Raw genomic sequence first — 70,944 nt, forward strand, 5'->3', positions numbered from 1 at the left:
ATAAACATTTAAGAATTTAAGAATTTAGCTTTAGTTTATCCTTCACATGATCAAGAATCATTAACTATGACTTCAGACATGTGTATTTAAGTTTTGTTTTGTTTTAATCAAGTATTTCTTACAGTTATTTTTTAAAAAGAGTTGGCCCATTCACATGGCAAGAACAAAGGCGCTGATGTTTTTGTTTTTTATAATATTACTAGTATTAAACTACATTTAAGTCCCCAACAGATAAGGATTGTATGAATGAATGTTCAAATGTTAAAATTAATGACAGCACAAGAAGAAAAAACACTGAACAAGCACAGCTCGTTTGGGAGGGTTTTCATGAGAAAGCTTCTCTGATAAACATGGCAGCACTGCTTAGGTTTGTAAAGCAACATTTGATAAAACCACAAGACTTGTAGAGTAATCTGTTTTTTTACAGATGAGACCAAATTGAAGATGTTTGGTCATAATACACAGCACCACATTTGGAGAAAGCCAAACACCATGCCAACTGTCAGCACAGTGGTGGAGAAGTAATGATTTGGACCTGGGCATCACCTCGCAGTCATTGAGTTGACCAAAATCCCTCTGCATATAAAAGTAGCACAAGGTGACACTTTTTTGTTGTGCCATTCGCTTAGCTAGTTTCACCAATGTATAATTCGCAGCAATTTTCTTGGCACTTAGCACCAACACTGCATTTTCTCTTCCATGGCTGCTGTGTCTGTTGGGAAGGTGTTAGTTCTGTGTGGCAATGTCCTGATAACACAATGAGCTTGCATCAAGACGTTAGGTTAACTGCCCTTTCTAAATTGCCCATATGTGCAGATTCAAGTGTGCGTCTCTGTCTCTCTATTATGGCCTTGTGACTAACTGGCAACCTGCCCAGTGTGTACTCCACCTATCACATTGCGTTACATGTGATGCCTTTCAGACTCTCCCACAACTTCAAGAATAAGTGGTCACGAAAGTGGGAATAAAATAATTGGCACATAATTTGCCCTTTTCAGGTAATGAAGTTACAGGCAAGTCTTACTGATAACAATACAGGAGCTGTCTATATTCAGTTACCTTGCAGCCTCTATGAAATATTCTTAGCTTCGTCTACACCTCACACCTGATATCTGAGGGATCTCATGGTCAGTGAACAGTTATATAATTTCAATAGTTGTTGCTGTTATAACCATTGTATCCTTCTTGGAGCTCTATTTTATTATTCTGTAAACAACTTTGTAATTATATTTTGAAAAGCTTTACACAAAGCTTTTTAGTATATTAAGTTGTAGATCTCAAAGCCCACTAGGCCATAACTGTCTTCACACATTATTAATCTCAGTGAGACCTACCTGAATAAATAAAGGATATAGATATTAATACTTTGACATTACTAGTGGTAACACTGATAGACTTTTTCACAACAGTTCATCAGGCAAAATCCCTTCTCTCAGATGAGGTATTTTGGACACTTTTGCCTACTGCTCTGCTTTCTGACTTTCATGGCTGCAGACACATAGTATAGACAGATGCCAGAGAAATACTTCAAGACCACCAATCAAATCTATTGATTGTGTTAGACAGCAGAGTTTCAGAGATTACTCTTTTGGGGAATATGCAATAAAAATGAGAGACCTTGTGAAACAATCCTTATTATTTCTAAAGAGGTGGAGAACTTTTGTTGACTCCTCCTGTCTTATGTGACCATTTTTTGTTTGTGTTATAAGTTCTGGTGTACTCCTAATGTAGGTATTTAAAACTTTCCTGAGGCTGCTATATGAGTCATCTTGTTGAGCCTCATCAAGGCAGGGTTTCAATTTAGAATTCCTAACAGCATCTGGTTCCAAGGATTTACCTCAGTAAATAAAGAAACAACACAACTTCATTCGCTGACTTCATTAAACAATCAGAGTAAAAAAATGTGCTGGGTGTGTGTGGGAACTAAAACACTGGTCTAAAAATAAACACTGGTGGAATTATTCTGCGAAATTATAACTACAAACAGGTCAAATGTGCAGTAGAAAACCTCCGTGGTACATCTTTCTTACTGATTTATATAAGTCTTATTTTCTGACACCATGTGTGAAATATAGTGCCTTTGTTTAAATAGCTATGTTGCTGTAAGAATATCTACATTCCTCTGGTATTTTCTAAAAAAGAAAATTCTAAAGTAAAATGAGTGATTTTTTTTTCTGTCGTTCCTGTCATGTTAAAAAGAAAGTACAGCGCAACCAAAAAACATTCAAGAACATTCAATCTTCCTAGAAGTTTTTGTCTCAGCAAATTCTTCCCAAGGTCAGACCATGCAGAGTGCAGATAATACGTAAGTTCAAGACTGTACTTTCCTCAGTTAGCATGATAAATGTTTGAGTTCGTGACAGTACAATCAGAAGAAAGCCTGAGCAAGTAACGGAAGGCTCGCCAGGAGAAAGGAGGATTTAAGTTTCTAAAGTTGATAAACCACAAGACCTCTGTAAAAATTTTGTCTGGATAGCTGAGATGTTTGGAGAAAAACAAACATCCCATACTGTCTGTAAAACATGGTGGTGGAATGTCTGTTTTGCAGTCACAGGACCTGTACAGTCATAAAGTAGACCAAGAACTCCTATGTATACTGTACCAAAGTGATCTAGAGTCAAATTTGAGGCCATCTAAAGCTTGGCTGAAATTCTATCATGCAATAGCAAAATGATCCCAAGGTGTCGTAATTATCCAGAAACTGTCCAGACCTCAACCAGATTCACATGCTGTAGGAGGGTCTTAGGAGAGATGTGGATAAACAAATGCCTTCAAACTTTAATGAACAGCATTTTAAAGAAGAGTGACCCAAAAGTCTTCTACAAGAACATGAGGAACTAACAAAGTTATTTTGCTGCTGAAGGCCATAATACACACTGTTGAGTGATGGGAAGTACCTTCTTTTGCTCCTTCATTTTGAGACATTTTTTGTTAAGTAAATGATACAGTGTAACACTGATAAGTGTAGAAATATGTATCCTCTATGGAAAATGTGGCATTTTAGGTAATGGATCTTACATAGAATGACCATGAATAATGCTTCCACAATACAAATCTAACCACTAACCAATAGAAATGTGGCATGAAATGACATGCTAATATATTCAACACTGGCCCAATGCACAAAAAAGCTTAACAAACCTAAATGAGCTAGATAAGGGGAAAACGTACAAATATTTGTTTAGGATGTCAAAAAGAAGATACTCTAGTCACTTGTAGCAACCAGTTGTTGCATGGGAAAAATGTTTATTCCACAGCTGGTTGCAGCTGGTTGTTTGACAGTCACTGTGAAATTGATTGCTAAAATAGTAACTAAGTCTCAAGACTGGTTAATGACTCCCAGGTAACCACCTGTTGTGCTAACGTGTTTGTTTGTTTATCCACCTTGAGGAATCACCAGTTAAAACACTTTATTATGATTATTATTTATTAAAGCACTGAACAATTAAAAATTATCATGTACATGGATCTCTTCTGTTTAGAAATTTGATAGGCTGTAAAATAGTTAGCTGGAGTCAATCTTCCCAGAAGAGAATAACCTCAATTCACAGATTTTTATATGAGAATTTGCATCTATCTGATCAGTTAAAACCGATGAGGAGAAGCTACTTGCTTTGCAGGACTGAGCTATAGGAGGTGGCCGTGACCGATACCAGGCGCCAGTTATCGTGCCTTCAGCTGCCCCCGCACATTCTTTTATAGTAATATGTCTGCAGGTTTCTAAGTAATTATTCAATCAGTAAAAACTTATAGATTCTACTAATCCTAAATAAAGATCAAACCCATCAGCTGCTAGAAAATATTCATACTCTTTGGTCCAGTCATGGCAGGCCTCAGTTACACAGGCCTAGAGACCAGTCAGCGACCCTCTATCCTTTATTAGTCTATAGAATATATTTCCTGACTGGTTGGTAAATGGTTGCAGGAGGTTGCTGGCATTCACAGGTGGGAAACTGTTCACAAAGATGCATGGGCTGTTTCTCTGAAAACCAAAAACTTTAACAGGAAGTTGTTGACTATTCTCTAGAATTGTGTGACTGATATGATGTAAGAGTGGACTAAGCTATCCTGCAACTGTCTATTTGTAGATGGTAGACAGTTGCAGGATAGCTTAGTCCACTCTTGATGAAATTATTCTTGTTGGGTTATATATATAAAGTATTTCAAAGACAAACAAGTTTTTACTTGTACAAGTATGCTGGGAAAGTCAATGATATCCATTCAATTTATTCATATGACTGTAGCTAGAGTATAACACTGCTCCAGTAGGCAGTATTACAAAAACTCCTTGCAGCCGTCTCACTTTTCTGCATGACACAACTGGTTTTGTCACATTACCCACAATGCATCATTGTTGCTTAACACTGAATACAGAACAGTGTGCAGTGGCCAATGAGATCTCTAGCCTTAATAAAGCTGTAGTTCTGCTTTAATCAGTTCATGACTTTCTTACGTTTTAGCCGCAAACCTCATTCCCTCACCCAGCGTTAAAGCCAATGATTAGTTTCATGGAGCTGCTTTGTTTCCCCAAACTAATGAATCAGTGATGAAAAAAATATCTCACATATGTAGCAAATACTCACATCAGTCAGTCATATGAGCATGCACATAATCCCATTTGGAGTTTATATGACATGCTTTCAAGAAAGCAAAAGATGGAAGATGCTTGCACCTTCATGCTGTAAGTATGAATAGGTGTCAGTTATTATCCATCGAGAGTTTACTGACTAAAACAGTCCACTGCAGATTACAACTAACTGGTAAAGACGTACCTTTTTCTAGAACTTATAGAAGTTATTATATGAAATCTGGGTAGAGTTCACGCAGGATATTATTTAGGTATCTATAGTGAAAGGCTTGCTCTTATTTTAAATAGATTGTTTTAAATAGATGTTTTTTAAAATTTTCCTTTCCAGTCACCTTTCTCACTCACTATGTGTTAATAGACCTCTCTGCATTGAATCATATCTGTTATTAATCTCTGGCCGCCCCTCCCTGAGCCTGGTTCTGTCGGAGGTTTCTTCCTGTTAAAAGGGAGTTTTTCCTTCCCACTGTCACCAAAGTGCTTGCGCATAGGGGGTCATTGTTGATTGTTGGGTTTTTCTCTGTATCTACTGTACAATATAAAGCGCCTTGAGGCAACTTTTGTTGTGATTTGGCGCTATATAAATAAAATTGAATTGAATTTAATTGAAAATTCATCTAAATCCTTGACCTACTCTGATGCATGCTCATGTAGCTGAGCACTTGAACACAGTTGAGTGCCACTGCCAGAAAGATGGAAAAATACAGGAAATCTTTAACCTCTCATAGCACCAGCAGTAACTTTCGATTTAAGCTCCTTATTGTATCATATTTTGACTTTGGTTTACTGAGCTCTTCACTTTTTCTTAAGTGTATTTTGTAATGTTCCATACTATATTGTATTTCTTTTACTGAGCAATTTTGTTTTTCATATTTTTCACAACACATAATATATACACAACACACAAAACAGTAATTTCCCAACATTGGCCATAGATATTATCTTATCTTACCTTACCAATGACCGGCTTGTGCTTTGAAGATTGTGATAGCTTCTCCTTAGCTTTGTGCAGTCTTTCAATGTGCATTTCAGTGAGCATTTGAAAAATGTAGTCTTTTGTAACGCTATTCCTGAAGGTTTTGCACAATAGATATAACATAAACATCAAAACCCTCTCAAAATTTTCACAACTCTTTGCATCTCCTGGGCAACAAACGTTATCACTGAACATCTGATAACTATACGATATTAATAAGTGATGGCAATGCACATAAGAAAGTGAAAATTAGTTTTTCTAGAATGTACCAAATTTTCAACGTCTTGATGCATGCTCAATCATCCAGGTGAGGAAATCCCAAAAACATTAATTCTGTTCATCTAGACGTAACGTTTTCAGCGGGAGAAACGTTTTGTCACTCCTCCAAGTGACTTCTTGAGTCTCAGCTGACTGGAGGTTTCCCCAACCTTATAAACAGTACCTTTGCAAAATGCACCACTGAATGAAACATGGGCAGTGAGGTCAGATTCTTGATCATTAATATGCAAATTGTCATGACCATTGATCAACAACAACGTCACAATAAGACGTTTACAATTCTGGGTTCCAAAGATTATACTACCCCTTTTCCCTACTTCTTTTTAGACAATATGTGAAAATGTGTTTGAATGGGAATCCTGCTGCATGGGTGTCACAGGGGTGAAGAACAGTAACACTGTCAATAATTTAGTAATGACACAACAGTAATTGCACCTGAAAAAACAGGTTTAACTGTTTTGCTTTTTAGGCGTGTCATCTTTTAACACATTAGAGTTACTGGCATCAAAGATTAAGTGCTACATTGGAATGTTTGATTGATTGATTGATTGAATCTTTATTTTGAACATGTTGAAAAAGTATAAAAAAAAATAGAATTAAAAGAGACAAATGAACAAAGCAAACAAAAGGAAAATGTTAATAGGTGAATATGCGATTGTATAGGAATTTCTTTTATTTATGTATTAATCACATTATTTTATTGTATAATGCCTTGGTGCCACTGGATTTTAACATGTCTGACACCCATACTGAAGACAAATGGTGGGGGTGTAGTAGGTAGGGCTGGGTATCGTCACTGATTTCTAGAATCGATTCAATTCCGATTCACAAGGTCCCGAATCGATTCGATCCACAATTCGATTTAATTCGATTCGATTCGATTCGATTTAAATCTGGGAAATTTTGACAGTCAGAAATATTATAATTCAGTATATTTACATATTTTGTATCAATAAAAAGGAAGCTGACACACGCAAGACTTTATCACAGGTGTGAGCGTCACAGCAGATGCCTTTGTGTCAAAGTAGCTGAGGATAAAACACAGAAAAACATGAAGGTGATTTTCCTGGCCTGGGATTTTATAAAAATATTCAGCAGTACATCAAAAACGAAAGAAAACCATTAATTAATGAACATTACCTCTGACGTTACAGCGGTTTTATTAGAGACACGGCTAAGCATTTTGCATTTTGAATAATTTTAAAAAGTTTAAATTTGTTCAGTATTGAACAGCAGAAATGAGGTTTTCTTTTCGGAAGAATGTAAAAAGGGAAAAAAACAGCGGCCGACAGCGCTGTAAGCAACAGTAGACTGTTGTAGTGCGTAACAAGCAAGCGAATAATGAAGAAAGGGAAACTGTTCTTGAAGTACAGAGAGAGAGAGAGAGAGAGGGAGAGAGAGAGAGAGAGAGAGGGAGAGAGAGAGAGAGAGAGAGAGAGGGAGAGAGAGAGAGAGAGAGCTGCGCATCACGATGGAAGCAAAACAGTAAAAGTAAGAGTGAATTCATGACGATGTTTATGTGAAGCGTTTGGATCTTCTTTTGCTGCTGGTTCGGTCAATATTGTTTGGAGAGACATCAAACTAACAGCTTTAGAATCAGCGCATAAAGGGCGTGAACACAAAGCGCGGACCCGGCGACAGATCAGAATCAGCGAGCTGTCGGCTTTCAGCCCCGACCGTGAGAAAGGCGACATCTAACTGATTCTGATCCGCGGGTCGCGCTGTGTGTTTAAGTCTATGTGCAGAATCCGTGTACCTGCTCTCATTTACTGTCTTAACTGTTTGGTGGTTCTTGAAATTTTGTGAGATGTCACCAGAGATCATTTCGGGCAAAATAAATTTATATTAAAAAATCGATTCAGGATTTTAATGAATCGATTTTACGTTATCCAAGCCAGAATCGATTTTAATCGATGAATCGATTATAAAAACCCACCCCTAGTAGTAGGGCTGCACGATTAATCGTTAGAAAATCGCGATCTCGATTCATACTTATGTGGATCTCATTTCCAAATGACAACGATTTAAAGAAAAAAGAAAAAAAAGACGACGATTGTACCGCATTTTGATCCGGGACGTAATCTGCATGAAAACAAGCGCTCACTCTTCCTGCTCAACAAATGACAAGGGCGGAGCCTTATACCACGTGATACAGAAGCTGTGCAGTGTGATGCTAAAATTAGCATGAATCCAAAAAATCGTGATTCTCATTTTATGCAAAATCGTGCAGCGCTAGGGTGTAGTAAGGAAGTTGGGGGAAGCAGACCAGAGTCTTTTGTCTCTTTGAGGACTCTGGGAAGTAGCAAGGGAGTGTGAACCTTAAGGTGTGAAACAGCTGTGTACTGCCTTTTGTTCCTGAAGAAGGTATTTAACTGAGAGCCATGCTAGGCTCAGTGAGAACTCTGCTGACCGTCTGTCCCGCGGACATGCAGGGGCTCCATCAAGCTTGGTTGTCTGTTGTCTTTGTGTGTTTGGATTAAAGAATGTTAGCTACCGCTCACTGCTCGTCTGCAGGCTTTATTTAAATGGAAAACTTCCACAACACTATCTGAAATGGTGTCATGTTTTATCACCACATAATACAATGCTGCATTTTCTGTACATGCTCTGGTCACGTGTCAGATTGATTATTACAATTCTATCCTTGCAAACGTCTCTATAGACATCAACTGGTGTAAAATGCAGCTGCTCATCGTATTACCAGACCTTTCTATAGAAAATATTAATACTTTCTTTCAACAGCTTCACGGGCTCCCTGTAAAAATACTGCATAAATGTTAAGATTCTGTTTCTTACTTTCAAATCTCTCCATGATCTCGTACCTCCATTTATCTCTGATCTTCTGCACATGGCCACTCATTCCTGTACTCTGAGATTTTCCTTTTCGGTTGCTCTTGTTATATTCCCTGCTCGCCTGACTATCTGAACACTATGAGCTTTCAGCCAAGTGGTGCCTCATATTTGGAACTCTTTCACACCACATTTGCATTATTGACCCCCTATCTCCAAAGCCAATGTTAAAACACATCTTATCAAGCGTTCCTATTCTCTTTGATTCTTTATTGCTGACTTTTTAATTATATGATGTTTTCCAACTGTTGGAACCTCTTGCATATTGTGATTTTGGTAGTTATTTCCCCAAAAGTTCATCTGGAAGTAGCGTTTTCAGTGGGATAAACATTTCATTACTCATCACAGTGACTTCTTTAGGTATTTAATTGCTTGTAAGGTGTCTTTGAGTGTCTTGAAAAGCACTTTGGTCTCAGAATCTCATCTCTGCTTTTCTGGTTCTGTTGGCTTCATCGGGTGATGGCCTCCAGCTCGCACTGGAACGGTTTGCAGCCGAGTGTGAAGCAGTGGGAATGAGAATCAGCACCTCCAAATCTGAGGCCATGGTCCTCATACGGAAAAGGGTGGAGTGCCCACTCCAGGTCCGGGACGAGTTCCTGCCCTAAGTGGAGGAGTTTGAGTATCTCGGGGTCTTGTTCGCGAGTGACGGGAGAAGGGAGCAGGAGATCAACAGACGGATTGGTGCTGCAGCCGCAGTGGACGCTGCACCAGTCTGTTGTGGTGAAGAGGGAGCTGAGTGTAAAAGCGAAGCTCTCAATTTACTAGTCGATCTACGACACTACCCTCACCTATGTTCACGAGCTGTGGGTACTAACCGAAAAAACAAGATCGCGGATGCAAGCAGCGGAAATGGACTTTCTCCAAAGGGTGGCCGGCCTCTTCCTCAGAGATAAGGTGAGAAGTTCAGTCATCCAAGAGGGGCTCAGAGTAAAGCTGCTGCTTCCTCCACATCGAAAGGAGTAACAGTTTTAATAATTTAGTAATGACACAACAGTAATTGCACAGCTTCACTTTACTTTCGGTCGTAAAACCAAAACTTGACGATGTTACTGTTTTATTGTAAATTTTGTGAATGGTTTTGTTGGGACGTATCAGTATAACTTTCTGACCAGTTTTATAGTCAAAAATATAACCATGTCAACAACAGGTCCAAACGACACTCATGTAGCCTACGTAGATTTTGCATAACATTGAAACTCATCAACCCGGTTGTACTAGTGTTTGTTGAGCCCAGAAGCAAGTTCTTTGTGATCTTCCAAGTACTGAACAACTACAGTGACTGGGCAGAAACAGTGATGTGTTTCAGCTTTTAAGAAGTATGTTTGGTCTCAAGAAAAGTAAAGTCAAAATTAAGGAAGGTGTTTTTGAAATCTTTTCCTAAAGTCCATGAACTAATGCTTAATGATGAGTTCAAAAGAAAAAGCCAGCTGAATTAAAAGCTTAGGAAGCATTCAAGCAGATAGTCCAGAATTTTCATGGCAATTACAGAACAGAGATTTATGCTAGACTTGTGTATAAGATCCTAAAAGCATATCAGGTACCAAATCTGGGAAATGTCAGTGATAAGGACACAAAATTGAGGATATTTTCAGGTAACGAGATTATTATTTGAGATGCATGAGATTTGCCTAGGTGCCTAGGTGAAGGAAGAAAAAAGCAATGGAGGCTAGATTGAAGACCAAATCAGGGAATAGACAGTTCATGCTTGCATCGAAATTATTGCCAGTACCACTACAGTATATGTAAACTCTAAAAGGTAACGATGGACTGCCTTCATAAGGGGTAACAATTTTATTACTCAGCAGTTGCTGAGTAATGTGAGACTGAGGTGGAAAAAAGGAGGTCTAGGTAACCCAAAATGATATCCTTTTTGTTTTCTTTTTAGCCATAAACATTGATTTAGCCAAACTTTATCCAAAATCATAACATTTCCTTTAACCCCGTTGTAGGTAGTTATAAACAAAGCATTTACATATCAACAGTCCTTAATCATATTTCGCAAATTTCATGTTCTGTTGACTGAATAATGATCATCTATCCAAAGTGTAGTCCATACTGTTTGTGCACAGTGTTTGGCAATGTGTTTACCCAATGGAATCTTTTAGAACATTCTCAGCATGTTTTGCTTCATCTGCTCTAATTTTCTTTTACTCCACCCAGTATATACCTGCTTCACCACTAACAGCGATCTTCAGTCTTCTCTCACAGAGTGAAGGAGTTCGAGAGGTGAGTTCAACCAGTTAAACATCTTTCTATGGCTTATCTTGCTTTCTGATATACTCTGTTATTAATTTATAATCACTATACAGAAGTAAGAAATAATCCATACTATTTAATCTTGCTTTTAGCTTTGGAGGGATTAAAAAGAAAATGTATGTATTGTGTATGTATAACATGTCATTCAAACGTCATACTTTTATGTTCTTTACTATTGAGTTTCTGTATCAACAATTCTTAGATCTAATGCACTGCAATAATTAAAATGCACTTTTATCACTTCATTTTTCTTTTCCAGTATCACTTTACATCTTTATCTAAAATAAAAATTAAATAATCTGAAAATCAACTGAGGGGCACAAAAAAAAAGTGAGAACTGAGTTCTCACGATGGGTGGCATAAAAATGTCAGTGCAAGTTCTGCTACTGTCATCTATTGGCATTGGTAAGTATCTCTGAACATTCAATTAGTCATTTAATAGAATATATATCCTTATCTAACACTTTTCTTTTTTATAAAAAAATCTATTGTATGTATGTCAGGACTGGTCTCTGCAACTGTAAGTGTTTTTTTTTTCAAGATTAAATAATTAAATCAAAAACAATGAAATGCAATGAAATACTGAATTAACATGTTCTTCTATAAATTTACATTACAGTCCAACACAACAGAAGGTAAGTTTTTTTTATACATATAAACCATATGCAATTTTATATGGATATAAAATAAAATGTCACCTTTTTCCTCTTTTAAAAGTTAATCCATTAACATCATTCTTATCCATTTTCCATTAATTATTAATTTGAAAATGTTAATACATGTGTTCATTCATTTTCTTTTTTGCATTTTATAGGACCAGGTTTATCTGAAAACAGGTAGGCATGCAAACTCAAATAACAATTTGTAGACATAATACATTCCAGGGATGTTATTTTAGTTAAAGATGACTTTATTATTCATTTCTGTTACCGTGTTTTTTCTTCTTTAAGCAAAGCCACCACTCATACCAACGGTTTCCAGGAAACTTGCCATGCAGCAAATCTACAAGATGCCATTCAAAGAGTAAGCCTTTTGGAATTAATTTGAGTAAAAAATGATAAATTCATCTTTAAACCTTAAATTATTAAATGTCACCACAAAGCATTGTTGATAAATGACTCCCCCTTGTGCTAAGTTACTGACAGTAACCCAGTCCTTTCACCTGGTCTATGTGTTCTTAGATCTCTGCTGCAGTGGACACACTGACAGGCGAGCTATCCTGTAAAAGGGGTAAAAATGCAAGCTTAACAGATGAAAAGTCGAGGATGGTGGAACAAAATCTCAGGCAGATTGTAGAGTCGACTTTACAAGTGTTCTTTGACCTGGTAAATGAGCTAATGCTTTACTTCAGTATAGTGTAGGTGTAAAACATGTAACAGCTTTTAAGAATGGTAAATGGCAAATTTGTCTTGTAACAGAACAACAATGTCCCTGGATTTGATGTTCTGGATATATTTGGAGTTCTGGACAGCCTTCGTTTGGGTAATGACAGTGACCCCGAATTCATCAGGCTGTGGTTCTCTGTGAAGATGATTCCTCTTTTGCCTTATGTCAATGGAAACTTCCTAAACCAGCTCAGCAAGCAGAACTTCAGCTGCACCTCTTTCCAAGAGATGTAAGTGAATAAATTCCATTTTACCAATTATTGCTGGTGACTGCTGTTAACTGCTTATGGAAATCATTAAAGACATAAACAATTTTAATTGAATATTCTAACATGTAACACATTTCTCACTGTGTATTGCATTGAATGTTGATGTCAGGGTCCCAAAGTCCACTGAAATCACTACTAAAAGGAAGAAAGAAATATGTGTATCACCTGATTGTTAAATTACAAGTCAGACCAAACAAGTTATGACTGTGTGACCCAGCTGTTGTAGAAGAGGCATAGACCTTAATATAAGGTGGTCGTTCGTGAAGCTGTTTTCTTTAAAATAAGAATGTTATATAATGATTCAAAAATTATGTAATTGAAAACAAGTCAATAGGAGAATTTCAACTGAAAATTGCTACCCACGATGTAAAACGCGGTTGGAAACTTTTCCAGACATGAAAAGACTGAGGTTAAAAGAGTTCACTATCCCATATTAGAATACCATATGAAATTAGCAAATTATCAAAGGAAATGAAAATGTGGATGAATAAACGAAAGAAAAAAAGGTCTTATTCTGTGTAGAAGAGGTTGTGACAAAATGTACCAATTTGTTGATTACGATGATTTAAAATATCAATGGGATTTAAGTTTGAAATGTTTGTGATTGAATTATGTTGAATTTTGAATATGTTGAGTAATTAGTTATTGAAAGCTTTCTCTCAAATGTAGCATTCAGGCATTTGGAAGCCAAAAGGCATCCATGGACAGAGACACACAGCAAGCAGTCTTCACTTACTTCATCAAACCGTTCTTGTCAAGAAATGACTCAACAGGTAAAAGGAGAAACTCAAGCTCACTTTGGTTTTTCCATGACAACATGTGGTATATTACCCTGTCAATAACTTTCTTGCTTTTTCTGCAGATCCTGGCTGTGTCTCATCTATCACGGGGAGCCAAGCGTGGCTAAAGGCAAACCTTGGCGACTTCTCTGATTTTGCAACTGTGCAGGACTTGCAAGCCTTCAATCCTAATTTGTCCACTGTGAGTGCCAACTGCAGATGTACATCTTCCTGTAAACGGAATTCTTTTACCCAGAACATTTCCATGACTGCTGTCTTATATTATGCTGGTTCTCTTTTGTAGGCTGAATTGTTGTCAGTCCTCAGTCCTTCTCAGGTGGCACAGCTGGTACTGAGTTTGGGAGCCTCCAATAACACAGATTTGATTGATCGTGTGTTTGAGCGACTGCAAGAGGGCAACGCTCTAAAAAATGTGGATGGATTCCTCACACAACTGACAGCCAATGGACAGGTATGCTAGGCTTCTAAAAGGGTGAAGGAGGACAATCCTGGTGTTTTATTCCAGCAGGATAAGACAGAATAAGACATTTGCTAAACCGCTACACAAGTCTTCATGGAGTCTATCATAGAAAAGAATTGCTTGCAGCCTTTGTACCATGTTGTATGAGTACATTTGCAACATGCAGTCTCTGTATTGCTTAGCTTCTTTTCCACCTCAATTTCACAGATGCCAATTTTCCAGCCTGTTGTGAGAGATCGGATCATGAATACGACCTTCATCGTCATCAGTCCGCTTTTCTCCACTTTCACGACAAACGACTATGAACTTTGGTTCCATGTGAAACTGATTCCTATCCTTGCCAGTTTTACTCCAGAAATGCTCATAAACACAACCACAAAAATCAGCTGCACAAACTACCAAGTCATGTGAGTAGCTTTCTTGGAGCAATCAAGATTTTGTTGCAAATGAAAATGACAATAGTGACAAAGAACAGCATGAGAACGTTTTCTTTCAACTGTTGCAGTGTGAGTGGGTTGGCTTTAGTTATCCAGGAGATGCCACTGTACAGACGGCAAGAGATCACACATGGTCTGCTGGGCTATCTAAGAAATGCTGAAAATGCCATCAATGAGCCAGGTAGGGCAGACATAGGGTGCGTTATGTGCTTTCCAGTGTGAAATGTCTTGAAAAGCACTCAGACAAAAAACTTGCCCACAAATTCTTTCATGTCTACCAGTCAGAAACCTTCCTAAATTGAGCACATCCTAACTTTTGTTTGCATGCCTTAGCTTGCAGGCAACAAAATGAGAGTGATGCCCAATGGGTTAAAGCAAATCTGGGTCCATTCGTCCAATATACAGCGTACTCTGACCTCAAAGACTTCAACATCTCTACGGTAAGCCCTACATTGCACTTCTAGTCCTCCCTTAAGAGCAGGAAAACAAAATTGTAGACTTAAGAAGACAAACACAGGAGTTTATTTTGCCATATCAAAAATACAAGCAAATCATAGAGCACACTTTCTTTGGTTGCAAACTGTAATCCTTTACCCACAGCATTGGTCATTACTGCTGTCTGATATTATGTTGATTCCCTGTTGTAGGCTGGATTGTTGTCGACGCTCAATCCCTCTCAGGTGGCACAGCTGCTACTGAGCTCTGGAGCCTCAAATAACACAGATTTTATTGATCTTGTGTTTGAACAACTTGAACAGGGCAACGCTCTAAAAAATGTGGATGAATTCCTGACACAGCTGACAGCCAATGGACAGGTAGGCTAGCCTCCTAAAAGGGTGAAGGAGGACAATGCGGATATTTGATTCCAGAAGTAAACAGAATAAAACATCGGTCTCAACCGCTACATCCATTGTTGGCTATTGTATCTTAGAAAACAAATGGTTACAGCCTTTGTACCATGTTGTATGGGTGTACTTCCAACATGCAATCTCACATTTGCTTATGTCTTTTTCCACTTTAATATGACAGACCCCACATTTCCAGCCTGTTGTGAGAGATCGGGTCATGAATACGACCTTCATCATCATCAGTCCACATTTCTCCACTTTCACGACAAACGACTATGAACTTTGGTTCCATGTGAAACTGATTCCTATCCTTGCCAGTTTTACTCCAGAAATGCTGATAAACACAACCACAACCATCAGCTGCACGAACTACCAAGTCATGTGAGTAGCTTTCTTGGAGCAATCAAGATTTTGTTGCAAATGAAAATGACAATAGTGACAAAGAACAGCATGAGAACGTTTTCTTTCAACTGTTGCAGTGTGAGTGGGTTGGCTTTAGTTATCCAGGAGATGCCACTGTACAGACGGCAAGAGATCACACATGGTCTGCTGGGCTACCTAAGAAATGCTGACAATGCCATCAATGAGCCAGGTAGGGCAGACATAGGGTGTGTTATGTGCTTTCCAGTGTGAAATGTCTAGAAAAGCACTCAGACAAAAAACTTAAATTCTTTCATGTCTACCAGTCAGAAACCTTCCTAAATTGAGCACATCTTAAGTTTTGTCTGCGTGTCTTAGCTTGCAGGCAACAAAATGAGAGCGATGCCCAATGGGTTAAAGCAAATCTGGGTCCATTCATCCAATATTCAGCGTACTCTGACCTCAAAGACTTCAACATCTCTACGGTAATCTTCATATTACTCTTCCTGTCTTTCTTGAGAATAGCAAAGCAAAATTCTGGAAATTATACAAAAGACATGCATTTCATGAATTCTACTTTTTTGTATCCATAGCTGACAGTTCTGGACGTTCTTTCACCATCGCAGAAGGCTGAACTAATCCTAGATCCAAACAGTGGTGCTTTAAACGATGCACATGTTGTAAGGGAGGTGTTGACAAGCTTGACAGAGACCAGTGATTATGAGCAGCTCAACCAATTCTTCCAGGCTTTTGCAAACATCAACAAGCAGGTGAATTCTCATTGGTAACCTTACCTCAGTGCAAACATCAACAAATGTTAACAGTGTTCTTTCATAAGCCTGCTCAAGTGTTTAACTCAAAATGATCCATTTCTGATATGCTTCATGCCTTGAGGCATCCCTGCTGTACAGAAGTACAAAGATTTAGTTTAGATAAGCTCCCCCTCACCTCCACATTTCCACAAAGACTTCAGGACTTCCTCTCTGACCTTATTATGATCCCCTTCTCTTTTCAGAGAAATGTCACCTTCATCCAAAATCCAGATGTGCGAGACACCATTTTGAACCTGACCTTGACAGCCCTTGCTCCTCAGCTTAAAGACTTTCAGCCAGAAGACTATCAACAGTGGTTCCAGGTTTATTTGGTTCCTGTGATGGCGAGCATCCTTCCTAGCAGCTTGCGGGTGATCCCCAGTAACATCACCTGTGAATCCTACCAGGCTATGTAAGATATTTCTGATATCCACAGTTAGACATTTGGGTGTGCACAATGCCAAGCTGAGGCTCCTGACAAGTCACAATGAATTCTTTTCTTCCTTTAGATACGATGGTCTTGCGCAGAGTTTGGCAGCATTGCCACTGGACCTTTCACAGGGCGTGAGATCAAGCAAGCAGTACCTCCAGGACACATTCCCACGTATGTGGCAAATAGGCTTTCCTGACTAAACTTTTCTCAAAAGCCCAGTACCAGCACTGTAATGACTACTCCATTGATTTGTTTCCTTTCTTTTTCTTCCCAAACAGGCTGCTCAGTTCCAGCTTCCTTTGTGGTAAGATTAGTTTTTTGGGGTGTGTGTGTGTGTGTGTGTGTGGGGGGGGGGGGGGGGGGGGGGGGGGGGGGGGTGTCTTGCATGGGTTATCCAATATTTGATCCAGGTTTGGCACACTAATTGGGCCAACTGTGACAAAGTCAAGGTATTTACACTTGAAGAAGATGTTTCCACTATACTAACAATCATATTTTCTTTGTCTTCAGTGCAAGGTGACCCCAGTTCATGGTGAGTCTGTCTAAAAGTAGACATTTCAACTCTAAGGATATAAATGCATTCTGAAGGACTATTATCTGACACACAACCATTCTCTTTTCACAGTGAATCTCATTTGTGATGGAGTTGATGGGTGGGTGAAATGCCGTTTTGTTCAATGTTGATTCTGTCTAGGTAAAATTCGTTAACACAGTGCAATTAAGGGGACATTGGATTTCAATTTATTGTGTTTTTTCCACAGTTCAAAGCTTGAACAAATCCTGTCAGCTGGCAATTCCTCGGCAGCCCTGTGCAATTTCACCATCACAGAACATGCCTGTTCCTCTGTAAGATTCCTTTTTAAACTCCAAAAACAGAACATAGATTTTGCCCCATTATGGTTCTGAGACAAATCTCCATGAGCTCTGACAAAATGGCTGTATTCTTTGTCAATTTTCTTTTTCAAGGCTCCCTATCTCACATCCAGCAACTTGGTCACACTGCTGAACTGCACACTGAAAAGCCAAAACATATACCCAGTAGAAGTCTGGAAGCTTTTCTTCCAAAAAGCCTCTGCTGTACTGGACCAGGCCCTTGAGACATTTGCTAACATGGTAAGTACAAAATCACATTTTCACAATATTGCCGTTTCCCTGCGTGAAGTTTGGGTCCAGCTACAATTATTTTTCTGCCAATTCAAGGCCAGCAACAACACTTACCCGACCTCGTCAAATGTGCTCGAGGCTCTTGGAGAAGTGAGAATTGACAACTTCAACCAGGCACAACTACAGAGTGAGGAGTTCATTACCAGCTGGTTCAAAACAAAGATCCGTCCGTTTCTGGCCGTTCCATCTTTCAACTTCCTATTTTGCCTTAGCTCCAAAAACTTCAGCTGCCAGACATACCAGACTGTGTAAGTAAATATGAGACATATTGCTCTATTCTGCAAACTTGCAGTTGACTAGAAGTTTAGATGTTGAAAGCTTTCTCTCAAATGTAGCATTCAGGCATTTGGAAGCCAAAAGGCATCCATGGACAGAGACACACAGCAAGCAGTCTTCACTCACTTCATCAAACCGTTCTTGTCAAGAAATGACTCAACAGGTAAAAGGAGAAACTCAAGCTCACTTTGGTTTTTCCATGACAACATGTGGTATATTACCCTGTCAATAACTTTCTTGCTTTTTCTGCAGATCCTGGCTGTGTCTCATCTATCACGGGGAGCCAAGCGTGGCTAAAGGCAAACCTTGGCGACTTCTCTGATTTTGCAACTGTGCAGGACTTGCAAGCCTTCAATCCTAATTTGTCCACTGTGAGTGCCAACTGCAGATGTACATCTTCCTGTAAACGGAATTCTTTTACCCAGAACATTTCCATGACTGCTGTCTTATATTATGCTGGTTCTCTTTTGTAGGCTGAATTGTTGTCAGTCCTTAGTCCTTCTCAGATGGCACAGCTGGTACTGAGTTTGGGAGCCTCCAATAACACAGATTTGATTGATCGTGTGTTTGAGCGACTGCAAGAGGGCAACGCTCTAAAAAATGTGGATGGATTCCTCACACAACTGACAGCCAATGGACAGGTATGCTAGGCTTCTAAAAGGGTGAAGGAGGACAATCCTGGTGTTTTATTCCAGCAGGATAAGACAGAATAAGACATTTGCTAAACCGCTACACAAGTCTTCAAGGAGTCTATCATAGAAAAGAATTGCTTGCAGCCTTTGTACCATGTTGTATGAGTACATTTGCAACATGCAGTCTCTGTATTGCTTAGCTTCTTTTCCACCTCAATTTCACAGATGCCAATTTTCCAGCCTGTTGTGAGAGATCGGGTCATGAATACGACCTTCATCATCATCAGTCCACATTTCTCCACTTTCACGACAAACGACTATGAACTTTGGTTCCATGTGAAACTGATTCCTATCCTTGCCAGTTTTACTCCAGAAATGCTGATAAACACAACCACAAAAATCAGCTGCACAAACTACCAAGTCATGTGAGTAGCTTTCTTGGAGCAATCAAGATTTTGTTGCAAATGAAAATGACAATAGTGACAAAGAACAGCATGAGAACGTTTTCTTTCAACTGTTGCAGTGTGAGTGGGTTGGCTTTAGTTATCCAGGAGATGCCACTGTACAGACGGCAAGAGATCACACATGGTCTGCTGGGCTATCTAAGAAATGCTGAAAATGCCATCAATGAGCCAGGTAGGGCAGACATAGGGTGCGTTATGTGCTTTCCAGTGTGAAATGTCTTGAAAAGCACTCAGACAAAAAACTTGCCCACAAATTCTTTCATGTCTACCAGTCAGAAACCTTCCTAAATTGAGCACATCCTAACTTTTGTTTGCATGCCTTAGCTTGCAGGCAACAAAATGAGAGTGATGCCCAATGGGTTAAAGCAAATCTGGGTCCATTCGCCCAATATACAGCGTACTCTGACCTCAAAGACTTCAACATCTCTACGGTAAGCCCTACATTGCACTTCTAGTCCTCCCTTAAGAACAGGAAAACAAAATTGTAGACTTAAGAAGACAAACACAGGAGTTTATTTTGCCATATAAAAAATACAAGCAAATCATAGAGCACACTTTCTTTGGTTGCAAACTGTAATCCTTTACCCACAGCATTGGTCATTACTGCTGTCTGATATTATGTTGATTCCCTGTTGTAGGCTGGATTGTTGTCGACGCTCAATCCCTCTCAGGTGGCACAGCTGCTACTGAGCTCTGGAGCCTCAAATAACACAGATTTTATTGATCTTGTGTTTGAACAACTTGAACAGGGCAACGCTCTAAAAAATGTGGATGAATTCCTGACACAGCTGACAGCCAATGGACAGGTAGGCTAGCCTCCTAAAAGGGTGAAGGAGGACAATGCGGATATTTGATTCCAGAAGTAAACAGAATAAAACATCGGTCTCAACCGCTACATCCATTGTTGGCTATTGTATCTTAGAAAACAAATGGTTACAGCCTTTGTACCATGTTGTATGGGTGTACTTCCAACATGCAATCTCACATTTGCTTATGTCTTTTTCCACTTTAATATGACAGACCCCACATTTCCAGCCTGTTGTGAGAGATCGGGTCATGAATACGACCTTCATCATCATCAGTCCACATTTCTCCACTTTCACGACAAACGACTATGAACTTTGGTTCCATGTGAAACTGATTCCTATCCTTGCCAGTTTTACTCCAGAAATGCTCATAAACGCAACCACAACCATCAGCTGCACAAACTACCAAGTCATGTGAGTAGCTTTCTTGGAGCAATCAAGATTTTGTTGCAAATGAAAATGACAATAGTGACAAAGAACAGCATGAGAACGTTTTCTTTCAACTGTTGCAGTGTGAGTGGGTTGGCTTTAGTTATCCAGGAGATGCCACTGTACAGACGGCAAGAGATCACACATGGTCTGCTGGGCTACCTAAGAAATGCTGACAATGCCATCAATGAGCCAGGTAGGGCAAACATAGGGTGCGTTATGTGCTTTCCAGTGTGAAATGTCTTGAAAAGCACTCAGACAAAAAACTTGCCCACAAATTCTTTCATGTCTACCTGTCAGAAACTTTCCTAAATTGAGCACATCCTAACTTTTGTTTGCATGCCTTAGCTTGCAGGCAACAAAATGAGAGTGATGCCCAATGGGTTAAAGCAAAGCTGGGTCCATTCGTCCAATATACAGCGTACTCTGACCTCAAAGACTTCAACATCTCTACGGTAAGCCCTACATTGCACTTCTAGTCCTCCCTTAAGAACAGGAAAACAAAATTGTAGACTTAAGAAGACAAACACAGGAGTTTATTTTGCCATATAAAAAATACAAGCAAATCATAGAGCACACTTTCTTTGGTTGCAAACTGTAATCCTTTACCCACAGCATTGGTCATTACTGCTGTCTGATATTATGTTGATTCCTTGTTGTAGGCTGGATTGTTGTCAACGCTCAATCCCTCTCAGGTGGCACAGCTGCTACTGAGCTCTGGAGCCTCAAATAACACAGATTTTATTGATCTTGTGTTTGAACAACTTGAACAGGGCAACGCTCTAAAAAATGTGGATGAATTCCTGACACAGCTGACAGCCAATGGACAGGTAGGCTAGCCTCCTAAAAGGGTGAAGGAGGACAATGCGGATATTTGATTCCAGAAGTAAACAGAATAAAACATCGGTCTCAACCGCTACATCCATTGTTGGCTATTGTATCTTAGAAAACAAATGGTTACAGCCTTTGTACCATGTTGTATGAGTGTACTTCCAACATGTAATCTCACATTTGCTTGTGTCTTTTTCCACTTTAATATGACAGACCCCACATTTCCAGCCTGTTGTGAGAGATCGGGTCATGAATACGACCTTCATCATCATCAGTCCACATTTCTCCACTTTCACGACAAACGACTATGAACTTTGGTTCCATGTGAAACTGATTCCTATCCTTGCCAGTTTTACTCCAGAAATGCTCATAAACACAACCACAACCATCAGCTGCACAAACTACCAAGTCATGTGAGTAGCTTTCTTGGAGCAATCAAGATTTTGGTGTAACAGAAAATGACAATAGTGACAAAGAACAGCATGAGAACGTTTTCTTTCAACTGTTGCAGTGTGAGTGGGTTGGCTTTAGTTATCCAGGAGATGCCACTGTACAGACGGCAAGAGATCACACATGGTCTGCTGGGCTACCTAAGAAATGCTGACAATGCCATCAATGAGCCAGGTAGGGCAGACATAGGGTGCGTTATGTGCTTTCCAGTGTGAAATGTCTGGAAAAGCACTCAGACAAAAAACTTAAATTCTTTCATGTCTACCAGTCAGAAACCTTCCTAAATTGAGCACATCTTAAGTTTTGTCTGCGTGTCTTAGCTTGCAGGCAACAAAATGAGAGCGATGCCCAATGGGTTAAAGCAAATCTGGGTCCATTCATCCAATATTCAGCGTACTCTGACCTCAAAGACTTCAACATCTCTACGGTAATCTTCATATTACTCTTCCTGTCTTTCTTGAGAATAGCAAAGCAAAATTCTGGAAATTATACAAAAGACATGCATTTCATGAATTCTACTTTTTTGTATCCATAGCTGACAGTTCTGGACGTTCTTTCACCATCGCAGAAGGCTGAACTAATCCTAGATCCAAACAGTGGTGCTTTAAACAATGCAAATGTTGTAAGGGAGGTGTTGACAAGCTTGACAGAGACCAGTGATTATGAGCAGCTCAACCAATTCTTCCAGGCTTTTGCAAACATCAACAAGCAGGTGAATTCTCATTGGTAACCTTACCTCAGTGCAAACATCAACAAATGTTAACAGTGTTCTTTCATAAGCCTGCTCAAGTGTTTAACTCAAAATGATCCATTTCTGATATGCTTCATGCCTTGAGGCATCCCTGCTGTACAGAAGTACAAAGATTTAGTTTAGATAAGCTCCCCCTCACCTCCACATTTCCACAAAGACTTCAGGACTTCCTCTCTGACCTTATTATGATCCCCTTCTCTTTTCAGAGAAATGTCACCTTCATCCAAAATCCAGATGTGCGAGACACCATTTTGAACCTGACCTTGACAGCCCTTGCTCCTCAGCTTAAAGACTTTCAGCCAGAAGACTATCAACAGTGGTTCCAGGTTTATTTGGTTCCTGTGATGGCGAGCATCCTTCCTAGCAGCTTGCGGGTGATCCCCAGTAACATCACCTGTGAATCCTACCAGGCTATGTAAGATATTTCTGATATCCACAGTTAGACATTTGGGTGTGCACAATGCCAAGCTGAGGCTCCTGACAAGTCACAATGAATTCTTTTCTTCCTTTAGATACGATGGTCTTGCGCAGAGTTTGGCAGCATTGCCACTGGACCTTTCACAGGGCGTGAGATCAAGCAAGCAGTACCTCCAGGACACATTCCCACGTATGTGGCAAATAGGCTTTCCTGACTAAACTTTTCTCAAAAGCCCAGTACCAGCACTGTAATGACTACTCCATTGATTTGTTTCCTTTCTTTTTCTTCCCAAACAGGCTGCTCAGTTCCAGCTTCCTTTGTGGTAAGATTAGTTTTTTGGGGTGTGTGTGTGTGTGTGTTGGGGGGGGGGGTGTGTCTTACATGGGTTATCCAATAGTTGATCCAGGTTTGGCACACTAATTGGGCCAACTGTGACAAAGTCAAGGTATTTACACTTGAAGAAGATGTTTCCACTATACTAACAATCATATTTTCTTTGTCTTCAGTGCAAGGTGACCCCAGTTCATGGTAAGTCTGTCTAAAAGTAGACATTTCAACTCAAAGGATATAAATGCATTCTGAAGGACTATTATCTGACACACAACCATTCTCTTTTCACAGTGAATCTCATTTGTGATGGAGTTGATGGGTGGGTGAAATGCCGTTTTGTTCAATGTTGATTCTGTCTAGGTAAAATTCGTTAACACAGTGCAAATAAGGGGGCATTGGATTTCAATTTATTGTGTTTTTTCCACAGTTCAAAGCTTGAACAAATCCTGTCAGCTGGCAATTCCTCGGCAGCCCTGTGCAATTTCACCATCACAGAACATGCCTGTTCCTCTGTAAGATTCCTTTTTAAACTCCAAAAACAGAACATGGATTTTGCCCCATTATGGTTCTGAGACAAATCTCCATGAGCTCTGACAAAATGGCTGTATTCTTTGTCAATTTTCTTTTTCAAGGCTCCCTATCTCACATCCAGCAACTTGGTCACACTGCTGAACTGCACACTGAAAAGCCAAAACATATACCCAGTAGAAGTCTGGAAGCTTTTCTTCCAAAAAGCCTCTGCTGTACTGGACCAGGCCCTTGAGACATTTGCTAACATGGTAAGTACAAAATCACATTTTCACAATATTGCCGTTTCCCTGCGTGAAGTTTGGGTCCAGCTACAATTATTTTTCTGCCAATTCAAGGCCAGCAACAACACTTACCCGACCTCGTCAAATGTGCTCGAGGCTCTTGGAGAAGTGAGAATTGACAACTTCAACCAGGCACAACTACAGAGTGAGGAGTTCATTACCAGCTGGTTCAAAACAAAGATCCGTCCGTTTCTGGCCGTTCCATCTTTCAACTTCCTATTTTGCCTTAGCTCCAAAAACTTCAGCTGCCAGACATACCAGACTGTGTAAGTAAATATGAGACATATTGCTCTATTCTGCAAACTTGCAGTTGACTAGAAGTTTAGATGTTGAAAGCTTTCTCTCAAATGTAGCATTCAGGCATTTGGAAGCCAAAAGGCATCCATGGACAGAGACACACAGCAAGCAGTCTTCACTCACTTCATCAAACCGTTCTTGTCAAGAAATGACTCAACAGGTAAAAGGAGAAACTCAAGCTCACTTTGGTTTTTCCATGACAACATGTGGTATATTACCCTGTCAATAACTTTCTTGCTTTTTCTGCAGATCCTGGCTGTGTCTCATCTATCACGGGGAGCCAAGGGTGGCTAAAGGCAAACCTTGGCGACTTCTCTGATTTTGCAACTGTGCAGGACTTGCAAGCCTTCAATCCTAATTTGTCCACTGTGAGTGCCAACTGCAGATGTACATCTTCCTGTAAACGGAATTCTTTTACCCAGAACATTTCCATGACTGCTGTCTTATATTATGCTGGTTCTCTTTTGTAGGCTGAATTGTTGTCAGTCTTTAGTCCTTCTCAGATGGCACAGCTGGTACTGAGTTTGGGAGCCTCCAATAACACAGATTTGATTGATCGTGTGTTTGAGCGACTGCAAGAGGGCAACGCTCTAAAAAATGTGGATGGATTCCTCACACAACTGACAGCCAATGGACAGGTATGCTAGGCTTCTAAAAGGGTGAAGGAGGACAATCCTGGTGTTTTATTCCAGCAGGATAAGACAGAATAAGACATTTGCTAAACCGCTACACAAGTCTTCAAGGAGTCTATCATAGAAAAGAATTGCTTGCAGCCTTTGTGCCATGTTGTATGAGTACATTTGCAACATGCAGTCTCTGTATTGCTTAGCTTCTTTTCCACCTCAATTTCACAGATGCCAATTTTCCAGCCTGTTGTGAGAGATCGGGTCATGAATACGACCTTCATCATCATCAGTCCACATTTCTCCACTTTCACGACAAACGACTATGAACTTTGGTTCCATGTGAAACTGATTCCTATCCTTGCCAGTTTTACTCCAGAAATGCTCATAAACGCAACCACAACCATCAGCTGCACAAACTACCAAGTCATGTGAGTAGCTTTCTTGGAGCAATCAAGATTTTGTTGCAAATGAAAATGACAATAGTGACAAAGAACAGCATGAGAACGTTTTCTTTCAACTGTTGCAGTGTGAGTGGGTTGGCTTTAGTTATCCAGGAGATGCCACTGTACAGACGGCAAGAGATCACACATGGTCTGCTGGGCTACCTAAGAAATGCTGACAATGCCATCAATGAGCCAGGTAGGGCAAACATAGGGTGCGTTATGTGCTTTCCAGTGTGAAATGTCTTGAAAAGCACTCAGACAAAAAACTTGCCCACAAATTCTTTCATGTCTACCTGTCAGAAACTTTCCTAAATTGAGCACATCCTAACTTTTGTTTGCATGCCTTAGCTTGCAGGCAACAAAATGAGAGTGATGCCCAATGGGTTAAAGCAAAGCTGGGTCCATTCGTCCAATATACAGCGTACTCTGACCTCAAAGACTTCAACATCTCTACGGTAAGCCCTACATTGCACTTCTAGTCCTCCCTTAAGAGCAGGAAAACAAAATTGTAGACTTAAGAAGACAAACACAGGAGTTTATTTTGCCATATAAAAAATACAAGCAAATCATAGAACACACTTTCTTTGGTTGCAAACTGTAATCCTTTACCCACAGCATTGGTCATTACTGCTGTCTGATATTATGTTGATTCCTTGTTGTAGGCTGGATTGTTGTCGACGCTCAATCCCTCTCAGGTGGCACAGCTGCTACTGAGCTCTGGAGCCTCAAATAACACAGATTTTATTGATCTTGTGTTTGAACAACTTGAACAGGGCAACGCTCTAAAAAATGTGGATGAATTCCTGACACAGCTGACAGCCAATGGACAGGTAGGCTAGCCTCCTAAAAGGGTGAAGGAGGACAATGCGGATATTTGATTCCAGAAGTAAACAGAATAAAACATCGGTCTCAACCGCTACATCCATTGTTGGCTATTGTATCTTAGAAAACAAATGGTTACAGCCTTTGTACCATGTTGTATGAGTGTACTTCCAACATGCAATCTCACATTTGCTTATGTCTTTTTCCACTTTAATATGACAGACCCCACATTTCCAGCCTGTTGTGAGAGATCGGGTCATGAATACGACCTTCATCATCATCAGTCCACATTTCTCCACTTTCACGACAAACGACTATGAACTTTGGTTCCATGTGAAACTGATTCCTATCCTTGCCAGTTTTACTCCAGAAATGCTCATAAACACAACCACAACCATCAGCTGCACAAACTACCAAGTCATGTGAGTAGCTTTCTTGGAGCAATCAAGATTTTGGTGTAACAGAAAATGACAATAGTGACAAAGAACAGCATGAGAACGTTTTCTTTCAACTGTTGCAGTGTGAGTGGGTTGGCTTTAGTTATCCAGGACATGCCACTGTACAGACGGCAAGAGATCACACATGGTCTGCTGGGCTACCTAAGAAATGCTGACAATGCCATCAATGAGCCAGGTAGGGCAGACATAGGGTGCGTTATGTGCTTTCCAGTGTGAAATGTCTGGAAAAGCACTCAGACAAAAAACTTAAATTCTTTCATGTCTACCAGTCAGAAACCTTCCTAAATTGAGCACATCTTAAGTTTTGTCTGCGTGTCTTAGCTTGCAGGCAACAAAATGAGAGCGATGCCCAATGGGTTAAAGCAAATCTGGGTCCATTCATCCAATATTCAGCGTACTCTGACCTCAAAGACTTCAACATCTCTACGGTAATCTTCATATTACTCTTCCTGTCTTTCTTGAGAATAGCAAAGCAAAATTCTGGAAATTATACAAAAGACATGCATTTCATGAATTCTACTTTTTTGTATCCATAGCTGACAGTTCTGGACGTTCTTTCACCATCGCAGAAGGCTGAACTAATCCTAGATCCAAACAGTGGTGCTTTAAACGATGCACATGTTGTAAGGGAGGTGTTGACAAGCTTGACAGAGACCGGTGATTATGAGCAGCTCAACCAATTCTTCCAGGCTTTTGCAAACATCAACAAGCAGGTGAATTCTCATTGGTAACCTTACCTCAGTGCAAACATCAACAAATGTTAACAGTGTTCTTTCATAAGCCTGCTCAAGTGTTTAACTCAAAATGATCCATTTCTGATATGCTTCATGCCTTGAGGCATCCCTGCTGTACAGAAGTACAAAGATTTAGTTTAGATAAGCTCCCCCTCACCTCCACATTTCCACAAAGACTTCAGGACTTCCTCTCTGACCTTATTATGATCCCCTTCTCTTTTCAGAGAAATGTCACCTTCATCCAAAATCCAGATGTGCGAGACACCATTTTGAACCTGACCTTGACAGCCCTTGCTCCTCAGCTTAAAGACTTTCAGCCAGAAGACTATCAACAGTGGTTCCAGGTTTATTTGGTTCCTGTGATGGCGAGCATCCTTCCTAGCAGCTTGCGGGTGATCCCCAGTAACATCACCTGTGAATCCTACCAGGCTATGTAAGATATTTCTGATATCCACAGTTAGACATTTGGGTGTGCACAATGCCAAGCTGAGGCTCCTGACAAGTCACAATGAATTCTTTTCTTCCTTTAGATACGATGGTCTTGCGCAGAGTTTGGCAGCATTGCCACTGGACCTTTCACAGGGCGTGAGATCAAGCAAGCAGTACCTCCAGGACACATTCCCACGTATGTGGCAAATAGGCTTTCCTGACTAAACTTTTCTCAAAAGCCCAGTACCAGCACTGTAATGACTACTCCATTGATTTGTTTCCTTTCTTTTTCTTCCCAAACAGGCTGCTCAGTTCCAGCTTCCTTTGTGGTAAGATTAGTTTTTTGGGGTGTGTGTGTGTGTGTGTGTGTGTGTGTGTGTGGGGGGGGGGGGGGGGGGGGGTGTCTTGCATGGGTTATCCAATATTTGATCCAGGTTTGGCACACTAATTGGGCCAACTGTGACAAAGTCAAGGTATTTACACTTGAAGAAGATGTTTCCACTATACTAACAATCATATTTTCTTTGTCTTCAGTGCAAGGTGACCCCAGTTCATGGTGAGTCTGTCTAAAAGTAGACATTTCAACTCTAAGGATATAAATGCATTCTGAAGGACTATTATCTGACACACAACCATTCTCTTTTCACAGTGAATCTCATTTGTGATGGAGTTGATGGGTGGGTGAAATGCCGTTTTGTTCAATGTTGATTCTGTCTAGGTAAAATTCGTTAACACAGTGCAATTAAGGGGACATTGGATTTCAATTTATTGTGTTTTTTCCACAGTTCAAAGCTTGAACAAATCCTGTCAGCTGGCAATTCCTCGGCAGCCCTGTGCAATTTCACCATCACAGAACATGCCTGTTCCTCTGTAAGATTCCTTTTTAAACTCCAAAAACAGAACATAGATTTTGCCCCATTATGGTTCTGAGACAAATCTCCATGAGCTCTGACAAAATGGCTGTATTCTTTGTCAATTTTCTTTTTCAAGGCTCCCTATCTCACATCCAGCAACTTGGTCACACTGCTGAACTGCACACTGAAAAGCCAAAACATATACCCAGTAGAAGTCTGGAAGCTTTTCTTCCAAAAAGCCTCTGCTGTACTGGACCAGGCCCTTGAGACATTTGCTAACATGGTAAGTACAAAATCACATTTTCACAATATTGCCGTTTCCCTGCGTGAAGTTTGGGTCCAGCTACAATTATTTTTCTGCCAATTCAAGGCCAGCAACAACACTTACCCGACCTCGTCAAATGTGCTCGAGGCTCTTGGAGAAGTGAGAATTGACAACTTCAACCAGGCACAACTACAGAGTGAGGAGTTCATTACCAGCTGGTTCAAAACAAAGATCCGTCCGTTTCTGGCCGTTCCATCTTTCAACTTCCTATTTTGCCTTAGCTCCAAAAACTTCAGCTGCCAGACATACCAGACTGTGTAAGTAAATATGAGACATATTGCTCTATTCTGCAAACTTGCAGTTGACTAGAAGTTTAGATGTTGAAAGCTTTCTCTCAAATGTAGCATTCAGGCATTTGGAAGCCAAAAGGCATCCATGGACAGAGACACACAGCAAGCAGTCTTCACTCACTTCATCAAACCGTTCTTGTCAAGAAATGACTCAACAGGTAAAAGGAGAAACTCAAGCTCACTTTGGTTTTTCCATGACAACATGTGGTATATTACCCTGTCAATAACTTTCTTGCTTTTTCTGCAGATCCTGGCTGTGTCTCATCTATCACGGGGAGCCAAGCGTGGCTAAAGGCAAACCTTGGCGACTTCTCTGATTTTGCAACTGTGCAGGACTTGCAAGCCTTCAATCCTAATTTGTCCACTGTGAGTGCCAACTGCAGATGTACATCTTCCTGTAAACGGAATTCTTTTACCCAGAACATTTCCATGACTGCTGTCTTATATTATGCTGGTTCTCTTTTGTAGGCTGAATTGTTGTCAGTCCTTAGTCCTTCTCAGATGGCACAGCTGGTACTGAGTTTGGGAGCCTCCAATAACACAGATTTGATTGATCGTGTGTTTGAGCGACTGCAAGAGGGCAACGCTCTAAAAAATGTGGATGGATTCCTCACACAACTGACAGCCAATGGACAGGTATGCTAGGCTTCTAAAAGGGTGAAGGAGGACAATCCTGGTGTTTTATTCCAGCAGGATAAGACAGAATAAGACATTTGCTAAACCGCTACACAAGTCTTCAAGGAGTCTATCATAGAAAAGAATTGCTTGCAGCCTTTGTACCATGTTGTATGAGTACATTTGCAACATGCAGTCTCTGTATTGCTTAGCTTCTTTTCCACCTCAATTTCACAGATGCCAATTTTCCAGCCTGTTGTGAGAGATCGGGTCATGAATACGACCTTCATCATCATCAGTCCACATTTCTCCACTTTCACGACAAACGACTATGAACTTTGGTTCCATGTGAAACTGATTCCTATCCTTGCCAGTTTTACTCCAGAAATGCTGATAAACACAACCACAAAAATCAGCTGCACAAACTACCAAGTCATGTGAGTAGCTTTCTTGGAGCAATCAAGATTTTGTTGCAAATGAAAATGACAATAGTGACAAAGAACAGCATGAGAACGTTTTCTTTCAACTGTTGCAGTGTGAGTGGGTTGGCTTTAGTTATCCAGGAGATGCCACTGTACAGACGGCAAGAGATCACACATGGTCTGCTGGGCTATCTAAGAAATGCTGACAATGCCATCAATGAGCCAGGTAGGGCAGACATAGGGTGCGTTATGTGCTTTCCAGTGTGAAATGTCTTGAAAAGCACTCAGACAAAAAACTTGCCCACAAATTCTTTCATGTCTACCAGTCAGAAACCTTCCTAAATTGAGCACATCCTAACTTTTGTTTGCATGCCTTAGCTTGCAGGCAACAAAATGAGAGTGATGCCCAATGGGTTAAAGCAAATCTGGGTCCATTCGCCCAATATACAGCGTACTCTGACCTCAAAGACTTCAACATCTCTACGGTAAGCCCTACATTGCACTTCTAGTCCTCCCTTAAGAACAGGAAAACAAAATTGTAGACTTAAGAAGACAAACACAGGAGTTTATTTTGCCATATCAAAAATACAAGCAAATCATAGAGCACACTTTCTTTGGTTGCAAACTGTAATCCTTTACCCACAGCATTGGTCATTACTGCTGTCTGATATTATGTTGATTCCCTGTTGTAGGCTGGATTGTTGTCGACGCTCAATCCCTCTCAGGTGGCACAGCTGCTACTGAGCTCTGGAGCCTCAAATAACACAGATTTTATTGATCTTGTGTTTGAACAACTTGAACAGGGCAACGCTCTAAAAAATGTGGATGAATTCCTGACACAGCTGACAGCCAATGGACAGGTAGGCTAGCCTCCTAAAAGGGTGAAGGAGGACAATGCGGATATTTGATTCCAGAAGTAAACAGAATAAAACATCGGTCTCAACCGCTACATCCATTGTTGGCTATTGTATCTTAGAAAACAAATGGTTACAGCCTTTGTACCATGTTGTATGGGTGTACTTCCAACATGCAATCTCACATTTGCTTATGTCTTTTTCCACTTTAATATGACAGACCCCACATTTCCAGCCTGTTGTGAGAGATCGGGTCATGAATACGACCTTCATCATCATCAGTCCACATTTCTCCACTTTCACGACAAACGACTATGAACTTTGGTTCCATGTGAAACTGATTCCTATCCTTGCCAGTTTTACTCCAGAAATGCTCATAAACGCAACCACAACCATCAGCTGCACAAACTACCAAGTCATGTGAGTAGCTTTCTTGGAGCAATCAAGATTTTGTTGCAAATGAAAATGACAATAGTGACAAAGAACAGCATGAGAACGTTTTCTTTCAACTGTTGCAGTGTGAGTGGGTTGGCTTTAGTTATCCAGGAGATGCCACTGTACAGACGGCAAGAGATCACACATGGTCTGCTGGGCTACCTAAGAAATGCTGACAATGCCATCAATGAGCCAGGTAGGGCAAACATAGGGTGCGTTATGTGCTTTCCAGTGTGAAATGTCTTGAAAAGCACTCAGACAAAAAACTTGCCCACAAATTCTTTCATGTCTACCTGTCAGAAACTTTCCTAAATTGAGCACATCCTAACTTTTGTTTGCATGCCTTAGCTTGCAGGCAACAAAATGAGAGTGATGCCAAATGGGTTAAAGCAAATCTGGGTCCATTCGTCCAATATACAGCGTACTCTGACCTCAAAGACTTCAACATCTCTACGGTAAGCCCTACATTGCACTTCTAGTCCTCCCTTAAGAACAGGAAAACAAAATTGTAGACTTAAGAAGACAAACACAGGAGTTTATTTTGCCATATAAAAAATACAAGCAAATCATAGAGCACACTTTCTTTGGTTGCAAACTGTAATCCTTTACCCACAGCATTGGTCATTACTGCTGTCTGATATTATGTTGATTCCTTGTTGTAGGCTGGATTGTTGTCAACGCTCAATCCCTCTCAGGTGGCACAGCTGCTACTGAGCTCTGGAGCCTCAAATAACACAGATTTTATTGATCTTGTGTTTGAACAACTTGAACAGGGCAACGCTCTAAAAAATGTGGATGAATTCCTGACACAGCTGACAGCCAATGGACAGGTAGGCTAGCCTCCTAAAAGGGTGAAGGAGGACAATGCGGATATTTGATTCCAGAAGTAAACAGAATAAAACATCGGTCTCAACCGCTACATCCATTGTTGGCTATTGTATCTTAGAAAACAAATGGTTACAGCCTTTGTACCATGTTGTATGAGTGTACTTCCAACATGCAATCTCACATTTGCTTATGTCTTTTTCCACTTTAATATGACAGACCCCACATTTCCAGCCTGTTGTGAGAGATCGGGTCATGAATACGACCTTCATCATCATCAGTCCACATTTCTCCACTTTCACGACAAACGACTATGAACTTTGGTTCCATGTGAAACTGATTCCTATCCTTGCCAGTTTTACTCCAGAAATGCTCATAAACACAACCACAACCATCAGCTGCACAAACTACCAAGTCATGTGAGTAGCTTTCTTGGAGCAATCAAGATTTTGGTGTAACAGAAAATGACAATAGTGACAAAGAACAGCATGAGAACGTTTTCTTTCAACTGTTGCAGTGTGAGTGGGTTGGCTTTAGTTATCCAGGAGATGCCACTGTACAGACGGCAAGAGATCACACATGGTCTGCTGGGCTACCTAAGAAATGCTGACAATGCCATCAATGAGCCAGGTAGGGCAGACATAGGGTGCGTTATGTGCTTTCCAGTGTGAAATGTCTGGAAAAGCACTCAGACAAAAAACTTAAATTCTTTCATGTCTACCAGTCAGAAACCTTCCTAAATTGAGCACATCTTAAGTTTTGTCTGCGTGTCTTAGCTTGCAGGCAACAAAATGAGAGCGATGCCCAATGGGTTAAAGCAAATCTGGGTCCATTCATCCAATATTCAGCGTACTCTGACCTCAAAGACTTCAACATCTCTACGGTAATCTTCATATTACTCTTCCTGTCTTTCTTGAGAATAGCAAAGCAAAATTCTGGAAATTATACAAAAGACATGCATTTCATGAATTCTACTTTTTTGTATCCATAGCTGACAGTTCTGGACGTTCTTTCACCATCGCAGAAGGCTGAACTAATCCTAGATCCAAACAGTGGTGCTTTAAACAATGCAAATGTTGTAAGGGAGGTGTTGACAAGCTTGACAGAGACCAGTGATTATGAGCAGCTCAACCAATTCTTCCAGGCTTTTGCAAACATCAACAAGCAGGTGAATTCTCATTGGTAACCTTACCTCAGTGCAAACATCAACAAATGTTAACAGTGTTCTTTCATAAGCCTGCTCAAGTGTTTAACTCAAAATGATCCATTTCTGATATGCTTCATGCCTTGAGGCATCCCTGCTGTACAGAAGTACAAAGATTTAGTTTAGATAAGCTCCCCCTCACCTCCACATTTCCACAAAGACTTCAGGACTTCCTCTCTGACCTTATTATGATCCCCTTCTCTTTTCAGAGAAATGTCACCTTCATCCAAAATCCAGATGTGCGAGACACCATTTTGAACCTGACCTTGACAGCCCTTGCTCCTCAGCTTAAAGACTTTCAGCCAGAAGACTATCAACAGTGGTTCCAGGTTTATTTGGTTCCTGTGATGGCGAGCATCCTTCCTAGCAGCTTGCGGGTGATCCCCAGTAACATCACCTGTGAATCCTACCAGGCTATGTAAGATATTTCTGATATCCACAGTTAGACATTTGGGTGTGCACAATGCCAAGCTGAGGCTCCTGACAAGTCACAATGAATTCTTTTCTTCCTTTAGATACGATGGTCTTGCGCAGAGTTTGGCAGCATTGCCACTGGACCTTTCACAGGGCGTGAGATCAAGCAAGCAGTACCTCCAGGACACATTCCCACGTATGTGGCAAATAGGCTTTCCTGACTAAACTTTTCTCAAAAGCCCAGTACCAGCACTGTAATGACTACTCCATTGATTTGTTTCCTTTCTTTTTCTTCCCAAACAGGCTGCTCAGTTCCAGCTTCCTTTGTGGTAAGATTAGTTTTTTGGGGTGTGTGTGTGTGTGTGTGTGTTGGGGGGGGGGGGGGGGGGGGGGGTGTGTCTTACATGGGTTATCCAATAGTTGATCCAGGTTTGGCACACTAATTGGGCCAACTGTGACAAAGTCAAGGTATTTACACTTGAAGAAGATGTTTCCACTATACTAACAATCATATTTTCTTTGTCTTCAGTGCAAGGTGACCCCAGTTCATGGTAAGTCTGTCTAAAAGTAGACATTTCAACTCAAAGGATATAAATGCATTCTGAAGGACTATTATCTGACACACAACCATTCTCTTTTCACAGTGAATCTCATTTGTGATGGAGTTGATGGGTGGGTGAAATGCCGTTTTGTTCAATGTTGATTCTGTCTAGGTAAAATTCGTTAACACAGTGCAAATAAGGGGGCATTGGATTTCAATTTATTGTGTTTTTTCCACAGTTCAAAGCTTGAACAAATCCTGTCAGCTGGCAATTCCTCGGCAGCCCTGTGCAATTTCACCATCACAGAACATGCCTGTTCCTCTGTAAGATTCCTTTTTAAACTCCAAAAACAGAACATAGATTTTGCCCCATTATGGTTCTGAGACAAATCTCCATGAGCTCTGACAAAATGGCTGTATTCTTTGTCAATTTTCTTTTTCAAGGCTCCCTATCTCACATCCAGCAACTTGGTCACACTGCTGAACTGCACACTGAAAAGCCAAAACATATACCCAGTAGAAGTCTGGAAGCTTTTCTTCCAAAAAGCCTCTGCTGTACTGGACCAGGCCCTTGAGACATTTGCTAACATGGTAAGTACAAAATCACATTTTCACAATATTGCCGTTTCCCTGCGTGAAGTTTGGGTCCAGCTACAATTATTTTTCTGCCAATTCAAGGCCAGCAACAACACTTACCCGACCTCGTCAAATGTGCTCGAGGCTCTTGGAGAAGTGAGAATTGACAACTTCAACCAGGCACAACTACAGAGTGAGGAGTTCATTACCAGCTGGTTCAAAACAAAGATCCGTCCGTTTCTGGCCGTTCCATCTTTCAACTTCCTATTTTGCCTTAGCTCCAAAAACTTCAGCTGCCAGACATACCAGACTGTGTAAGTAAATATGAGACATATTGCTCTATTCTGCAAACTTGCAGTTGACTAGAAGTTTAGATGTTGAAAGCTTTCTCTCAAATGTAGCATTCAGGCATTTGGAAGCCAAAAGGCATCCATGGACAGAGACACACAGCAAGCAGTCTTCACTCACTTCATCAAACCGTTCTTGTCAAGAAATGACTCAACAGGTAAAAGGAGAAACTCAAGCTCACTTTGGTTTTTCCATGACAACATGTGGTATATTACCCTGTCAATAACTTTCTTGCTTTTTCTGCAGATCCTGGCTGTGTCTCATCTATCACGGGGAGCCAAGGGTGGCTAAAGGCAAACCTTGGCGACTTCTCTGATTTTGCAACTGTGCAGGACTTGCAAGCCTTCAATCCTAATTTGTCCACTGTGAGTGCCAACTGCAGATGTACATCTTCCTGTAAACGGAATTCTTTTACCCAGAACATTTCCATGACTGCTGTCTTATATTATGCTGGTTCTCTTTTGTAGGCTGAATTGTTGTCAGTCTTTAGTCCTTCTCAGATGGCACAGCTGGTACTGAGTTTGGGAGCCTCCAATAACACAGATTTGATTGATCGTGTGTTTGAGCGACTGCAAGAGGGCAACGCTCTAAAAAATGTGGATGGATTCCTCACACAACTGACAGCCAATGGACAGGTATGCTAGGCTTCTAAAAGGGTGAAGGAGGACAATCCTGGTGTTTTATTCCAGCAGGATAAGACAGAATAAGACATTTGCTAAACCGCTACACAAGTCTTCAAGGAGTCTATCATAGAAAAGAATTGCTTGCAGCCTTTGTGCCATGTTGTATGAGTACATTTGCAACATGCAGTCTCTGTATTGCTTAGCTTCTTTTCCACCTCAATTTCACAGATGCCAATTTTCCAGCCTGTTGTGAGAGATCGGGTCATGAATACGACCTTCATCATCATCAGTCCACATTTCTCCACTTTCACGACAAACGACTATGAACTTTGGTTCCATGTGAAACTGATTCCTATCCTTGCCAGTTTTACTCCAGAAATGCTCATAAACGCAACCACAACCATCAGCTGCACAAACTACCAAGTCATGTGAGTAGCTTTCTTGGAGCAATCAAGATTTTGTTGCAAATGAAAATGACAATAGTGACAAAGAACAGCATGAGAACGTTTTCTTTCAACTGTTGCAGTGTGAGTGGGTTGGCTTTAGTTATCCAGGAGATGCCACTGTACAGACGGCAAGAGATCACACATGGTCTGCTGGGCTACCTAAGAAATGCTGACAATGCCATCAATGAGCCAGGTAGGGCAAACATAGGGTGCGTTATGTGCTTTCCAGTGTGAAATGTCTTGAAAAGCACTCAGACAAAAAACTTGCCCACAAATTCTTTCATGTCTACCTGTCAGAAACTTTCCTAAATTGAGCACATCCTAACTTTTGTTTGCATGCCTTAGCTTGCAGGCAACAAAATGAGAGTGATGCCCAATGGGTTAAAGCAAAGCTGGGTCCATTCGTCCAATATACAGCGTACTCTGACCTCAAAGACTTCAACATCTCTACGGTAAGCCCTACATTGCACTTCTAGTCCTCCCTTAAGAACAGGAAAACAAAATTGTAGACTTAAGAAGACAAACACAGGAGTTTATTTTGCCATATAAAAAATACAAGCAAATCATAGAACACACTTTCTTTGGTTGCAAACTGTAATCCTTTACCCACAGCATTGGTCATTACTGCTGTCTGATATTATGTTGATTCCTTGTTGTAGGCTGGATTGTTGTCAACGCTCAATCCCTCTCAGGTGGCACAGCTGCTACTGAGCTCTGGAGCCTCAAATAACACAGATTTTATTGATCTTGTGTTTGAACAACTTGAACAGGGCAACGCTCTAAAAAATGTGGATGAATTCCTGACACAGCTGACAGCCAATGGACAGGTAGGCTAGCCTCCTAAAAGGGTGAAGGAGGACAATGCGGATATTTGATTCCAGAAGTAAACAGAATAAAACATCGGTCTCAACCGCTACATCCATTGTTGGCTATTGTATCTTAGAAAACAAATGGTTACAGCCTTTGTACCATGTTGTATGGGTGTACTTCCAACATGCAATCTCACATTTGCTTATGTCTTTTTCCACTTTAATATGACAGACCCCACATTTCCAGCCTGTTGTGAGAGATCGGGTCATGAATACGACCTTCATCATCATCAGTCCACATTTCTCCACTTTCACGACAAACGACTATGAACTTTGGTTCCATGTGAAACTGATTCCTATCCTTGCCAGTTTTACTCCAGAAATGCTCATAAACGCAACCACAACCATCAGCTGCACAAACTACCAAGTCATGTGAGTAGCTTTCTTGGAGCAATCAAGATTTTGTTGCAAATGAAAATGACAATAGTGACAAAGAACAGCATGAGAACGTTTTCTTTCAACTGTTGCAGTGTGAGTGGGTTGGCTTTAGTTATCCAGGAGATGCCACTGTACAGACGGCAAGAGATCACACATGGTCTGCTGGGCTACCTAAGAAATGCTGACAATGCCATCAATGAGCCAGGTAGGGCAAACATAGGGTGCGTTATGTGCTTTCCAGTGTGAAATGTCTTGAAAAGCACTCAGACAAAAAACTTGCCCACAAATTCTTTCATGTCTACCTGTCAGAAACTTTCCTAAATTGAGCACATCCTAACTTTTGTTTGCATGCCTTAGCTTGCAGGCAACAAAATGAGAGTGATGCCCAATGGGTTAAAGCAAAGCTGGGTCCATTCGTCCAATATACAGCGTACTCTGACCTCAAAGACTTCAACATCTCTACGGTAAGCCCTACATTGCACTTCTAGTCCTCCCTTAAGAGCAGGAAAACAAAATTGTAGACTTAAGAAGACAAACACAGGAGTTTATTTTGCCATATAAAAAATACAAGCAAATCATAGAACACACTTTCTTTGGTTGCAAACTGTAATCCTTTACCCACAGCATTGGTCATTACTGCTGTCTGATATTATGTTGATTCCTTGTTGTAGGCTGGATTGTTGTCAACGCTCAATCCCTCTCAGGTGGCACAGCTGCTACTGAGCTCTGGAGCCTCAAATAACACAGATTTTATTGATCTTGTGTTTGAACAACTTGAACAGGGCAACGCTCTAAAAAATGTGGATGAATTCCTGACACAGCTGACAGCCAATGGACAGGTAGGCTAGCCTCCTAAAAGGGTGAAGGAGGACAATGCGGATATTTGATTCCAGAAGTAAACAGAATAAAACATCGGTCTCAACCGCTACATCCATTGTTGGCTATTGTATCTTAGAAAACAAATGGTTACAGCCTTTGTACCATGTTGTATGAGTGTACTTCCAACATGCAATCTCACATTTGCTTATGTCTTTTTCCACTTTAATATGACAGACCCCACATTTCCAGCCTGTTGTGAGAGATCGGGTCATGAATACGACCTTCATCATCATCAGTCCACATTTCTCCACTTTCACGACAAACGACTATGAACTTTGGTTCCATGTGAAACTGATTCCTATCCTTGCCAGTTTTACTCCAGAAATGCTCATAAACACAACCACAACCATCAGCTGCACAAACTACCAAGTCATGTGAGTAGCTTTCTTGGAGCAATCAAGATTTTGGTGTAACAGAAAATGACAATAGTGACAAAGAACAGCATGAGAACGTTTTCTTTCAACTGTTGCAGTGTGAGTGGGTTGGCTTTAGTTATCCAGGACATGCCACTGTACAGACGGCAAGAGATCACACATGGTCTGCTGGGCTACCTAAGAAATGCTGACAATGCCATCAATGAGCCAGGTAGGGCAGACATAGGGTGCGTTATGTGCTTTCCAGTGTGAAATGTCTGGAAAAGCACTCAGACAAAAAACTTAAATTCTTTCATGTCTACCAGTCAGAAACCTTCCTAAATTGAGCACATCTTAAGTTTTGTCTGCGTGTCTTAGCTTGCAGGCAACAAAATGAGAGCGATGCCCAATGGGTTAAAGCAAATCTGGGTCCATTCATCCAATATTCAGCGTACTCTGACCTCAAAGACTTCAACATCTCTACGGTAATCTTCATATTACTCTTCCTGTCTTTCTTGAGAATAGCAAAGCAAAATTCTGGAAATTATACAAAAGACATGCATTTCATGAATTCTACTTTTTTGTATCCATAGCTGACAGTTCTGGACGTTCTTTCACCATCGCAGAAGGCTGAACTAATCCTAGATCCAAACAGTGGTGCTTTAAACGATGCACATGTTGTAAGGGAGGTGTTGACAAGCTTGACAGAGACCGGTGATTATGAGCAGCTCAACCAATTCTTCCAGGCTTTTGCAAACATCAACAAGCAGGTGAATTCTCATTGGTAACCTTACCTCAGTGCAAACATCAACAAATGTTAACAGTGTTCTTTCATAAGCCTGCTCAAGTGTTTAACTCAAAATGATCCATTTCTGATATGCTTCATGCCTTGAGGCATCCCTGCTGTACAGAAGTACAAAGATTTAGTTTAGATAAGCTCCCCCTCACCTCCACATTTCCACAAAGACTTCAGGACTTCCTCTCTGACCTTATTATGATCCCCTTCTCTTTTCAGAGAAATGTCACCTTCATCCAAAATCCAGATGTGCGAGACACCATTTTGAACCTGACCTTGACAGCCCTTGCTCCTCAGCTTAAAGACTTTCAGCCAGAAGACTATCAACAGTGGTTCCAGGTTTATTTGGTTCCTGTGATGGCGAGCATCCTTCCTAGCAGCTTGCGGGTGATCCCCAGTAACATCACCTGTGAATCCTACCAGGCTATGTAAGATATTTCTGATATCCACAGTTAGACATTTGGGTGTGCACAATGCCAAGCTGAGGCTCCTGACAAGTCACAATGAATTCTTTTCTTCCTTTAGATACGATGGTCTTGCGCAGAGTTTGGCAGCATTGCCACTGGACCTTTCACAGGGCGTGAGATCAAGCAAGCAGTACCTCCAGGACACATTCCCACGTATGTGGCAAATAGGCTTTCCTGACTAAACTTTTCTCAAAAGCCCAGTACCAGCACTGTAATGACTACTCCATTGATTTGTTTCCTTTCTTTTTCTTCCCAAACAGGCTGCTCAGTTCCAGCTTCCTTTGTGGTAAGATTAGTTTTTTGGGGTGTGTGTGTGTGTGTGTGTGTGTGTGTGTGTGTGGGGGGGGGGGGGGGGTGTCTTGCATGGGTTATCCAATATTTGATCCAGGTTTGGCACACTAATTGGGCCAACTGTGACAAAGTCAAGGTATTTACACTTGAAGAAGATGTTTCCACTATACTAACAATCATATTTTCTTTGTCTTCAGTGCAAGGTGACCCCAGTTCATGGTGAGTCTGTCTAAAAGTAGACATTTCAACTCTAAGGATATAAATGCATTCTGAAGGACTATTATCTGACACACAACCATTCTCTTTTCACAGTGAATCTCATTTGTGATGGAGTTGATGGGTGGGTGAAATGCCGTTTTGTTCAATGTTGATTCTGTCTAGGTAAAATTCGTTAACACAGTGCAATTAAGGGGACATTGGATTTCAATTTATTGTGTTTTTTCCACAGTTCAAAGCTTGAACAAATCCTGTCAGCTGGCAATTCCTCGGCAGCCCTGTGCAATTTCACCATCACAGAACATGCCTGTTCCTCTGTAAGATTCCTTTTTAAACTCCAAAAACAGAACATAGATTTTGCCCCATTATGGTTCTGAGACAAATCTCCATGAGCTCTGACAAAATGGCTGTATTCTTTGTCAATTTTCTTTTTCAAGGCTCCCTATCTCACATCCAGCAACTTGGTCACACTGCTGAACTGCACACTGAAAAGCCAAAACATATACCCAGTAGAAGTCTGGAAGCTTTTCTTCCAAAAAGCCTCTGCTGTACTGGACCAGGCCCTTGAGACATTTGCTAACATGGTAAGTACAAAATCACATTTTCACAATATTGCCGTTTCCCTGCGTGAAGTTTGGGTCCAGCTACAATTATTTTTCTGCCAATTCAAGGCCAGCAACAACACTTACCCGACCTCGTCAAATGTGCTCGAGGCTCTTGGAGAAGTGAGAATTGACAACTTCAACCAGGCACAACTACAGAGTGAGGAGTTCATTACCAGCTGGTTCAAAACAAAGATCCGTCCGTTTCTGGCCGTTCCATCTTTCAACTTCCTATTTTGCCTTAGCTCCAAAAACTTCAGCTGCCAGACATACCAGACTGTGTAAGTAAATATGAGACATATTGCTCTATTCTGCAAACTTGCAGTTGACTAGAAGTTTAGATGTTGAAAGCTTTCTCTCAAATGTAGCATTCAGGCATTTGGAAGCCAAAAGGCATCCATGGACAGAGACACACAGCAAGCAGTCTTCACTCACTTCATCAAACCGTTCTTGTCAAGAAATGACTCAACAGGTAAAAGGAGAAACTCAAGCTCACTTTGGTTTTTCCATGACAACATGTGGTATATTACCCTGTCAATAACTTTCTTGCTTTTTCTGCAGATCCTGGCTGTGTCTCATCTATCACGGGGAGCCAAGCGTGGCTAAAGGCAAACCTTGGCGACTTCTCTGATTTTGCAACTGTGCAGGACTTGCAAGCCTTCAATCCTAATTTGTCCACTGTGAGTGCCAACTGCAGATGTACATCTTCCTGTAAACGGAATTCTTTTACCCAGAACATTTCCATGACTGCTGTCTTATATTATGCTGGTTCTCTTTTGTAGGCTGAATTGTTGTCAGTCCTTAGTCCTTCTCAGATGGCACAGCTGGTACTGAGTTTGGGAGCCTCCAATAACACAGATTTGATTGATCGTGTGTTTGAGCGACTGCAAGAGGGCAACGCTCTAAAAAATGTGGATGGATTCCTCACACAACTGACAGCCAATGGACAGGTATGCTAGGCTTCTAAAAGGGTGAAGGAGGACAATCCTGGTGTTTTATTCCAGCAGGATAAGACAGAATAAGACATTTGCTAAACCGCTACACAAGTCTTCAAGGAGTCTATCATAGAAAAGAATTGCTTGCAGCCTTTGTACCATGTTGTATGAGTACATTTGCAACATGCAGTCTCTGTATTGCTTAGCTTCTTTTCCACCTCAATTTCACAGATGCCAATTTTCCAGCCTGTTGTGAGAGATCGGGTCATGAATACGACCTTCATCATCATCAGTCCACATTTCTCCACTTTCACGACAAACGACTATGAACTTTGGTTCCATGTGAAACTGATTCCTATCCTTGCCAGTTTTACTCCAGAAATGCTGATAAACACAACCACAAAAATCAGCTGCACAAACTACCAAGTCATGTGAGTAGCTTTCTTGGAGCAATCAAGATTTTGTTGCAAATGAAAATGACAATAGTGACAAAGAACAGCATGAGAACGTTTTCTTTCAACTGTTGCAGTGTGAGTGGGTTGGCTTTAGTTATCCAGGAGATGCCACTGTACAGACGGCAAGAGATCACACATGGTCTGCTGGGCTATCTAAGAAATGCTGACAATGCCATCAATGAGCCAGGTAGGGCAGACATAGGGTGCGTTATGTGCTTTCCAGTGTGAAATGTCTTGAAAAGCACTCAGACAAAAAACTTGCCCACAAATTCTTTCATGTCTACCAGTCAGAAACCTTCCTAAATTGAGCACATCCTAACTTTTGTTTGCATGCCTTAGCTTGCAGGCAACAAAATGAGAGTGATGCCCAATGGGTTAAAGCAAATCTGGGTCCATTCGCCCAATATACAGCGTACTCTGACCTCAAAGACTTCAACATCTCTACGGTAAGCCCTACATTGCACTTCTAGTCCTCCCTTAAGAACAGGAAAACAAAATTGTAGACTTAAGAAGACAAACACAGGAGTTTATTTTGCCATATCAAAAATACAAGCAAATCATAGAGCACACTTTCTTTGGTTGCAAACTGTAATCCTTTACCCACAGCATTGGTCATTACTGCTGTCTGATATTATGTTGATTCCCTGTTGTAGGCTGGATTGTTGTCGACGCTCAATCCCTCTCAGGTGGCACAGCTGCTACTGAGCTCTGGAGCCTCAAATAACACAGATTTTATTGATCTTGTGTTTGAACAACTTGAACAGGGCAACGCTCTAAAAAATGTGGATGAATTCCTGACACAGCTGACAGCCAATGGACAGGTAGGCTAGCCTCCTAAAAGGGTGAAGGAGGACAATGCGGATATTTGATTCCAGAAGTAAACAGAATAAAACATCGGTCTCAACCGCTACATCCATTGTTGGCTATTGTATCTTAGAAAACAAATGGTTACAGCCTTTGTACCATGTTGTATGGGTGTACTTCCAACATGCAATCTCACATTTGCTTATGTCTTTTTCCACTTTAATATGACAGACCCCACATTTCCAGCCTGTTGTGAGAGATCGGGTCATGAATACGACCTTCATCATCATCAGTCCACATTTCTCCACTTTCACGACAAACGACTATGAACTTTGGTTCCATGTGAAACTGATTCCTATCCTTGCCAGTTTTACTCCAGAAATGCTCATAAACGCAACCACAACCATCAGCTGCACAAACTACCAAGTCATGTGAGTAGCTTTCTTGGAGCAATCAAGATTTTGTTGCAAATGAAAATGACAATAGTGACAAAGAACAGCATGAGAACGTTTTCTTTCAACTGTTGCAGTGTGAGTGGGTTGGCTTTAGTTATCCAGGAGATGCCACTGTACAGACGGCAAGAGATCACACATGGTCTGCTGGGCTACCTAAGAAATGCTGACAATGCCATCAATGAGCCAGGTAGGGCAAACATAGGGTGCGTTATGTGCTTTCCAGTGTGAAATGTCTTGAAAAGCACTCAGACAAAAAACTTGCCCACAAATTCTTTCATGTCTACCTGTCAGAAACTTTCCTAAATTGAGCACATCCTAACTTTTGTTTGCATGCCTTAGCTTGCAGGCAACAAAATGAGAGTGATGCCAAATGGGTTAAAGCAAATCTGGGTCCATTCGTCCAATATACAGCGTACTCTGACCTCAAAGACTTCAACATCTCTACGGTAAGCCCTACATTGCACTTCTAGTCCTCCCTTAAGAACAGGAAAACAAAATTGTAGACTTAAGAAGACAAACACAGGAGTTTATTTTGCCATATAAAAAATACAAGCAAATCATAGAACACACTTTCTTTGGTTGCAAACTGTAATCCTTTACCCACAGCATTGGTCATTACTGCTGTCTGATATTATGTTGATTCCTTGTTGTAGGCTGGATTGTTGTCAACGCTCAATCCCTCTCAGGTGGCACAGCTGCTACTGAGCTCTGGAGCCTCAAATAACACAGATTTTATTGATCTTGTGTTTGAACAACTTGAACAGGGCAACGCTCTAAAAAATGTGGATGAATTCCTGACACAGCTGACAGCCAATGGACAGGTAGGCTAGCCTCCTAAAAGGGTGAAGGAGGACAATGCGGATATTTGATTCCAGAAGTAAACAGAATAAAACATCGGTCTCAACCGCTACATCCATTGTTGGCTATTGTATCTTAGAAAACAAATGGTTACAGCCTTTGTACCATGTTGTATGAGTGTACTTCCAACATGCAATCTCACATTTGCTTATGTCTTTTTCCACTTTAACATGACAGACCCCACATTTCCAGCCTGTTGTGAGAGATCGGGTCATGAATACGACCTTCATCATCATCAGTCCACATTTCTCCACTTTCACGACAAACGACTATGAACTTTGGTTCCATGTGAAACTGATTCCTATCCTTGCCAGTTTTACTCCAGAAATGCTCATAAACACAACCACAACCATCAGCTGCACAAACTACCAAGTCATGTGAGTAGCTTTCTTGGAGCAATCAAGATTTTGGTGTAACAGAAAATGACAATAGTGACAAAGAACAGCATGAGAACGTTTTCTTTCAACTGTTGCAGTGTGAGTGGGTTGGCTTTAGTTATCCAGGAGATGCCACTGTACAGACGGCAAGAGATCACACATGGTCTGCTGGGCTACCTAAGAAATGCTGACAATGCCATCAATGAGCCAGGTAGGGCAGACATAGGGTGCGTTATGTGCTTTCCAGTGTGAAATGTCTGGAAAAGCACTCAGACAAAAAACTTAAATTCTTTCATGTCTACCAGTCAGAAACCTTCCTAAATTGAGCACATCTTAAGTTTTGTCTGCGTGTCTTAGCTTGCAGGCAACAAAATGAGAGCGATGCCCAATGGGTTAAAGCAAATCTGGGTCCATTCATCCAATATTCAGCGTACTCTGACCTCAAAGACTTCAACATCTCTACGGTAATCTTCATATTACTCTTCCTGTCTTTCTTGAGAATAGCAAAGCAAAATTCTGGAAATTATACAAAAGACATGCATTTCATGAATTCTACTTTTTTGTATCCATAGCTGACAGTTCTGGACGTTCTTTCACCATCGCAGAAGGCTGAACTAATCCTAGATCCAAACAGTGGTGCTTTAAACAATGCAAATGTTGTAAGGGAGGTGTTGACAAGCTTGACAGAGACCAGTGATTATGAGCAGCTCAACCAATTCTTCCAGGCTTTTGCAAACATCAACAAGCAGGTGAATTCTCATTGGTAACCTTACCTCAGTGCAAACATCAACAAATGTTAACAGTGTTCTTTCATAAGCCTGCTCAAGTGTTTAACTCAAAATGATCCATTTCTGATATGCTTCATGCCTTGAGGCATCCCTGCTGTACAGAAGTACAAAGATTTAGTTTAGATAAGCTCCCCCTCACCTCCACATTTCCACAAAGACTTCAGGACTTCCTCTCTGACCTTATTATGATCCCCTTCTCTTTTCAGAGAAATGTCACCTTCATCCAAAATCCAGATGTGCGAGACACCATTTTGAACCTGACCTTGACAGCCCTTGCTCCTCAGCTTAAAGACTTTCAGCCAGAAGACTATCAACAGTGGTTCCAGGTTTATTTGGTTCCTGTGATGGCGAGCATCCTTCCTAGCAGCTTGCGGGTGATCCCCAGTAACATCACCTGTGAATCCTACCAGGCTATGTAAGATATTTCTGATATCCACAGTTAGACATTTGGGTGTGCACAATGCCAAGCTGAGGCTCCTGACAAGTCACAATGAATTCTTTTCTTCCTTTAGATACGATGGTCTTGCGCAGAGTTTGGCAGCATTGCCACTGGACCTTTCACAGGGCGTGAGATCAAGCAAGCAGTACCTCCAGGACACATTCCCACGTATGTGGCAAATAGGCTTTCCTGACTAAACTTTTCTCAAAAGCCCAGTACCAGCACTGTAATGACTACTCCATTGATTTGTTTCCTTTCTTTTTCTTCCCAAACAGGCTGCTCAGTTCCAGCTTCCTTTGTGGTAAGATTAGTTTTTTGGGGTGTGTGTGTGTGTGTGTGTGTTGGGGGGGGGGGGGGGGGGGGGGGGGTGTGTGTCTTACATGGGTTATCCAATAGTTGATCCAGGTTTGGCACACTAATTGGGCCAACTGTGACAAAGTCAAGGTATTTACACTTGAAGAAGATGTTTCCACTATACTAACAATCATATTTTCTTTGTCTTCAGTGCAAGGTGACCCCAGTTCATGGTAAGTCTGTCTAAAAGTAGACATTTCAACTCAAAGGATATAAATGCATTCTGAAGGACTATTATCTGACACACAACCATTCTCTTTTCACAGTGAATCTCATTTGTGATGGAGTTGATGGGTGGGTGAAATGCCGTTTTGTTCAATGTTGATTCTGTCTAGGTAAAATTCGTTAACACAGTGCAAATAAGGGGGCATTGGATTTCAATTTATTGTGTTTTTTCCACAGTTCAAAGCTTGAACAAATCCTGTCAGCTGGCAATTCCTCGGCAGCCCTGTGCAATTTCACCATCACAGAACATGCCTGTTCCTCTGTAAGATTCCTTTTTAAACTCCAAAAACAGAACATAGATTTTGCCCCATTATGGTTCTGAGACAAATCTCCATGAGCTCTGACAAAATGGCTGTATTCTTTGTCAATTTTCTTTTTCAAGGCTCCCTATCTCACATCCAGCAACTTGGTCACACTGCTGAACTGCACACTGAAAAGCCAAAACATATACCCAGTAGAAGTCTGGAAGCTTTTCTTCCAAAAAGCCTCTGCTGTACTGGACCAGGCCCTTGAGACATTTGCTAACATGGTAAGTACAAAATCACATTTTCACAATATTGCCGTTTCCCTGCGTGAAGTTTGGGTCCAGCTACAATTATTTTTCTGCCAATTCAAGGCCAGCAACAACACTTACCCGACCTCGTCAAATGTGCTCGAGGCTCTTGGAGAAGTGAGAATTGACAACTTCAACCAGGCACAACTACAGAGTGAGGAGTTCATTACCAGCTGGTTCAAAACAAAGATCCGTCCGTTTCTGGCCGTTCCATCTTTCAACTTCCTATTTTGCCTTAGCTCCAAAAACTTCAGCTGCCAGACATACCAGACTGTGTAAGTAAATATGAGACATATTGCTCTATTCTGCAAACTTGCAGTTGACTAGAAGTTTAGATGTTGAAAGCTTTCTCTCAAATGTAGCATTCAGGCATTTGGAAGCCAAAAGGCATCCATGGACAGAGACACACAGCAAGCAGTCTTCACTCACTTCATCAAACCGTTCTTGTCAAGAAATGACTCAACAGGTAAAAGGAGAAACTCAAGCTCACTTTGGTTTTTCCATGACAACATGTGGTATATTACCCTGTCAATAACTTTCTTGCTTTTTCTGCAGATCCTGGCTGTGTCTCATCTATCACGGGGAGCCAAGCGTGGTTAAAGGCAAACCTTGGCGACTTCTCTGATTTTGCAACTGTGCAGGACTTGCAAGCCTTCAATCCTAATTTGTCCACTGTGAGTGCCAACTGCAGATGTACATCTTCCTGTAAACGGAATTCTTTTACCCAGAACATTTCCATGACTGCTGTCTTATATTATGCTGGTTCTCTTTTGTAGGCTGAATTGTTGTCAGTCCTCAGTCCTTCTCAGATGGCACAGCTGGTACTGAGTTTGGGAGCCTCCAATAACACAGATTTGATTGATCGTGTGTTTGAGCGACTGCAAGAGGGCAACGCTCTAAAAAATGTGGATGGATTCCTCACACAACTGACAGCCAATGGACAGGTATGCTAGGCTTCTAAAAGGGTGAAGGAGGACAATCCTGGTGTTTTATTCCAGCAGGATAAGACAGAATAAGACATTTGCTAAACCGCTACACAAGTCTTCAAGGAGTCTATCATAGAAAAGAATTGCTTGCAGCCTTTGTACCATGTTGTATGAGTACATTTGCAACATGCAGTCTCTGTATTGCTTAGCTTCTTTTCCACCTCAATTTCACAGATGCCAATTTTCCAGCCTGTTGTGAGAGATCGGATCATGAATACGACCTTCATCGTCATCAGTCCACATTTCTCCACTTTCACGACAAACGACTATGAACTTTGGTTCCATGTGAAACTGATTCCTATCCTTGCCAGTTTTACTCCAGAAATGCTGATAAACACAACCACAACCATCAGCTGCACAAACTACCAAGTCATGTGAGTAGCTTTCTTGGAGCAATCAAGATTTTGTTGTAAATGAAAATGACAATAGTGACAAAGAACAGCATGAGAACGTTTTCTTTCAACTGTTGCAGTGTGAGTGGGTTGGCTTTAGTTATCCAGGAGATGCCACTGTATAGACGGCAAGAGATCACACGTGGTCTGCTGGGCTACCTAAGAAATGCTGACAATGCCATCAATGAGCCAGGTAGGGCAGACATAGGGTGCGTTATGTGCTTTCCAGTGTGAAATGTCTTGAAAAGCACTCAGACAAAAAACTTGCCCACAAATTCTTTCATGTCTACCAGTCAGAAACCTTCCTAAATTGAGCACATCCTAACTTTTGTTTGCATGCCTTAGCTTGCAGGCAACAAAATGAGAGTGATGCCCAATGGGTTAAAGCAAATCTGGGTCCATTCGTTCAATATACAGCGTACTCTGACCTCAAAGACTTCAACATCTCTACGGTAAGCCCTACATTGCACTTCTAGTCCTCCCTTAAGAGCAGGAAAACAAAATTGTAGACTTAAGAAGACAAACACAGGAGTTTATTTTGCCATATCAAAAAGTACAAGCAAATCATAGAGCACACTTTCTTTGGTTGCAAACTGTAATCCTTTACCCACAGCATTGGTCATTACTGCTGTCTGATATTATGTTGATTCCCTGTTGTAGGCTGGATTGTTGTCGACGCTCAATCCCTCTCAGGTGGCACAGCTGCTACTGAGCTCTGGAGCCTCAAATAACACAGATTTTATTGATCTTGTGTTTGAACAACTTGAACAGGGCAACGCTCTAAAAAATGTGGATGAATTCCTGACACAGCTGACAGCCAATGGACAGGTAGGCTAGCCTCCTAAAAGGGTGAAGGAGGACAATGCGGATATTTGATTCCAGAGATAAACAGAATAAAAAATCGGTCTCAACCGCTACATCCATTGTTGGCTATTGTATCTTAGAAAACAAATGGTTACAGCCTTTGTACCATGTTGTATGGGTGTACTTCAAACATGCAATCTCACATTTGCTTATGTCTTTTTCCACTTTAATATGACAGACCCCACATTTCCAGCCTGTTGTGAGAGATCGGGTCATGAATACGACCTTCATCATCATCAGTCCACATTTCTCCACTTTCACGACAAACGACTATGAACTTTGGTTCCATGTGAAACTGATTCCTATCCTTGCCAGTTTTACTCCAGAAATGCTGATAAACACAACCACAACCATCAGCTGCACAAACTACCAAGTCATGTGAGTAGCTTTCTTGGAGCAATCAAGATTTTGTTGTAAATGAAAATGACAATAGTGACAAAGAACAGCATGAGAACGTTTTCTTTCAACTGTTGCAGTGTGAGTGGGTTGGCTTTAGTTATCCAGGAGATGCCACTGTATAGACGGCAAGAGATCACACGTGGTCTGCTGGGCTACCTAAGAAATGCTGACAATGCCATCAATGAGCCAGGTAGGGCAGACATAGGGTGCGTTATGTGCTTTCCAGTGTGAAATGTCTTGAAAAGCACTCAGACAAAAAACTTGCCCACAAATTCTTTCATGTCTACCAGTCAGAAACCTTCCTAAATTGAGCACATCCTAACTTTTGTTTGCATGCCTTAGCTTGCAGGCAACAAAATGAGAGTGATGCCCAATGGGTTAAAGCAAATCTGGGTCCATTCGTCCAATATACAGCGTACTCTGACCTCAAAGACTTCAACATCTCTACGGTAAGCCCTACATTGCACTTCTAGTCCTCCCTTAAGAGCAGAAAAACAAAATTGTAGACTTAAGAAGACAAACACAGGAGTTTATTTTGCCATATAAAAAATACAAGCAAATCATAGAGCACACTTTCTTTGGTTGCAAACTGTAATCCTTTACCCACAGCATTGGTCATTACTGCTGTCTGATATTATGTTGATTCCCTGTTGTAGGCTGGATTGTTGTCGACGCTCAATCCCTCTCAGGTGGCACAGCTGCTACTGAGCTCTGGAGCCTCAAATAACACAGATTTTATTGATCTTGTGTTTGAACAACTTGAACAGGGCAACGCTCTAAAAAATGTGGATGAATTCCTGACACAGCTGACAGCCAATGGACAGGTAGGCTAGCCTCCTAAAAGGGTGAAGGAGGACAATGCGGATATTTGATTCCAGAAGTAAATACAGAATAAAACATCGGTCTCAACCGCTACATCCATTGTTGGCTATTGTATCTTAGAAAACAAATGGTTACAGCCTTTGTACCATGTTGTATGGGTGTACTTCCAACATGCAATCTCACATTTGCTTATGTCTTTTTCCACTTTAATATGACAGACCCCACATTTCCAGCCTGTTGTGAGAGATCGGGTCATGAATACGACCTTCATCATCATCAGTCCACATTTCTCCACTTTCACGACAAACGACTATGAACTTTGGTTCCATGTGAAACTGATTCCTATCCTTGCCAGTTTTACTCCAGAAATGCTGATAAACACAACCACAACCATCAGCTGCACGAACTACCAAGTCATGTGAGTAGCTTTCTTGGAGCAATCAAGATTTTGTTGTAACAGAAAATGACAATAGTGACAAAGAACAGCATGAGAACGTTTTCTTTCAACTGTTGCAGTGTGAGTGGGTTGGCTTTAGTTATCCAGGAGATGCCACTGTACAGACGGCAAGAGATCACACATGGTCTGCTGGGCTACCTAAGAAATGCTGACAATGCCATCAATGAGCCAGGTAGGGCAGACATAGGGTGTGTTATGTGCTTTCCAGTGTGAAATGTCTAGAAAAGCACTCAGACAAAAAACTTAAATTCTTTCATGTCTACCAGTCAGAAACCTTCCTAAATTGAGCACATCTTAACTTTTGTCTGCATGTCTTAGCTTGCAGGCAACAAAATGAGAGTGATGCCCAATGGGTTAAAGCAAATCTGGGTCCATTCATCCAATATTCAGCGTACTCTGACCTCAAAGACTTCAACATCTCTACGGTAATCTTCATATTACTCTTCCTGTCTTTCTTGAGAATAGCAAAGCAAAATTCTGGAAATTATACAAAAGACATGCATTTCAGGAATTCTACTTTTTTGTATCCATAGCTGACAGTTCTGGATGTTCTTTCACCATCGCAGAAGGCTGAACTAATCCTAGATCCAAACAGTGGTGCTTTAAACAATGCAAATGTTGTAAGGGAGGTGTTGACAAGCTTGACAGAGACCAGTGATTATGAGCAGCTCAACCAATTCTTCCAGGCTTTTGCAAACATCAACAAGCAGGTGAATTCTCCTTGGTAACCTTACCTCAGTGCAAACATCAACAAATGTTAACAGTGTTCTTTCATAAGCCTGCTCAAGTGTTTAACTCAAAATGATCCATTTCTGATATGCTTCATGCCTTGAGGCATCCCTGCTGTACAGAAGTACAAAGATTTAGTTTAGATAAGCTCCCCCTCACCTCCACATTTCCACAAAGACTTCAGGACTTCCTCTCTGACCTTATTATGATCCCCTTCTCTTTTCAGAGAAATGTCACCTTCATCCAAAATCCAGATGTGCGAGACACCATTTTGAACCTTACCTTGACAGCCCTTGCTCCTCAGCTTAAAGACTTTCAGCCAGAAGACTATCAACAGTGGTTCCAGGTTTATTTGGTTCCTGTGATGGCGAGCATCCTTCCTAGCAGCTTGCGGGTGATCCCCAGTAACATCACCTGTGAATCCTACCAGGCTATGTAAGATATTTCTGATATCCACAGTTAGACATTTGGGTGTGCACAATGCCAAGCTGAGGCTCCTGACAAGTCACAATGAATTCTTTTCTTCCTTTAGATACGATGGTCTTGCGCAGAGTTTGGCAGCATTGCCACTGGACCTTTCACAGGGCGTGAGATCAAGCAAGCAGTACCTCCAGGACACATTCCCACGTATGTGGCAAATAGGCTTTCCTGACTAAACTTTTCTCAAAAGCCCAGTACCAGCACTGTAATGACTACTCCATTGATTTGTTTCCTTTCTTTTTCTTCCCAAACAGGCTGCTCAGTTCCAGCTTCCTTTGTGGTAAGATTAGTTTTTTGGGGTGTGTGTGTGTGTGTGTGTGTTGGGGGGGGGGGGGGGGGGGGGGGTGTCTTACATGGGTTATCCAATAGTTGATCCAGGTTTGGCACACTAATTGGGCCAACTGTGACAAAGTCAAGGTATTTACACTTGAAGAAGATGTTTCCACTATACTAACAATCATATTTTCTTTGTCTTCAGTGCAAGGTGACCCCAGTTCATGGTAAGTCTGTCTAAAAGTAGACATTTCAACTCAAAGGATATAAATGCATTCTGAAGGACTATTATCTGACACACAACCATTCTCTTTTCACAGTGAATCTCATTTGTGATGGAGTTGATGGGTGGGTGAAATGCCGTTTTGTTCAATGTTGATTCTGTCTAGGTAAAATTCGTTAACACAGTGCAAATAAGGGGGCATTGGATTTCAATTTATTGTGTTTTTTCCACAGTTCAAAGCTTGAACAAATCCTGTCAGCTGGCAATTCCTCGGCAGCCCTGTGCAATTTCACCATCACAGAACATGCCTGTTCCTCTGTAAGATTCCTTTTTAAACTCCAAAAACAGAACATGGATTTTGCCCCATTATGGTTCTGAGACAAATCTCCATGAGCTCTGACAAAATGGCTGTATTCTTTGTCAATTTTCTTTTTCAAGGCTCCCTATCTCACATCCAGCAACTTGGTCACACTGCTGAACTGCACACTGAAAAGCCAAAACATATACCCAGTAGAAGTCTGGAAGCTTTTCTTCCAAAAAGCCTCTGCTGTACTGGACCAGGCCCTTGAGACATTTGCTAACATGGTAAGTACAAAATCACATTTTCACAATATTGCCGTTTCCCTGCGTGAAGTTTGGGTCCAGCTACAATTATTTTTCTGCCAATTCAAGGCCAGCAACAACACTTACCCGACCTCGTCAAATGTGCTCGAGGCTCTTGGAGAAGTGAGAATTGACAACTTCAACCAGGCACAACTACAGAGTGAGGAGTTCATTACCAGCTGGTTCAAGACAAAGATCCGTCCGTTTCTGGCCGTTCCATCTTTCAACTTCCTATTTTGCCTTAGCTCCAAAAACTTCAGCTGCCAGACATACCAGACTGTGTAAGTAAATATGAGACATATTGCTCTATTCTGCAAACTTGCAGTTGACTAGAAGTTTAGATGTTGAAAGCTTTCTCTCAAATGTAGCATTCAGGCATTTGGAAGCCAAAAGGCATCCATGGACAGAGACACACAGCAAGCAGTCTTCACTCACTTCATCAAACCGTTCTTGTCAAGAAATGACTCAACAGGTAAAAGGAGAAACTCAAGCTCACTTTGGTTTTTCCATGACAACATGTGGTATATTACCCTGTCAATAACTTTCTTGCTTTTTCTGCAGATCCTGGCTGTGTCTCATCTATCACGGGGAGCCAAGCGTGGCTAAAGGCAAACCTTGGCGACTTCTCTGATTTTGCAACTGTGCAGGACTTGCAAGCCTTCAATCCTAATTTGTCCACTGTGAGTGCCAACTGCAGATGTACATCTTCCTGTAAACGGAATTCTTTTACCCAGAACATTTCCATGACTGCTGTCTTATATTATGCTGGTTCTCTTTTGTAGGCTGAATTGTTGTCAGTCCTCAGTCCTTCTCAGATGGCACAGCTGGTACTGAGTTTGGGAGCCTCCAATAACACAGATTTGATTGATCGTGTGTTTGAGCGACTGCAAGAGGGCAACGCTCTAAAAAATGTGGATGGATTCCTCACACAACTGACAGCCAATGGACAGGTATGCTAGGCTTCTAAAAGGGTGAAGGAGGACAATCCTGGTGTTTTATTCCAGCAGGATAAGACAGAATAAGACATTTGCTAAACCGCTACACAAGTCTTCAAGGAGTCTATCATAGAAAAGAATTGCTTGCTGCCTTTGTGCCATGTTGTATGAGTACATTTGCAACATGCAGTCTCTGTATTGCTTAGCTTCTTTTCCACCTCAATTTCACAGATGCCAATTTTCCAGCCTGTTGTGAGAGATCGGGTCATGAATACGACCTTCATCGTCATCAGTCCACATTTCTCCACTTTCACGACAAACGACTATGAACTTTGGTTCCATGTGAAACTGATTCCTATCCTTGCCAGTTTTACTCCAGAAATGCTGATAAACACAACCACAAAAATCAGCTGCATGAACTACCAAGTCATGTGAGTAGCTTTCTTGGAGCAATCAAGATTTTGTTGCAAATGAAAATGACAATAGTGACAAAGAACAGCATGAGAACGTTTTCTTTCAACTGTTGCAGTGTGAGTGGGTTGGCTTTAGTTATCCAGGAGATGCCACTGTATAGACGGCAAGAGATCACACGTGGTCTGCTGGGCTACCTAAGAAATGCTGAAAATGTCATCAATGAGCCAGGTAGGGCAGACATAGGGTGCGTTATGTGCTTTCCAGTGTGAAATGTCTTGAAAAGCACTCAGACAAAAAACTTGCCCACAAATTCTTTCATGTCTACCAGTCAGAAACCTTCCTAAATTGAGCACATCCTAACTTTTGTTTGCATGCCTTAGCTTGCAGGCAACAAAATGAGAGTGATGCCCAATGGGTTAAAGCAAATCTGGGTCCATTCGTCCAATATACAGCGTACTCTGACCTCAAAGACTTCAACATCTCTACGGTAAGCCCTACATTGCACTTCTAGTCCTCCCTTAAGAACAGGAAAACAAAATTGTAGACTTAAGAAGACAAACACAGGAGTTTATTTTGCCATATCAAAAAGTACAAGCAAATCATAGAGCACACTTTCTTTGGTTGCAAACTGTAATCCTTTACCCACAGCATTGGTCATTACTGCTGTCTGATATTATGTTGATTCCCTGTTGTAGGCTGGATTGTTGTCGACGCTCAATCCCTCTCAGGTGGCACAGCTGCTACTGAGCTCTGGAGCCTCAAATAACACAGATTTTATTGATCTTGTGTTTGAACAACTTGAACAGGGCAACGCTCTAAAAAATGTGGATGAATTCCTGACACAGCTGACAGCCAATGGACAGGTAGGCTAGCCTCCTAAAAGGGTGAAGGAGGACAATGCGGATATTTGATTCCAGAAGTAAACAGAATAAAACATCGGTCTCAACCGCTACATCCATTGTTGGCTATTGTATCTTAGAAAACAAATGGTTACAGCCTTTGTACCATGTTGTATGGGTGTACTTCCAACATGCAATCTCACATTTGCTTATGTCTTTTTCCACTTTAACATGACAGAGCCCACATTTCCAGCCTGTTGTGAGAGATCGGGTCATGAATACGACCTTCATCATCATCAGTCCACATTTCTCCACTTTCACGACAAACGACTATGAACTTTGGTTCCATGTGAAACTGATTCCTATCCTTGCCAGTTTTACTCCAGAAATGCTGATAAACACAACCACAAAAATCAGCTGCATGAACTACCAAGTCATGTGAGTAGCTTTCTTGGAGCAATCAAGATTTTGGTGTAACAGAAAATGACAATAGTGACAAAGAACAGCATGAGAATGTTTTCTTTCAACTGTTGCAGTGTGAGTGGGTTGGCTTTAGTTATCCAGGAGATGCCACTGTACAGACGGCAAGAGATCACACATGGTCTGCTGGGCTACCTAAGAAATGCTGACAATGCCATCAATGAGCCAGGTAGGGCAGACATAGGGTGCGTTATGTGCTTTCCAGTGTGAAATGTCTAGAAAAGCACTCAGACAAAAAACTTAAATTCTTTCATGTCTACCAGTCAGAAACCTTCCTAAATTGAGCACATCTTAACTTTTGTCTGCATGTCTTAGCTTGCAGGCAACAAAATGAGAGCGATGCCCAATGGGTTAAAGCAAATCTGGGTCCATTCATCCAATATTCAGCGTACTCTGACCTCAAAGACTTCAACATCTCTACGGTAATCTTCATATTACTCTTCCTGTCTTTCTTGAGAATAGCAAAGCAAAATTCTGGAAATCATACAAAAGACATGCATTTCATGAATTCTACTTTTTTGTATCCATAGCTGGCAGTTCTGGACGTTCTTTCACCATCGCAGAAGGCTGATCTAATCCTAGATCCAAAAAGTGGAGCTTTAAATGACGCATGTTTTGTAAAGGAGGTGTTGAGAAGCTTGACAGAGACCTGTGATTATGAGAAGCTCAACCAATTCTTCCAGGCTCTTGCAAAGCGCGGCTGCTGAGTGAGCCCTCATCTGGGACTCTCCTCAGCTCTTTCTGGGACAGTGGCGCGGCTGCCCCTCTGTTGGTCTTCCTTGGTCTCTTGTGTTCTGGGGGCCTCTGGATGTCTGGAGTTTTGATCTCCTCCATACCTGCTTCATGCCCTGGAGGACGGGGCAGTGGCTCCCCCACACTCTCTAGCAGATTATTACATGAAGGAACCTTTTAAAAACAAGCGCGTTCATGCTCACAGGTGTACACACGGGTGCTCACAGACACAAACGACACCCTTTTTGGCTCCTACCTCAAAGCACACTGTGCGCTGTCGATCTTACACAATAACGTTTAATAAATAGCATTTACTGTTATATTCACATAAATCATCATGATGTTGTTTATTCTATTGCTCTCATTTTCTTCTGCTTGTTTTCTTGTTTCATTCTCAACAGGTGATCCAGGTGATTGATATATGTATTTTTTGTCTGCTTATTTTGTTGGTTTTTGTTTTTTGCCCTTTATCCCCGTCCCTCTTCTCTGCTGTTTTTCTTTCCCTCTTTCTTTCTCCCCTCTCTTTTCATCATTCAAGTCTGTCCCTTATCTAGCAAGTGAAAATAAAAAATAAAATAAACAATAAAAGGTGAATCAAATAGACCATTACAGCACGGCTGGGAGGGTCCATTTGGTAAAGTAAATCCGTTGGGCATCTTTCTTCGCCTTTAGACAATAATTCTGATGGCAAAAGAACCAAACGGGACAGGCAAAAAAACCCCAAAAAAACCCCCAACACAAAAACAAAACAAAAACAAAGTGCTCGCTCGTAGGGGGTCATTTGATTGTTGGGTTTTTCTCTGTATGTATTATTGTAGGGCCTACCTTACAATATAAAGCACTTTGAGATGACTGTTGTTCTGATTTGGTGCTATATAAATTGAATTGAATTGAATTGAATTAAATATATTCAATAATTTGGTGTTTTGATTATGATTCTAATTGTGGTCACTTTCCGTATGTTTATACATACATTGTGACTTTAAGTTTGGAGAACTGTTACTTCTTTAACAGCAAATGCCAACTATAGGTGTTGTTGGGTTATAAGAACACAGTTTATGGTACAGCTGTGCCAAACGTCATATTGAACTGAAAACACTTAGAAATGAAGCTACAAAGCAAAGATGCCTCATTTTGTTAAATGCCTGTTTCCTCAAGTCCTCTTGTAGGATATCTTCCTCACCTCCTCTGCTTCCATCTCTGCAGGAGGCTCTGAAATGCAAGGAGAGGGGTCAAAAAGAGGAATCAAGGATGTGCAATCTGTAAAATAAAAAAAGGCAATGTGCGTGTGTCATTCAGTCACAGCATGCTGAGCTTGCATGAAAGGGAGAAGGTATAGCAGGTGTCCTTGTTACTTAACTTGGCACTAGTCCCCGAACTCAGTGAATGAACCATTCATGGACATTGTAAACACCGTGCCCTGTGAATCGAGACATTGTCACCCTGGACCACTCCCTAGATGGAAATTAATTCCTGGATGGAAATGCATGATTAAAGTGGAACAAATACCCAGAAGTACTTTTCAATTTTTTGCATGTAAGGGACAAAATGCTAAAGAAGAAAAAGGCCTCGGACAAAATTCCATTTTTTTTCTTTTATCAGCTTAATGACATAGATGCTTTTTTAAAATCAGAAAAAACAACTAAAACCAAGTGTTCTCATTTACAACCATTTAAGCACATTAGAAATGTTATAAAATAAATGTACAATATGCTCTCTGAGTACAGCTTGCTAATACTGGTTGGACCTCTTTCAGAACTGCCTCAATACAGCAAAAATATTTACAATGCAAATAAAATGCATTTTGCATATTATTCAAATACAGTTGGTAAAAATATCCCTTTATAAAAAGGGAACTGAATCAGGCAGGTGATTTCTGACACTTGGCCTCTATGTCACCACTGGAGAGATGAGCATGGTTATTTCTTAAAGCATATAGTTAGGGCTGGACCAGGTGAGCCTGAATCCTCCCTTACTGCCTCAATACTTAATTGCACAAATTCACCAAGGAAATATTCCCCAGAGAACTTGGCAGCATCATGTAACTTTTGCAGATGTGTCAACATGATGTGAATTTCCTGTTCAACAAAATCCCAAAGATCAGAATCAGAATCAGAATGGGGTTTATTGCCAAATGTTGAGCAGGTTTACAACATTAGGAAATTGCTGCGGTGCTTCAGTGCAAACATGATGTCCTATTGTATTTATATGTGGTGACTGCAGAGGTGACTTAAACTCTTTTTTTGTTTCTGTTCTTGTCATGTTCAAGTTTACTTTCCAAAACCATAAATATACCATTCATTTAAATGCACATGATTTATTTTATTAAATGCGTGCAAATGCTAACAGCAACCATTTAAAACTAAGTTTATTGTGGAGTATTTCTTCTCTTTTTCCCCATCGTTTCTGGATTTTTTAAAGCAGATTAGATCAGAACTAATTGCTGTTTCTTCCTTTAGTTTTTGAAACCAGTTCTTTGCGTTCATAATATTTGACTGAGTAATGATTATTATTGAATGATTATTTGATTTGATTTGATATACCTTTATTAGTCCCACAAGGGGAAATTTCATGTTAAGGCTGCCGACCTATTGCACGCAATGGCAGCGCCATCTTACCCTCCGACCATACATACGTTACACAAAACATCATATAACAATGGAAAATGCACCACATGAGGAAAGATAAGGAGAAAAAAAAAAACTCCCCCCAGACTGAGCTCCAACAGGGAGATCAGTTTGAGAACAGTAAAAAACACCTCTGCACATAGCACATGAAAAAAAATTGTTAATACACCAAAGAAACACATGACAAGCAACAGGGGTGGGTAAAGGGTGAGAGACCGCCGAATTAGACAGTACATGCGGGCCTGCGTGCGCTGGCCTCCTTGATCCACCGTCAGCATCGGAAGGGAATAAGCGTCAAAGGCGTTTGGAAAGGGAGGGGGGATGAGTGTGTGCATATCAGTGTATATGTATGTGTGTGCGTGTCCAGAGTTCAGCTGAGACAGTGTCCTTCGCCCTGCTAGGCTAAGTAAACAGTCTTCCAGCCAACCCAGGTGGCCTTGCATGGAATGGGAAGGAACAGACTAAACACAGTCGTTATCAGGGTGTTGTTGTTCAGCTCCAGCCTTGAGACCGCAGCTGGCGCCAAAGGGGTATCCGCATGAAGTGATGGTGCTTTTTACTTTAGTGCGAACAGCTCATATGAATTTCAAAGCAGTTCTACAGTCCAACACTGGTCTCTCAATCTCTCTCAAGCGCCCAGAGATGTTATTCCGAGCTAGCCCTTCGAGATGTATCCAGTCTGCAGTCAGAGATCTTATTCTGAGTATTCACAGCAGCTGTAGCCTCTCCAAGATCTTATCCGTGCTGCACTCAATGAGCCCATTTTGAGAAACTCACGCCTCTCCCATTGTTCCAATCCCAGCGGGCAGCCTTGTGGGGGTTTGAACAGCCGGTTTCGCTTTCTTAATTCTTCGATAAGTCAGGGCCAAGCCAGCTCCGATCTGTCAGAACCCTGTTACCATGGTTCCAAATAGGTAGATATCTTCAGCACTCAGGCTCACCCAAGCCCAGAGACCAGTTGATCCAATCCATAATTCCTCTTTTAGGTTTTAGAGAACAGACTGTGAGAGAATGTTCCAGGGAAAAGTAATACAAAAAACACGAGACTAGACAAGGACATAAGAGGCTAAGCAGGGAAGCTAAGGGAGAGGAGGAGAGGAGAAAAGTGCGACCGCCTTCGTCAAGAGCAAGAGCAGCGTTTTTCTTTTTGCAGGTGTTTTTCTTTTTCCAGGTATTTTTCTTTTTGAAGCATTTTTCTTTTTGCAGGTATTTTTCTTTCAGCAGCATTTTTCTTTTTGCAGGTATTTTTCTTTTTGCAACATTTTTCTTTTTGCAGCATTTTTCTTTTTGCAAGTGTTTTCTGAAGTTGCAGTCCGTTTGGCCTCTCAGGACCACCGTATTTATGCCTATTTCTACTCCTGTTTGAATATGTTATGTATTATCATTTAGAAAAACTTGGAAAAAATGTTTTTAATTTATTTTAACATGTTGAAACTAAAACCTAGACATCATTGTCTGTGACAAATTCAAATCATCTTGGTCTTTTCGTGTTTGGAAGATTAAAGAGGAACTCATTTGGATTGCGTTACAGAAACAATCTGATGATGCAAATGATAAACGAGTAGAAGTTTTTTATATAGCTGCTGTACAGGAACCTGGTCATACTGAAAAGAGAAGAAAGACACATGTAAATGTTCTACCTGTGCGTATCCATGATGTTTTTAATGTGGTTATTTGTCATGAGTGTGTTTCACTCCTCTTTAGGACAGAATAGTTTTCTCCGTGCATACTCTCCTGGGAATATCATCATTGGTGGACTTTTCCCCATTCATTTAAAAACTAATAGGACTGTGCTGCCACTGCTGGGGTGCAGTAGCTCCACCACCCCACTAGGGGGAGGAAGCGGGTTTGTGTACTCAAGTTTCTCTAGTAAATATAGGAAAAGTTCATGGAGTCTGGCCAAGTTGATACCAGCACACAAAATATTAGCTCTGAAGTTGGCTGTACTGGAGCATGAGAAATATATGCTTATTTACAGTGCCTTCATTAGGGAGACAAATAAACCCTGCAATGAGAACTGGAAGCCTTTGCCTCTCCTTTTGAAGAACTGTTTATCTATCTGCCAAACTGGGCATCAACATACAGGGAGGGCAGAACAAGGACTAACACTTCTGCACCTCTCTCCTGTAGTGAGTAAGTACAGGCTGAGTTCATCAGCTCATTAGTGTCAAATAGATGATTTGTGAATTTAATCTGCCTTCTGTCAATCTTGCAGCAAGTTCAAGTTTCCCACTTTTCTGCGAACCGTGCCTAGTGACAAATATCAGACAAGAGGTATTGTTGAGCTGGTGAAGATATTCCATTGGAAAACAGTGATTATTGTGGGAAGTGATGATGAGTATGGGAAATATGGCAGTGATAGCCTTCAAGACAACTTCAACAACAAGAGGATCTGCATTGAATTTGTTCACATCTTGTCCGCTGATTTTACGACAAACAATAATAGCATGGACAAAACTGAGCTGAATGAACTACTGGAAAAAATTCAAAACTCTTCTGCTGAGGCCATCATCATCTTCACAAAGGAGACTAATGCAGAAATCATCCTGGAAGCAGCTATTAAACACAGAGTCAACAGAACGTGGATTGCAAGTGATGCATGTTCCAGCAAGAGATTACAGGATCACCCCAACCTCAGCAACAGGACACTCTCAGCACTGATCAGTTGTGTTTGCTTTTGGAACTGTGTCTTAATTCCACCTGTTTTGCGTGAGGGTCAGTACAGGCGGAAACCTAGGTATGCCATGGGTTCCCCCAGGCCCCTGGTCAAAGTCACCAAACCAGTTCGTAAGCAGGTACAAACTGGTGTGTGTATAAATAAATAAATAAAAAAACCAAAAAAAAAAAAACACCCAGCACGCCCCTGCGGGCGGTTTATCCTTCAAGCTTGGGTCCTCTACCAGAGGCCTGGGAGCTTGAGGGTCCTGCGCAGTATCTTAGCTGTTCCCAGGACTGCGCTCTTCTGGACAGAGATCTCCGATGTTATTCCCGGGATCTGCTGGAGCCACTCGCCTAGCTTGGGAGTCACCGCACCTAGTGCTCCGATTACCACGGGGACCACCGTTACCTTCACCCTCCACATCCTCTCGAGCTCTTCTCTGAGCCCTTGGTATTTCTCCAGCTTCTCGTGTTCCTTCTTCCTGATATTGCTGTCATTCGGAACCGCTACATCGATCACTACGGCTGTCTTCTTCTGTTTGTCTCCCACCACTATGTCCGGTTGGTTAGCCACCACCATTTTGTCCGTCTGTATCTGGAAGTCCCACAGGATCTTAGCTCGGTCATTCTCCACCACCCTTGGGGGCATCTCCCATTTTGACCTCGGGACTTCCAGGTTATACTCGGCACAGATGTTCCTGTACACTATGCCGGCCACTTGGTTATGGCGTTCCATGTATGCCTTGCCTGCTAGCATCTTGCACCCTGCTGTTATGTGCTGGATTGTCTCTGGGGCATCTTTACACAGCCTGCACCTGGGGTCTTGCCTGGTGTGATAGACCCCAGCCTCTATGGATCTTGTGCTCAGAGCTTGTTCTTGTGCTGCCATGATTAGTGCCTCTGTGCTGTCTTTCAGTCCAGCTTTGTCCAGCCACTGGTAGGATTTCTGGATATCAGCCACCTCCTCTATCTGCCGGTGGTACATACCGTGCAGGGGCCTGTCCTTCCATGATGGTTCCTCGTCTCCCTCCTCTTTCTTGGGTTTCTGCTGCCTGAGGTATTCACTGAGCACTCGGTCAGTTGGGGCCATCTTCCCAATGTATTCTTGGATGTTCGTTGTCTCATCCTGGACTGTGGTGCTGACACTCACCAGTCCCCGGCCCTCTTCATTCCGCTTAGCGTACAGCCTCAGGGTGCTGGACTTGGGGTGAAACCCTCCATGCATGGTAAGGAGCTTTCTTGTCTTTATGTCAGTGGCTTCTATCTCCTCCTTTGGCCAGCCTATTACCCCAGCAGGGTACCTGATCACGGGCAGGGCGTACGTGTTGATGGCCCGGATCTTGTTCTTACCATTCAGCTGACTCCTCAGGACTTGCCTGACCCTCTGCAGGTACTTGGTGGTTGCAGCTTTTCTAGCGGCCTCTTCATGGTTCCCATTCGCATCCCATCCCCAGGTACTTGTAACTGTCCTCTATGTCTGCAATGTTGCCTTCTGGTAGTTCAATCCCCTCAGTTCTGACTACCTTCCCTCTCTTTGTTACCATCCGACTACACTTCTCCAGTCCGAACGACATTCCAATGTCATTGCTGTATAGCCAGACAACAAACTTCACTCCGTGAAGTCTTCAAGTAACAGAAAAATATATTATACTAATTCTACTCGCATGCTTATGCAAAAGGTTAAAAAGGGTAAAGGGACTTTTATTTCTTTTTTATATATATTTATTAGGGGTGCAACGATACTCGTATCGATATTGAACCGTTCGATACAGTGCTTTCGGTTCAGTACGCATATGTATCAAACAATACAAAATTTTTAATTTATTTTATCAACTTTCCTTCTGACGATGCTTTCTGTGTTGAGCGCTCAGTGGATCTGCGCTCGACAGTGCAGCCTAGGCGGAGTAGTCAAACGCAGATTCACTGAGCGCAGGGCAAGCTAGCGAGACAGAAGTTAATCTCTCCTTGCAACATGGCAAATTGAACCTCCCCCACCCTCATTCGGATCCGGCGTTTGGAACTATTTTGGTTTTCATATGACGTATGACCCTGAAGGTAAGCGCGTCATGGACTAAAGTAAAACAGTATGTTGGATGTGCCACGCAATGCTCAATTACATGGGTGGGAGCTAGTGTGTTAGCGCAGTTAGCTCGTTAACGTGTTGGCCGTCCAGCCCCACGCACGGGGTGATCCGCGGTAGCTCATTAACGGAGATTTGCCGTGTTGTGGCGTTAACGTCATTTCAACGAGATTTACGCTGACAGCACTAGTGGGAACACAACGAATATGACTGCACATTTACGCCGACAAACAACAAGCACGCATGCTACAAACTTTACCCGAGTCATTTAGACAGCCGTTAGCACATGATTCTCCTTATGGGGACCTGATATGTTTAATATGCTGCTGAGAATATAGCCCAGAAGAAGCGTATAGTATAGCTTTTATTTTGGAAAGAGACATTTCTCTGTAATAAACTCTTTTCCAAAGATGAGTGATTCCTCAATCAGATACAGGGCTCACAAAATCGCTAGCCCGATGTCCCGGGGCTAGCGATTTTTCCAGTTGGGCTACCAAAATCTATCTCTTCCCTGCCCGTCAGCCTATCGTAGGAAGGAAAAATATATGTCAATGCTTTTGCATTCTTTCGGAAATGTAGCTGGGTAATTATGTCATTGGCATCGGTGAGCCACTGTCAATATGTGACATATTGAAATCGCGTTTGAATTTGCGCTTGTTTTTTTGCTTTCACTTTGCAATCGTGCGAACTGTGTATAGAGAGCGACAGTACTGATCTGTGAGTGATGATAATTTGTGCACCAATTCCTCTGACATCGTCTTATTAATCGTTAGCTTACTATGCAAACATGACAAGTGAAATCTCCCGCAGCAAGCTTAAACATGTGAGAGGTTGATCGCGCAGAGAATCGCTGAGCGTTATGTGAGTGCGTGTGTAAAAACAGCAGGATATATATTTTAGTTCTGCTGAGCCAAATAAGACAGGTCAGGGTGAAGACGTGACAGCCAAAGAAAAGCTTACCACAAAACGGAAAAGTTAGGACAAATCAGAGTATAAGGCAAAAAGAAAGTGCAGCTTTATGGTTTCATGGACAAAAGAATTTCTGTGGCTGCAATATGACAAGCTAAATAACCAGGGCTGCACATAAGTGGTCTGCAGGTGCGCATTCGCTGTCAAAATAAAAAACGCGCACAAGATAAGAAGTTGCAACACGTGTTTGCATACATAAGATTTTCAGGAGGACAGACATTTGTTTAGAACTCTTAAAGATGTCGAAGAAGCAAGCTCCTTTAAGCAATTACTGTGATGTTCCTCCACCTCCAAAGAAATGTCAGGAGTCCGAACCACAAAAAAAGCACATATTCTCGGAAAAGTAGTTGCAGGAGGTGAGCTGGCTTCAAACAAATGATGAACGCAGAGAGATGTGGTGCGGAATGTGCCGTGAAAATTTAATAAATGACAAATTAAAAAGGCATGAACATTTTTTTTGTATCGAAAAAATATCGAACCGTGACACCAAAGTATCGAACCGAACCGTGAATTTTGTGTATCGTTTGCACCCCTAATATATATACGTAATATACATATATATATATATATATACATACATACATACATACATACACACACACACACACACACATATAAATGTAACCCACTCCTGGGTAAGTACACCTCACTCTAGGTTCGGGGAGGAGCTGGACATGAGTGCGAATAATCATAACACAGAAATTTCAGTTAACTGTGACTTTAGTTTCAACAATAACATTTTCACAGCTAAACAACTACTAGGGCCCTTAAATTAAAATAGAAATAAAATGCATTGTCCTTAAAAATGAAAGGAGACAGAAAGACAGGTGAGAAAGAATAAAACTAAACTGACTTTTTGATGGCATTTTACACAGTACTGGTACAGAATCTAGAAAACGTGGGAAAATACTGGCATCATATACAGTACTTATTTCTGAGGAAATTAAATTACTATGTACAATAATGGATTTCTATACATCACATGAAAACATTTGTTGTAAGATTCAGATAATTATTTGTTGAAAGTGAGACATTTTAAATAAGAATAAGGAAGAAGAGTATTTCTTTGTGCCCCCCGCTCCCTATTAATGCCCTACTTGGCCCCCTGGCAACACTTTGCTAGAGCCGCCCCTGCACAGTTACCAGCTATCAGCGTAAAAAAGGATCCTGGTGTTATTTGTCTCTCAGAAACAGTTCATAACTTCCCTTCATGTCACCTAAAAGGTAACCCTATTACTCCATCACCTCTTCAGCTCTGATGATTCAGTAAGGACATCTCCTGGTTTCATCTTCATGTTTCCCTCTCACCACATATCCAAACGATATCATGACCAGCAGCTTTTACAGCTGTGGCTCCAGCAAACATCAGCTGATACTAGAAATTAATATTAAACAAATTTTAACAACAGCTTATCAGACTGTGCTGCTGTTGTTTAATGCGACATCCGCTTTCTTCTTTCTGGCGCAAAGTGAGCGATAAACAAACAAGAAAGACGGGATTTGGGACAGAAAAGGCGATCAGCTGATCATTGATCAGTTTCATGATTGAAATAACAACAGGGGAGGGAGGGGGAGAGAATGAGAGAAGAAGAAACAGCTGTGCAGCATAAAGACACAGAATAACTCCAGCTTTGTGTCTTTTTCATTCTAGCTGAAGTACTGGACTGCACCATCGGCCCAGATCTGGCGTCTCAGATTAACTGGATTTGGTTGAACAGATGTGTGGCTAGGGTTGCCAACCGTCCCTTAAAATACGGAATCGTCCCGTATTTCGAAACAAAAGTACACGTCCCGTATTGAGCTAATAAGGGACGCACTTTGTCCCGTAATACAGTGAGAATCAAAAGTAGTCTATAACTTTTAATGGAATTAACGCTTTGTTTGAAAACATAATTCCCAGCCCCTCTCCTGCTTTGTGACCAATGAGCTAACAGCACACTTATGACAATTCGAGTATGACAATTCAGATTACCGCTCATCTCATTGGTCGAGGAAAGGTCGCTTACGGAGAAAATACCGGAAGACAACAGATGACCACAACAAGAAGCATGGCCAACAGGGAAACAAACGCCGACACTGCGGTGCAAGTCTCGGACGACAGTAAACCTAAAGCTGGGCAAACACTGTGCGATTTTTTCAGTCGCGTTATTCAGCTCCTGCTCAAACTGCACGATTGACTCGCAGGGGTTAGAAGTTGGTAGGTCACGATGCAGGTCTCACACTATACGGCCCGATGCTCTGATGCGACCTGAGTGCTCACACTGTGCCTCCATAAAATGAAGGTTATAACAGAAAATCTGTCGCGCTCTCTCTCTCCGTCTTACACTCACACAGACACACACACCACCACCATCAACTTTGCTAAATTGCTAATGAAAAACACTGATCAGGCAGCTGTGACTGAGCAGCAATGTAAATCCAACTATTTTCACGGTTGTTGTGGTCGTGATAATTTTGTGATGCCACATCGAAAAGGCTCGGATGAGCTTTCCAAAGTTCTACAAGTTGTGCCTCCATCGCTTGTGTCCAGATCACACGCTGCACAGCCGTGCTGCTCCATCTTTTACACCAACGTTTACGTGTTTGCGCGCGAGCAGTGTGAGCGGCTGTGGTGAGACCCTCACGAGCGATTGATGATCGGGAGCTGGTCGTGAGGTGTTAATCACTTCTCGTTACCCCACGTATACTACACGATGCACGATGAAGGCCAAAATCGGTCCGATCACTCAAAAATCGGCTAAAAATGGGCCTAAAACCGCACAGTGTGAGCCCAGCATTAGAGCAGCAATGTTTGTTCCCCTCAGAGAAAGGGAAGAATGGGAAAAGGAAAACACCTGGCTGGAAAAAGTTAATATGGGCATGTGCAGTGAATATCAGCGCTATGTGGCCAGAAGTGTGATAATATAATTTATTTTGTGTAATAAACAACTGCAAGGATAGATGATTACAACAAATAGATGACTAATACATAAAAGTAATACATAGATGAATAATGATGATGAGTTATGATGCGTAATCATGGGAACAAGCGGGTTTACAAACAGGAGCAGCTGATTAGCTATAGAAAAGCTGAAATAATACCTCAACTGAAGCCAATTGTACTAAATGCACTAAATGTGCACTGTTACAAGAATGTTTTTCTTTCTATTGTTTTCTATTATTTTAAGTTAAGCAGGACAGAGTTCTTTTAAAGAAAGATTTACTTATATTCTCAAAAGTTAAGCATGACAGGCTTCTGTTTAAGAAGGAGACCTGTTTTATTGTGTTAATGTTGTCATTTTGAGCTAAAAATAAATGGCTAAATGATCATTTGTTTCACATGTGTTCATATCACAAAGAATACACATCTACTTAAATCAAATTCAAGTCAAAGGGTTAAAAAAATAATTTCACACACAAAAAAAGAGCTAGAAAATTCACCACACTGGGAAGGGTGAAGACAACTGGGTCGCCCGGCCCTGGCCACGAGGTGTCCCTTATTTATTTTTCAGGGAGTTGGCAACCCTATGTGTGGCAGACTTGCGTTTCAGGAGCTGCTACCAACAAACCAGCAAATAAACACCAAATGTGTCATCTGTGACACTTGTGAGGTTATCTCAAAACACACTCTGTCTGTCTTGATGCTGTTGAACAACAAAATGTTTAAAAATGTCAAGAGTTTACAGGGTGATATTCTCATGCGCCACAGCAAATGTTCTCATGAGCCACAGCAAACGCCGATGTTGTTCACAGGCAGTGTTGGGACTAACGTGTTATTAAGTAACGCGTTACAGTAACTACGTTATTATTGTGGTAACGAGCACGGTAACTAGTTATTATGCCAAAACCGGGAACGCGTTACTCGTTACTAGAGCAGGGCGATATGGCCAAAAATATTTATCACGATATATATTTGCAAATTTGCGATAACGATATAACTGACGATATAATTGATGCGAGACAAAATACAACTCCACAACATTACTAGCGCAAAATACAACCTTCCATTTATTTTCACTTAAACAAGAAGCTGGTTTTTATGTACATTAAAGCTTTATCAAAATGTAACAGTGCCAATGCAAATTCCTTGCTGAAAGTTTAACCAAAAGGCATTTCCAGTAGAAATGGGCTGACATATCCTGAGCATAACCATGTATAATATCCACTGAAGTTAAAAAGAGGTGCTTTGCAACATTAAACTGCAGTGTGCAGTACGCATTTTTCGGACCATAAGGTGCACAGGATTATAAGGCACATTAAGCGAAACAAAGCAGTCAGATAAATCAAACTTTATTAAACTCATTCTTCTTGCTTTCTCCACTTCTGTACCATTGATTCATTAATGTTGAATTCTCTGGCAGCTGCTCTATTCCCATGTTGTTGCAGTATATTAATAACTAACCTCGTATTGTGGATGGATTATCTCAGTTGTTCTCCTGACTGAAGTTTGGTCCGTTTACAGCATCCTGCCATGCGATTGCATTTGTTTCTAACCATGAGGAACCTTCACGTTAACTTTTATAAGTGGAAAAGTATTAGTGTTCGTCATCCAGCTTCACTGTTTATGTTATGCTAACATAGCTGTGTCGCTAGCGATCACGTAGCACATCATTATATACCAGCTAGCCCAACTTCAGTAACCCTACAAACGTCACTGCTGTTTAGTTTCCTGTCTTCATTTATGTTGGAAGTGATAGCAGAGCTGTACGTTTGATTTTTTTCAGAAATCTCTCAGTCAGAACATGCAATATCATGCTTAGGTAACTAGCGAAACTAGCGAGCTAACTTCCGCTAGCTTCCTGCTAACTTCTAACTCCGTTAAATGTAATAACTTTTGTTTTCATGGATGCCTGGAAGTTAAACTTCATAGTTTCACCTGGTAAAGCAGCAATGCTGATCGTTTTATTAAAGATGAAAGAATTTAGACAGTTTTTAACTCTCAGTGATGCTGCAGTGTTGTTTGACCTGAAGCATACAGAGTTTAGGACCCAGATTACTCCCAGATTTAAGAGCATCTTAGTTCGACAAATATGACAATAACGACGGCCGCTTGCATGTTCTGCAAAAAAATGTGCTTTGTCGTGTATCTGACGGACAAACACCAAACCAGTTCCACATCACTGAAGTTGCACCATTTTTACAAACCAATTCTGGTTCATCTGTTTCACTCAACAATCGGCCATGTGCGTATGAAAACAAAGGCACTGCGCATGCG

At 41.3% G+C, this 70,944-nt stretch overlaps 4 protein-coding genes across 4 annotated transcripts in view; all 4 read left to right on the top strand.

The window, feature by feature from the left end:
- Positions 1–9,524: 9,524 nt before the first annotated feature.
- LOC308389653 (uncharacterized protein) lies at positions 9,525–13,688 on the top strand (the record flags this gene model as incomplete). Its single annotated transcript, XM_080871144.1, has 10 exons — positions 9,525–9,584; positions 10,851–10,916; positions 11,566–11,581; positions 11,761–11,782; positions 11,897–11,969; positions 12,128–12,271; positions 12,365–12,561; positions 13,270–13,373; positions 13,463–13,600; positions 13,684–13,688. The coding sequence occupies 10 exons, from the start codon at positions 9,525–9,527 to the stop codon at positions 13,686–13,688; spliced, it is 825 nt and encodes a 274-aa protein (XP_080727270.1).
- Positions 13,689–14,396: 708 nt separating this feature from the next.
- On the top strand, positions 14,397–52,282 carry LOC308389654 (uncharacterized protein; the record flags this gene model as incomplete). Its single annotated transcript, XM_080871145.1, has 132 exons — positions 14,397–14,478; positions 14,631–14,737; positions 14,945–15,112; positions 15,327–15,526; positions 15,625–15,737; positions 15,884–15,990; positions 16,099–16,275; positions 16,521–16,729; positions 16,827–16,921; positions 17,029–17,054; positions 17,261–17,282; positions 17,376–17,403; positions 17,512–17,596; positions 17,717–17,863; positions 17,951–18,162; positions 18,250–18,353; positions 18,443–18,561; positions 18,664–18,831; positions 19,048–19,247; positions 19,346–19,458; positions 22,123–22,229; positions 22,338–22,514; positions 22,760–22,968; positions 23,066–23,160; positions 23,268–23,293; positions 23,478–23,499; positions 23,593–23,620; positions 23,729–23,813; positions 23,934–24,080; positions 24,168–24,379; positions 24,467–24,570; positions 24,660–24,778; positions 24,881–25,048; positions 25,265–25,464; positions 25,563–25,675; positions 25,828–25,934; positions 26,142–26,309; positions 26,524–26,723; positions 26,822–26,934; positions 27,081–27,187; positions 27,296–27,472; positions 27,718–27,926; positions 28,024–28,118; positions 28,226–28,251; positions 28,457–28,478; positions 28,572–28,599; positions 28,708–28,792; positions 28,913–29,059; positions 29,147–29,358; positions 29,446–29,549; positions 29,639–29,757; positions 29,860–30,027; positions 30,244–30,443; positions 30,542–30,654; positions 30,807–30,913; positions 31,121–31,288; positions 31,503–31,702; positions 31,801–31,913; positions 32,066–32,172; positions 32,380–32,547; positions 32,762–32,961; positions 33,060–33,172; positions 33,319–33,425; positions 33,534–33,710; positions 33,956–34,164; positions 34,262–34,356; positions 34,464–34,489; positions 34,690–34,711; positions 34,805–34,832; positions 34,941–35,025; positions 35,146–35,292; positions 35,380–35,591; positions 35,679–35,782; positions 35,872–35,990; positions 36,093–36,260; positions 36,477–36,676; positions 36,775–36,887; positions 37,040–37,146; positions 37,354–37,521; positions 37,736–37,935; positions 38,034–38,146; positions 38,299–38,405; positions 38,613–38,780; positions 38,995–39,194; positions 39,293–39,405; positions 39,552–39,658; positions 39,767–39,943; positions 40,189–40,397; positions 40,495–40,589; positions 40,697–40,722; positions 40,925–40,946; positions 41,040–41,067; positions 41,176–41,260; positions 41,381–41,527; positions 41,615–41,826; positions 41,914–42,017; positions 42,107–42,225; positions 42,328–42,495; positions 42,712–42,911; positions 43,010–43,122; positions 43,275–43,381; positions 43,589–43,756; positions 43,971–44,170; positions 44,269–44,381; positions 44,534–44,640; positions 44,848–45,015; positions 45,230–45,429; positions 45,528–45,640; positions 45,787–45,893; positions 46,002–46,178; positions 46,424–46,632; positions 46,730–46,824; positions 46,932–46,957; positions 47,162–47,183; positions 47,277–47,304; positions 47,413–47,497; positions 47,618–47,764; positions 47,852–48,063; positions 48,151–48,254; positions 48,344–48,462; positions 48,565–48,732; positions 48,949–49,148; positions 49,247–49,359; positions 49,512–49,618; positions 49,827–49,994; positions 50,209–50,408; positions 50,507–50,619; positions 50,772–50,878; positions 51,086–51,253; positions 51,470–51,669; positions 51,768–51,880; positions 52,242–52,282. The coding sequence occupies 132 exons, from the start codon at positions 14,397–14,399 to the stop codon at positions 52,280–52,282; spliced, it is 16,875 nt and encodes a 5,624-aa protein (XP_080727271.1).
- Positions 52,283–52,728: 446 nt separating this feature from the next.
- On the top strand, positions 52,729–56,979 carry LOC308389655 (uncharacterized protein; the record flags this gene model as incomplete). The annotated part of the gene is made up of 18 exons (XM_080871146.1): positions 52,729–52,872; positions 52,970–53,064; positions 53,172–53,197; positions 53,396–53,417; positions 53,511–53,538; positions 53,647–53,731; positions 53,852–53,998; positions 54,086–54,297; positions 54,385–54,488; positions 54,578–54,696; positions 54,799–54,966; positions 55,183–55,382; positions 55,481–55,593; positions 55,746–55,852; positions 56,061–56,228; positions 56,443–56,642; positions 56,741–56,853; positions 56,948–56,979. The coding sequence occupies exons 1-18, from the start codon at positions 52,802–52,804 to the stop codon at positions 56,977–56,979; spliced, it is 2,010 nt and encodes a 669-aa protein (XP_080727272.1). The 5' UTR covers positions 52,729–52,801.
- Positions 56,980–64,633: 7,654 nt separating this feature from the next.
- The window catches only part of LOC308389656 (G-protein coupled receptor family C group 6 member A-like), a gene marked incomplete at its 3' end in the record, with an annotated part of 19,579 nt that continues 13,268 nt past the window's right edge, over positions 64,634–70,944 (top strand). The window contains exon 1 of the mRNA XM_080871147.1: positions 64,634–64,756. Within this exon, the coding sequence (XP_080727273.1) occupies positions 64,738–64,756 (19 nt within the window). The 5' untranslated portion in view covers positions 64,634–64,737. The remainder of the gene's footprint in view (positions 64,757–70,944) is intronic.

The sequence above is a fragment of the Rhamphochromis sp. 'chilingali' genome (assembly GCF_963969265.1).
Source record: "Rhamphochromis sp. 'chilingali' genome assembly, chromosome: 21".
Classification (NCBI taxonomy): Eukaryota; Metazoa; Chordata; class Actinopteri; order Cichliformes; family Cichlidae; genus Rhamphochromis; species Rhamphochromis sp. 'chilingali'.